The sequence below is a fragment of the Mauremys reevesii genome, unplaced genomic scaffold (genome assembly GCF_016161935.1).
Source record: "Mauremys reevesii isolate NIE-2019 unplaced genomic scaffold, ASM1616193v1 Contig9, whole genome shotgun sequence".
In the NCBI taxonomy this organism is placed as follows: domain Eukaryota; kingdom Metazoa; phylum Chordata; order Testudines; family Geoemydidae; genus Mauremys; species Mauremys reevesii.
Window position 1 is genome coordinate 1085588 of NW_024100906.1, and position 66148 is coordinate 1151735.

The window sequence follows — 66148 nt, forward strand, 5'->3', positions numbered from 1 at the left end:
AGCCCCCAGTACGAACAGTCCCACTTCGTCACATCAGGGAAGCCACAATGGCAAGAAATCTCTCCGGGGATCCCATTGCAATCAGAGCTTGGTCCTGGCTGCAAGGACCAAACCCAGGGCAGCGGGTGCCCTGACTGGGGAAATTGCTGCAGTCAGCACGGAGAAGCCCATGAGGGACAGTCCCTGTGATGCCGTTTCTATAGGGTTCAGAGTGGTAGCCGTGTTAAGTCTGTATCAGTAAAAAGAACAGGAGTACTTGTGGCACCTTAGAGACTAACAAATTTATCTGAGCATACGTTTTTGTGGGCTACAGCCCACTTCATCGGATGCATGCAGTGGAAAATACAGTAGGAAGATATCTATACACAGAGGACATGAAAAAATGGGTGTTGCCATACTAACTATAACGAGAGTAATCAGATAAGAAAAGTGTGTGGTTGTCTCAGTGCGGGGGTGTATGAGTGAGTGTCTGTGTGGTTTTTGTGTGTCTCTCTGTCAGTAGAGCTTTGGATTGTGACTGTCCATGTCTGGTTGTCTCAGTGTCACATTGTGTGTGTGTGTGTTTGGGTGACTTAGTATTGTTTTATGTGTGTAATTTGTGTGTCTCAATATTGTCATGTGTCTGTCTCTGTCTCAGAGTAGTCTGTGTGTCTGTCTGTCTGTTTAGCTCTGTGTGTCTCTCACTGCAGTTGTGTGTCTAATTGTGTATCTGTCTATCTCAATGTAGTTGTGTGTCTGTCTGTCTCAGAGAAGGGGTGTTTGTCTCTCTGGTTGTGTCTCTGTCTGTCTCAGGGTAGTTGTATGGATGTCTGTCTAGTTGTGTATGTTTGTCTCAGGATAAATGTGTTCACAGTATTTTCCCCAATAATTGAAATTAGAGGGGTGTTTGAATTTACAAAGGGGGGAGGATGGAAAATGACTAAATTAGCAACATCACATGTAACTAATTGACCACTGATGGGAGCGGAGAAGAAGGGTATGGGGGAATTCAGGGTGTACGTGGTTGGTCTTTTTTGTTTTTTCGCCTGTCTCCATGTAGTTGCGTGTGTGTCTGACAAGTTGGGTGTCTCAGTGTCCTTGACTTTTTCTTTTCTCCATTCTGCTCCCTCCCTATAACACCCTGAGTCCCCGCCTCCACCCTTATCAGTGTTTCTTTCTTTTCAGGTATCACATCTCTTGCCTCTGCACTCAGCCATCTCCTCTCCAGGCAGCGTCCTTGAATCTCTCACTCCCTGCTCTACACACACCTCTCACCCAGCACAGGATGGACCCCCTGCCTCTGCTCCTCTACCTGTGTGCAGGTAAGTGCCAGCCAGAGGGATTGGGAAATGCTGGACTCCTCCACATGGGTGCCCAGTGAGTACCCGTCTGGCAGGGGGAACGAAGCAGCTGGCCACTTGGAACTCCTGGGTCCTGTCCCCAGCTGGCTCTGCGCGGGAAGGGAGGTGGGTCTGGTGCTTACAGCAGGGGCCTCTGCATCAGGAGTCCTAGGTTCTGTCCCCAGATTTGGGAGGGGAATGGGGCTCTAGGGGCTTAGACAAGGGATGGGGGGCTGATAATCAGGACTCCTGGGTTCAGTTCCCTCTGTGTTCTATTCCCCCAGGCTCTCTGGGATGGGAGTGGGTCACAGGTGTGACGCCCCTTCTCTGTGGGACGTGTGTCCTCATTGTGAAGAGGGAGGGAAGGTCCAGCAGATGTGAAGTGGATGCAATGTTTGCAACTCTGCAAATCTGCTGTTTCATACAGGAGCTCTGAGCAGTCATACTGCTCTCTTACATACAATGCAAGTCCCTGACCTTTTCTGCCTTGCCTGTTCTTCCTGAACAGTTTATATCCATCCATGACAGTGCTCCAGTCATGTGAGTTATCCCACCAAGTCTCTGTTATTCCAATCACATCATAGTTCCTTGACTGTGCCAGAATTTCCAATTCTCCCTGCTTGTTTCCCAGGCTTCTTGCATTTGTGTATAGGCACTTATGATAACTTGCTGATTGTCCTGCTTTTTCAGTATGAGGCAGGAGTCCTTCCCTCATGCGCTCTCCTGCTCATGCTTCCTCCTGGTATCCCACTTCCCCACTTGCCTCAGGGCTTTGGTCTCCTTCCTCCGGTGAACCTAGTTTAAAGCCCTCCTCACTAGGTTAGCCAGCCTGCTTGCGAAGATGCTTTTCCCTCTCTTTGTTAGGTGGAGCCTGTCTCTGCCTAGCAATGGTCAGGACATACCAGATCAACGCCACATTTTCAGTTCAAAGCAGAACTGTCTGTTAGTGATGGTGTATTGTTTAGAGGAAATAGAACAGTAGTGCTGAAGATGTTACAAGCTGACATGCTCACAGGAGGACATGAAGGGCGCTTGGACCTGGAAAAATGTCAGTGCAGAGCCAGAGAGAGACTGTAGTAGCCACAAATGAGCAATGAGCTAGCGAAATTGTTAAAATATGTGAAACAGGCCACCAATGCCAACCTGAACAGCGTAAAAGAGGCTGTTAGTCAGCAATGAACAGTTAAGGGCATGATCTAAAGTTGGTATGGATCTATTTGCATACACAGGTGAGGGCTCTGTTTTTACACTGGATTATAATTATCATTCTCTGGAAGTTGTTTTATTTGAAAATACCACACCAAAACCATGGTATAATGCCCATGAAATCCATATTTTGCAGACATGGAATCCCTGAAGTTATTTGCCCAGCGCTGAGATGCAGCCACCTATGGGATGGGGCCTGGGGGCTGTTTGTACAGAGATTCACTCACCCGGCACTGAGATGTGGCCACTTGTTGGGTGTCTCAGGGAAGGGATGGGGGGAGGTGTGATTCTGCCTCTCCATGGAGCATGTGGGCTTGGTAAGATGTGGGCTCGGGCTGCGGTTCGTGGGCACGGCCCTGCTGTAAAGCCACCACAGCTTCTTCCTGATTCAAAATCACATCTCCGCTGCCTGTGAAGCTGGGACCTCTCAGGGCACGGGGGGAGGTCACACGTTGTGGGGTCTGAGAAGGAGGATGACAGATTTGAGTCTGGGACTGGGGAGTTTGAGGCACATTGGGAGACGGGTCCTAAAAAGGGATGAAGGGAAGATTAGGGGAACCTGCTCCCACCCTCTCAGCACCCCCTTTGTCCAGCCAGCCCCACAATTTTCCAACCTCACCCTCCAGCCCCACAATTCTACACCCCCCTTGCCCCACATCTGCTCCTCCTGCAAATCTGGAGGGTCTTTACCTCCTCCCAGCCTGGAGGGGGCTGCTCCAAGGGGACTCTCCATCCCAGGTCTGGGCTTGCAGGGATGGAGAGGGCAGAAGGGCTGAGGGAGAGGAGAGCAGAGCCACCCTGAGAGGTTATTACACTCCCTACTGCTCTCCCACAATTCCTCTCAGCCCTGCTTGCCTCCTGCGGCGGCCCTGATTGGCTACCCTTCCCCAGGAGGTTAAAGATCAGCCAATTAGAGAGGGGTTTCCCCACTCACCCACTTCCCAGCCACTCCCACGGGCAGAGGTGGGGAGTTAGTTAGCTACCCAATGCATTAGGGATTCAGTGTTGCCATCCACTGCCTGTTTTTTGTGTGACATGAGTTTAGGGAATCTCAAGCAGGAATCGCGAGGTTACAGTTGAAGCTCAGGATTACGAACTGACAAGTCAACCGCACACCTCATTTAAATCAGAAGTACGCACCCAGGCAGCAGCAGAGACCAAAAGAAAAAAGAAAAAAAGCAATTATAGTACCATGCTGTGTTAAAATTAAACTACTAAAAATATAAAGTGGAAGCTGCATTTTTCTTCTGCAGAGTGTAACAGACGCAGACCAGTGGGGTACAGGAGTCTGGTAGAGGGCAAATATACTGGCCACTGGATGAGTAGTTTTCTGTTCCCTGAGTGACCAGAGCAGGGGATGCGCTAGAGTAATCAGGAACCTGCTAGAACCAATTAAGACAGGCAGGCTAAGTAAGACACTTGGATCCAATTAAGAACATACTAGAATCAATTATGTCAGGCAGGCTAATCAGGACACCCAGTTTAAAAAGGACCTCCCGTCAGTTAGTGGAGAGTGTGCAAGGAGCAGGGAGTGAGGTGATGTGCTGCTGGAGGACTGAGGAGTATAAGCGTGATCAGGCTTCAGGAGGAAAGTCCTGCAGTGAGGATAAAGAAGGTGTTTGGAGGAGGCCATGGGGAAGTAGCCCAGGGAGTTGTAGCTGTCACTCAGCTGATACAGGGAACATTGTAGACAGCTGCTATCCACATGGCCCTGGGCTGGAAACTGGGTAGACGGCGGGCCTGGGTTCCCCACATCTTCCTAACTCCTGGTCAGACACAGGAGGAGTTGACCTGGTCTGTCAGACACACCAGAGGGGAAGGTCTAATTTGGAAAGGGATCCAGCCTGTCCCTGACCCACTAGGTGGGACAGAGACTGAGGAGATTGTTCTCCATTTCCCCCATGCTGGCCAGTGATGAGGTTACTGAGGGCTGCTGTGAACCTCTGAGGCGAGCAAATCTGCCAAAAAGCACAGGACCCACCAAGGCAGAGGAGGAACTTTGTCACAATAGTAAAGTTTCAAAGCTGGATTATGTCAATGTTCAGTTGTAAACTGTTGAAAGAACAACCATCATGTTCTGTTTGAGTTACGAACATTTCAGAGTTACGAACAAACTCCATTCCCAGGGGTGTTCATAACTCTGAGGTTCTATTGCATTTTACCTCTGTATTTGGCCCTGGTGCGACCCCTGCTGCAATAGTGAGTCCAGTTCTGGTGCCCACAATTCATGAAGGATGTTGATAAATTGGAGAGGGGTCAGAGAAGAGCCACAAGGCGAATGAAAGGATTGGAAAACCTGCCTCATAGTGATAGACTCAAGGAGCTCAATCTAATTAAGGGAAGATTAAGGGGTGACTTGACATGAGTCTATGAGTACTTATGAGGAGGACAAATATTTAATATTGGTCTCTTCAATCTAGCAGATAAAGGGCTAACACGATCCAATGGCTGAAAGTTGATGCTAAACAAATAAAGGCCGTGTCTACACTAGTGAGCATACAGCAGCACAGCCGTACCAATGCAGCTGCACCGATGTAAGATCACTCCTGTAGCTACTCTATGCTGACAAGAAAGAGCTCTCCGGTCAATGTAATTGAACAACCTCAACGGTTGTTTGCGGTGGTAGCTCTGTTGATGGGAGAAGCTCTCCTGCTGACATAGCGTTCTGAACACTACCACTTGTGCCAGCAAAACTTACGTTGCTCAGGGATATGTTTTTTTCACACCCCTGAGTGACATACGTTTTGCTGCCGTAAGTGGTAGTGTAGACATGGCCTGTGACTGCAAATACATTTTTAACAGGAAGCGTAATTCACCATTGGCACAGTTTGCCAAGAGTTGTGGTGGATTCTCCATCCCTGGAAATTTTAAATCATGATTGGACATTTTTCTGAAAGATCTGCTGTAGCTCAATCAGGAATTAATGCAGGGAAGTTCTCTGGCCTGTGTTAACCAGGAGGTCAGACTAGATGATCACAATGGTCCCTTCTGCCTTGGAATCTATCAGTCCATGAAGTCTGATACGCCCCTTCCTCCTTTACAGGAAGTGCACCCGCTACGGATCAGCATCAGTAAAGCTGATGAAGACAAATCCAGTGCTTCGTTCACCAGCACTAGCTCCACTCATGATATTTATTTTTAAGTGGGCGTGTCTGGAGCTATGCAAATGAATGTGGGGAATGATTTGCATAATACAGCCCTTGAAGGCTAGGGAGCAGGTAGTGAGGAGCTTGGAGTCAGGATGCCTGGGTTCTATCCCTGGACTTGGGAGAGGAGTGAGAATTGTTGGGTTAGAACGGCAGGGTGGGGGTTGAATTCAGTCTTGTAGCCAGAAGGAGCCGGCCCCTCAGCCCCAACGACTGGCCCGTTCTCCATAGGGGAAGCGCTAACTGGTGACTGTTTAACCCCTGCAGTGCTGGCACCGAGCTGTGGATTCAGTGTGGAGGTGGAGGGACCCATCACCTTCCAGGAGGCAGCAGCAGGGTTTGGGCAGAGCGTGGTGCAGTTCGGGAATGCCAGCGCTGGGGGGTAAGGGCCAAACGTGGGCTCAGGGCCCCACATGACTCGTGCCCAATGCTGAGGGGCTTGTCTGGCTGGGCAGCCCCTCATAGGACCCACTCCCCTGGGTGTGATGGGGCATCTCCTTAGCCCCCCTCTGCTCTTTGCCCACAGGCTGATCGTCGGGGCCCCGCTGCAGACAGGAAACGTGAATGAAATCGGCAAAGTCTACAAGTGCGACCCGGGCTCCAAACGCTGCCAGGAGATCCAAATCGAGAGTAGGGGCACCCTGTGCTGTGGGGCGCTGCAATAGGATTGGGGTGGGAGCCAGGACTCTTGGGTTCTGTCACCAGCTCTGAGAGGGACGGGGGGTCTAGTGGGTTAGAGCGGGGGGTGGGGATGGGAGTCAGGACTCCTGGGTTCTATCCCCAGTGGTGGGGGTGGGGTCTAGTGGTTACAGCAGGGGGAGCTGGCAGTCAGGAATTCTTGGTTCTGTCCTCTGCTCTGGGATGGGAATGGAGTTTATTTGCTCACCCTGGTCTGCATCTCTCCCCTCTCAGGGCCCCCCGATGCCATGAACATGTCCCTCGGTTTGTCTTTGGCTGCTCAAGGCTCCCAGTTCCTGGTAGGTACCACACCCAGGGGAGATGGGTGCTGGGACTGGGGTCCGACATTTGCTCCCTCATCATTCCAGGAGACAGATCCCCCTACAAACCCTGCTACTCATGGATGGTAGTAACTGGGCAGTGTCAGTGTGACTGGAGCAATGATGCAGAGGTGACAATTGGGTGACATCCCCAGGACTACATGACAACTGTGCGAGGGCTGTTGGTAACTCCCATAACTGGAGGGGGGCACAAGGATGCAGTGGGGAATGGTGGTAGCCAGGTATCCTCACTTTGACTACAGTGACCATGAGATGATGTCGTGAGGGATGGAGGCAACTGGCTGATGTTGCCATGGTGACAGTGACTGGAAGGAAGCAGGAAGCTGACATAGCAGGAAGCACTGAAACTGGGTTGTAGCCATGGTGACAGTAACTGTGTGTGAATGTAGCAGGGAGCATGGCAACCAGGTGACATTGATATGGCATCAGTGACTGGGTGCTGCCATAGTAAGGAGCGTGGGAACCAGGTGTGCTCCTTTGTGGGTCCCTCTGCCTTAAGGGGGTCCCCTGCCCAGGCAGGGCCTTTCGCTGCATATCCATAGGAGGGAGCAGATCCCAGGTTCTCTCCCCCACCCTTAGTGCTCTGTTCAGAGGGGCACCTACTGACCCCGTGCTGTCTCGTGCCCCAGGTGTGCGGCCCCACGGTGCACCGGGCCTGCGGGGAGAACATGTACATCAATGGCTACTGCTTCCTCCTGGACCAGCGCCTCCGGCAGCTCCAGCGCATCCCGGACAGTCTGCCAGGTGAGGGGTGACGCAGGGGTGGGGTGGGGGACCTGTGCTCTGGGGTCATGGGTGGGTACATGGGCCATAGGAAGGTGGAGGGGAGATGGGTCCATTGGTCTCGCATGGTTTGGTATAGCAGGCTAGGTGAGTCCGTTGGTTTGATTCAAGATGTGAGTGGAAACCAGGAGCCAGGACTCCTGGGTTCCGTCCCAGCTCTGGGATGGGGATGGGGGTGGGGTGTATTTTTTTCATTCCAGTGCATGTCATGCCCTACGCTCAGGACTCCTCAATGGCACGGATGGGATCATACTGCAACAGAGGGGCCCATTGGCTTGATCCTGGGTTGCAGGGAGGGGGCAGGATACCAAGTTAGATGGACCCATTGGTCTGGTCTAGCAATTTTTACCGGGTTTTCTCCATGTTTGTGGAGTTGAGTCAGGAGTCAAACGTATTTCTTTCCTGGCCCCACCAGAGTGCCCCAAAAATGGCACAGACATAGTGCTCCTCATCGACGGCTCGAGCAGCATCAAACCTGTGGACTTTGGAAAGATGAAGACATTTCTCTCTGAGATCATGAAGCGTTTCCGCAGCACCAACACGCAGGTAACAGGCTGACCCCTGACTATTTACTCTGCCCCTCACAGTCAGGGCTGACCCCAATGCCCCAGTGTGGCGCTAGGGGGCGCTGTGCTGCAGGGAGCAGCAAGAAATTTTGCATGCAAAACCAGGAAAAAAATTCCCACAAAACAAGCTACATCCCGACCACCTGCCCCTGAGTCCGATTCCTGCTTTTCTGACCCTCCACCTCTGGGGTTGTTTTTCTCTCTTCTCCCCATCTCCTCCTGCAGTTCGCCCTCATGCAGTATACGCACAGATTTAGAGACCACTTCGACTTCTCAGAGTACAGGAGCAGTCGTGACCCTGATCAACTTCTCCAGAGGGTTGAGCAGCTTAATGGAACGACGCGCACGGCCAGCGCCATCCAGCAAGTGGTGTAGGTGTTGCCCTGCTCCCGGTACTGACGCCACAGGGAATGGGCTGCAAGGACATGGGAGCTAAGGGACAGGGACTCAGGACCCCTGGGTTCTATCCCCAGCTCTGGGAGGGGAGTGGGCACTAGTAGGTTAAAGCAGGGTGGGAATGCTGGGAGCCAGGACTCTGGGGTTCTATTGCCAGCTCTGAGCCTCTGTTGCTGTGTGACTTTAAGCAAGTCACATCCCTGCCCTGTGCCTCAGTTTCCCCATCAGTAAACTGAGGACACTGACCTCCTTTGTTAAGGACTTTGAGATCTGTAATGCCAAAGCAGTGGACGAGCACTAGGTGTTGTTACATATCAAAAACCCTCAGATGCATTCTTCATACCCCACTTTTCCAGGGAGGAGCTGTTCATCTCTGGGAGAGGCGCGGGATGAGGCCACCAAAGTTCTCATTGTGATCACAGATGGGAAGAAATTAAATGACCCGCTTTCTTATTCAGACGCCATCCCCGAGGCTGAGAGTGCTGGAATCATCCGCTACGCCATCGGGGTGAGCCACGGCTGTGCGGAGAACTAGTATGGATCTGAGCCCGTGTCCAGGTTCCCATCAGATAAGGGAGAAGAACTGACCCTGGATTAAGTATCAGAGGGGTAGCCGTGTTAGTCTGGATGTGTAAAAGCAGCAAGAGTCCTGTGGCACCTTATAGACTAACAGACGTTTTGGAGCATGAGCTTTCATGGGTGAATACCCGCTTCGCTTGCATCTGATGAAGTGGGTATTCACACACGAAAGCTCATGCTCCAAAACGTCTGTGAGTTTATAAGGTGCCACATAACCCTGGGTTGTAACTGGGTCAACATGTGACATTATAAGAGAGCTGGAGCTCCTCTGTTGTTCAGGTTGAGCAGAGCTTTCTGGTTAAAGGTTGGGTTTTCTGCCTACCCTACGGTCCATGTGCTGACTCAGATTGCCATGAAATTTGGTATTCCTCGTGGGGAAGCAGGTTAGGATTAGTGATCCAAATTTGGGGTCACTTGAACAAGGGGCTCCTGAGATACAGCCCTCCCAGTTAAACAGCAAAATTACCTGGCTCTAATAAAGTTTTTTCTGCACACACCTGGGGCTCAAACAACAGCTCTGATCCTCCCCAAACTGGTGTCAGTCACTTGACATTTATCTCCATGAAACTGCTGAGCCAAAGAGATTGAAATGAGCCTCAGTAGCCTGATAAACGGCAAGTCTAGGTGACAAAATTAAGGGTACGTCTTCACTACCCGCCGCGCTCCCGTCGACTCCGGAACTCCACTGGAGCGAGTGGCGGTAGCGGAGTCGACGGGGGAGCCGCGGATGTCGATCCCACGCCATGAGGACGGGTAAGTAATTCGAGCTAAGGTACTTCGACTTCAGCTACGCTATTCACGTAGCTGAAGTTGCGTACCTTAGATCGTCCCCACCTCTAGTGTAGACCAGGCCTAAGTTGACTTAACTTACGTTGTCACACAGCCACCTCAGTAATTCAATCATTTTTTCATGTCCACACGATCGTTCTTCTGTCAGCAGTGCTTGTACCGGGGTGCTTGTACCAACTTAACTGTCAGGGTGGGGCATGGTGGGGCACTGACAGCTGAATCCCCAGGGCCTGGGGCCAACAGCCAGTGCCCCAAGGCCAGGGCGGCCTGCCATTTCGTCGCCCCAAGCACAGCAGGCATGCCTGCAGATGCTCCACCGAAGCCGCGGGACCAGCGGACCCTCCGCAGGCACGCCTGCGGGAGGTCCACCAGAGCCGCCTGCCGCCCTCCTGGTGACCGGCAGAGCGCCCCCTGCAGCATGCCGCCCCAAGCACGCGCTTGGCGCGCTGGGGTCTGGAGCCGCCCCTGCCCCAGGCTATATAAGCAACGCAGTGTCTATATGGACACTGCAGTGACCTGACCACATTGAGCTAAGCACATCGGCTCTGGCGGACGTGGAGTTATGAAGTCCGTGTGGTGGACATGTTACATGGGTGGGAGCTACATTTTAGCAAGGCTGCTTACAGAGTTAGGCTGAAGTAAGCCTTACATCAACAAACTCGGGTTTAGAGTCATAGAGTCCCAGGCCAGAAGGGAATTTTGCAACCATCTAGTCTGAGCTCCTGTGGGCCAGAGAACTGCCCCAAATAATCCCTGTTGGAACCAAAGCAGATCTCCTAGAAAACCAGCCAGTCTTGAGGTAAAAATTGTTAGGGATGGAGAATCCACCACGGCCCGTGGTGAGCTGCTCCAATGATTAATTCCCCTCATGGTTAAACCTGACACCTTCTTTCTAATCAGAATGGGTATAAATTCCGCTTCCAGCCATTGGACCTTGTTTGACCTTTGTCTGCTGCTTCTGTCAGGGCCAGCGACCGGGAGGTGCCTGACTCCACCACTGAACCGACTGCACGCAACCCAGACTAGCACGGTGGTCCCAGCCCTTCACTCCTTGCCCTGAGGCAACCCCCAGAGACAGTGCAGCACTCACCCCTCACTATGCCCTGGAGATTGAGTCATGCAGGGCCCAGAGTGCTGACAATCCCCATGGCAAGGAGACCCCTGTCCTCACTGCTGATACAACCCACACAGCTCGGTGTTGAAATGAGGCAGGCTCCAAAACTCCAGGCTCCAGCGGCCTCCCACTCATCAGAGCGGCACATGGCGCTGGCTGAGCAGTGCCTCTCTAGGGCCCAGCAGGGCTCGGGGCGGGTGGGTGTTGGTCCAGGGCTCTTGTCTGTGACTGACACCAATGCCCTGGTCTCCCCTGTACCTCCCTCTACTCTGTGAAGGTCGGCGAGGACTTCTTCAATGATACTGCCCAACAGGAGCTTCAGGAGATCGCCTCTGAGCCCACCAACGAGCACGTCTTCCAGGTGGACAATTTCGACGCCCTCCAGGGGATCCAGAGCCAGCTGCAAGAGAAGATCTTCGCCATCGAAGGTACCAGGGCCGGGGGAGGGGCCACACTGGCCCTGGGGCTCTAGAAATGGGTTTTCAAGGCTGAGATGGGACAGGGAGCAGCTGGGAATCCAGAGCTCAACTAGGCCCTGTTAGGCCTGAATAAAGATGTAGCACAAAACCAGTTATGCCCACCTGACTGAAGTCAGGCTAACAGAGGTTTCTGGGTAATCCCAGAGTGAAAAAATACTAAGAAGCAGCATTGTCTCACAAAGCCCTGGAAAAAAGTAAAATAAGTGACAAGTATCAGAGGGGTAGCCGTGTTAGTCTGGATCTGTAAAAGCAACAAAGAATCCTGTGGCACCTTATAGACTAACAGACGTTTTGCAGCATGAGCTGTGGGTGAATACCCACTTCTTCGGATGCAAGTCTTGCATCCGAAGAAGTGGGTATTCACCCACGAAAGCTCATGCTGCAAAACGTCTGTTAGTCTATAAGGTGCCACAGGATTCTTTGTTGCTGTTAAAATAAGTGAGGGGCTGGTACCAGCTGTGTTGTGTTAAAAACAGTGTTTAAAGAACTAATAAAAAACACAAGCATCCCACAGTTCTAACTAACGCCCTGGTTTAGTGTTCGGTGTGTTTTTAACTCCCTTACATTCCTAACTTTTGGCGCTTGTTAAAATATTAACAATTTAATGCTGTAAAGACAAGGCATGCGTCTATATTAAAAGGTGTCTAATTTCTAGTTGTTAGACAAAGGGGGGTGGGTTGCTCAAGTAAATGATCTATAACGTAATAAAACTGTCTATATAGGCTAATACTAAGCCGAGCTGCTCTCTATTAATGCGTGCACTTGTCAATAAAGAGCTTTTAATCAGACCTTGCTGGTGTTGCCTGTCTCTCTGCAGTCAAACAACAAACTTCACTGTCGGGGGTTAAAGTCCCTAACAGCCCCAAATATTCTCTCTTTCTCCATCCAACATGTGTCCATTAATCTATCTCCCTAAATACCCCTGGTGCTTTTCTCATCCAGCCCCCTCCTCACACACACACACACACACACCCGGGCAGGGGACTGGCTGGCTCAAGGGGTTGAGGAATGGGATACAGGGCCTTTGCTCTAGGGGGCGCTGGATCCAATCCAGCCTCGAGGTGGGGAGAAGGGCTGGCTCAGGGAATGGGACATGGGGCCTTTACCTTCTGTGATGGTCTCTCCCGTCTCTGTCTGTCTGTTTCTGCCCCTAGGCACCCAGTCCCAGAACAGCAGCTCCTTCCAACTGGAGATGGCTCAGGAAGGATTCAGCTCCCTGCTGTCCCCTGTGAGTGACGCCTGGCCCCGGTGTGTGTCTCATGCTGCCGTGCGCTGGGGCCCTGACAGCGCTTTCATGCTATGCAGGAGCTAGTTCCCTTAGTGCTCACAGGGGAGACAACCCTTTAATAGCCCAGAGCGCTGCGGGAGCTGTGCAGGGGGCACTCTCCCCTCCCACTCAGGGTGGGAACTAGGAAGTTGTGTGGGGGCCCAGTAGGGGGTGCTCACTCCCCTGGCTGTCAGCACCAACCCCAGTGTCCCAGCACGATGCTAGGGAGCGCTGTGCTGCAGGTTCTGGCCTTCTCTAGTAAATACATTCTGCGCTGTCTGTTTCCTGTAATCAGTCCCCTTTGCCGTGTGTGTCGGTTTAGGATGGGCCTGTGCTGGGAGCGGTGGGAGCCTATGACTGGTCCGGTGGGATATACCTGTACGGGAGCGGCAGGAAGCCCAGCTTCATCAACGTATCCAGAACCTCCACTGACATGAATGATGCTTACCTCGGTAAGAACAAACCCACCGAGCTTCCCTTACCTATTTAAACAGCCCACATGCCCCACCCCAGAGCTGGCTGCATCTCAGTTCTGGACAAGTTCTGTGCAGCACTGTTGTACGGCTGTTTCCCATCTCACCTCCCGACGTCCCTCTCTTCCTTTGAGGTTATTCCTCTCAGGTCATCACAGCCAATGGGCAGAGCAGCTACGTGGTTGGGGCCCCTCGCTATCAACACACTGGCAAAGTTGTCCTGTTCAGTCGAGATACCAACAGTGGAAAATGGACACCCAGATCGGAGCAGTTGGGAGAGCAGGTATGGGGAGTGTTACAGTAAAGTGGAGTGTGGGTGTGAGAGAGAGACTGCTGGAGGAAGCCTGTAAGATTTTGATATCATGTAATATTTGTGTTTTGGCTTCATCTTCAGGAACGATTCAGTCAGAGAGCTCAGGCAGGGGATAAACTTGACTGGTTTAGGGAATTGCACCGCAGCTGACACTCAGCATCTCTCCAATATCCCACTGCTGTTACCTTCACTTAGGGTCTAGACAGATCTCATGAGACGGATACAGACAGAGGCCCAGATACACCAAGGGACTTAGGCATTGTGATGCTGCAGGGAGGCACCTACCCCTGCCAGCGATTCATGAAGCAAGGGAAGACTGGTGGTCTTCCTCCTAACCCACATTTCGGACCTCATCCAGTAGGCACCTTTAGAGCCACCAAGATCATCACAAACCAGCTGCAGGAGAAGAGGGAGGCCCCCCCTTATACCCTGGGGGAGACCTCACCTAGAACCTGGACAACCCCTGGTTTGAGTCCCTGCTCTTCCTGATGAGGAAAAAGGCTTTAATCAGGGCTCCGCCATCTCTCATGGAGTGTTCTGACCACGGGGCCGTAGGGTGGTTGTGATTTGCACACATTCTGCAGCCCAACTGATATTTAATTAGTCAACTAAAGTGGAACAATGTAAACAAGAGAGATGGAGGGAGCCCACAGCTGAGGGGTTAGAGCACTGACCTAAGAAATAGCAGACCCCTGTTCAACTCCTTCTCCTCTGACCACACATACCAGATGGTGCCCTGCAGGTGGAGCAGCCCCTATCTTCCCCCAGTTTGTGGATCATGCTGGGGTGTGGTGTGAAATGGGCAACTGGCTGCTTAGAGTAAGACAGCAGTGCACATTCCCTGCCCTTGAGTCAGCAACATAAGGAGCTTCTGCTGCAAAAACTTAGGCACCAAGTCAGGTTAGGCAGCTATAGGGGTCAGCAGCCGCTACACAGAGGTTTTGTGGATCACAGTGTCAGCTAAGTCTGGGGGTTAGGCACATAAGTCCCTTTGTAGATCTGGGCCAGAGAGACTCGGGCAAGGAAATAACATTACTAGTGATATTAACAGTGTCTGTAAAAGATCACACTACACTAACAAAGTGAATTTCTCCAAGATCTAACTGTCTACACATTCCAGCTGAACAGAGCTTATAACAGTGACTCAGTCAGTGAATAAACTTTACTCGTGCTAGCACAACCTCTGAAAAGAATTGCACCATTACTAGCATTCAGCATCTCTCCAAGATCTAGCTGCCTATACATTACAGCGATAGCGCCACCTGCTGTGCAGCGGGAGGGTGAGTCTAAGGATGGAATGAGTATTGGGACTGAATCCTTATCCCCATAGCGTGAGAAGGGTCCCAGTGGGAGAAGGAGGAGGAAGTGACTAAATTGAAGGGGTGACTTATCTGCCTCTCCAGATTGGCTCATATTTCGGGGGTACACTGTGTGCTGTGGACCTCGACAGAGATGGGAACACGGACCTGGTTCTAATTGGAGCCCCCATGTACTATACACCTCAGAATGAAGGACGGGTCTATATCTGCCCCATTAACTGGCTGGTAAGAAAGAGAATGGAGCCTGGGGGAAGATGGATGGCCTGGGGTTCTTCTTGCCTGCACTGCCAGGGGGTTGTGATGCAGAGAAAATGAGAATGGGAACAGCAGGCACAGTGCTGCAGGGAGCAGGATGGGGGGGATCATGAGAGGACGCTCTTCCCTGCCAGTCAGTGCTGGCTCCCATGCCCCAGAGTGGTGCCAAGGGGCACTGTGCTGCATAGAGAGGGAAAGGTGGTCCTTTGGGGCGGGGGTACTCTCTGCTGGCTGCCAGTGCTGATCCTATCCCCATGTGTTTCTTTCAATGGGGCCTGCAGGGGGCGATGCAGAACTGCACCGAGACACTGCAGGGGCAGATAGGGAAGACGTTCGGGCGCTTTGGGGCCAGCATGTCTGAAATCGGGGACATCAGCGGGGACGGACAGACGGACGTGGCCATCGGGGCCCCCATGGAGAACGACAATTGTGGGGCCTTGTACATCTTCCATGGGGAAAAGGGAGGCCTCAGTCCCCAGTACAGACATGTGAGCCCAGCTCCTGCGGGGAGGGGTCACCACTGATCCTGAAAGAGACATCATGGGGCCCCACGGCACCCTAGTGCCTATTAGCCTGTAGCAGCTGCTTCCCCACCCCTCACCCTCTGCTGCCCCCTAGTGCCCATTATACAGCACAGCCGCTCCTTCCCCACACACACCCTCTGCTGCCCCCTAGTGCCCATTATACAGTACAGCCGCCCCTTCCCCTCCCTCACCCTCTGCTGCCCCCTAGTGCCCATTATACAGTACAGCCGCCTCTTCCCCACCCCTCACCCTCTGCTGCCCCCTAGTGCCCATTATACAGTACAGCCGCCCCTTCCCACCCCTCACCCTCTGCTGCCCCCTAGTGCCCATTATACAGTATAGCCGCCCCTTCCCACCCCCACACCCACCGCTGCGCCCTCGTGCCCATTATACAATACAGCCGCCCCTTCCCACCCCTCACCCACTGCTGCCCCCTAGTGCCCATTATACATTACAGCCGCCCCTTCCCACCCTCACCTCTGCTGCCCCTAGTGCACATTATACAGCACAGCCGCCCCTTCCCCACCCCTCACCCACCGCTGCCCTCTAGTGCCCATTATACAGCACAGCCACCTCTTCCCCACCCCTCACCCTCCGCTGCTCCCTAGTGCCCATTATACAGTACAGCCGCCCCTTGCCCACCCCTTACTGCTCTCTCTGCACCACAGCGCATCGAGGGGTCATTGTTTGCCGGAGATCTGCACTATTTTGGCCAGGCCGTCAGTGGTGGGACAGACCTGACAGGGGACGGACTCCCAGACATCGCGGTGGGGGCACAAGGGCAGGTCCTGCTGCTGAGGTGAGTTACTCTGTGTCGTTGCACTGCTCCACCTGACAGTCTCAGGCCTTATCTACAGTACAGAGTTTTTTTAATAAAAGTTATGTCAGTGATCAAGAAGCGCTATAATTTCATCGCTATTGCATGTTCACACTATGCTTATTGTGTTGGCAGAGCGCGTCCACACTTGGTGCTCTACCATTGACAGTGAGAGCAGTGCACTGCGTGGGTATCTATCCTAGTGTAGGACTCATCACATTCTGTAGCTAGGAGTTGTGGGAAGGTGGAGTGGATCACAGCGCCTCATGGGTGCTAGCTCAATGTCCCATGATGCTTTATTTTCTGTCCCAGCATTCCATGGTCCTCTGACCACTTTTAGTGGCATTTTTTAATGTCTCCTGTTTACTGTGCGCCCACAATCTCTATGTGAAAGGATGGATCCCACAATGCTCTCAACTGTTTTTATCACTGTTGTGAACACATCACGGCTGGTCATGCAGTACATCATGAGCACCCAATGTGAACAGGAATCAGAATTGCCTGACCTGCTGTGTGCCATGGAAAGAAGCAACACCAGATTACTTTTGGCATTCGTGGAGCAGCTGAACATGGTGGACCATCACTTTTGGGCTCAGGAAACAAGCACTGAGTGGTGGGATCGCATCATTGTACAGGTCTGGGATGACAACTGTGACTGCAGAACTTTCAGATGCAGAAAGCCACCTTCCTGGAACTGTGTGTGGAGCACTGCGGTGCAAGGACAGTGGATAACAAAATGAGAGCAGCCCTGTCAGTGGAGAAGTGTGTGGTGATTGCTTTGTGGAAACTGGCGAGTCCAGACTGCTACCAGTCACTCATGAATCAGTTTGGAGTTGAGAAGTCGACCGTGGGTGCTGTGTTAACATAAGTGTGCAGGGGCATTAATCGCAGCCTGGTATGAAGAACCATCACTCTTGGCAATGTGTGTGAAATAGTGGATGGCTTTGCAGACATGAGATTCGCAAACTGCAGCAGGGTGCACATTCCAATTTTGGCCCCAAACCATGTGATGGAGTACATCAATAGAAACGGGTACTTCTCCATGGTATTGCAGGTACTTGTTGATCACTGCAGCCATTTCACTGACATCAGGACAGGGTGGTCCAGGAAGGTGCATGATGCACGCCTCTTGAAGAACAGTGGTCTATACAGAAAGCTGCAAGCAGGGACTTCCTTTCCACACCAGAAGATTCCAGTGGGGGATGTTGAAATGCCCATAGTGATCCCCGGAAACCCAGCTTACCCCTTACTCCAATGGCTCATGAAGCCTTACACAGGAAACCGAGACAGCAGCAAGGAGCGCTTCAACAGTAGGATGACTAGATGCAGAATGACCTTGGAATGTGCTCTGGCAGATTAAAAGTGCGCTGATGATGCCTTTATGGCAGGTTAAATCTAAGTGAGAAAAAGATTTCAAAGGTCATAGCTGACTGCCGCACATTCCATTATCTTCTGGAGGCTAAGGGTGAAAATTTCCCCTTGGGGGGGAATGCTGAAGCAGATCACCTGGCTGCTAATTTTGAGCAGCCTGGTACCAGGGCTATTAGACTGGCACAATGGGGGAGGGGGGGACAGTTTGAATCAGGGAGGCTTTGAGGCAAGATTTTGAGATTGTGAACCAGTAATGTGTATTTCTATACAGCAATCTGCCATGCTTCATTAAACTCAATTATCTTATTTGGCCTCACACTTGTGATTCCTGACTGGGATTTGTAGTAAGCAAACTATTAGAATGCATGTATATGTTACTAGCAGCAACGATCCCTATGTGAACACATGGGTAGTCAGTGAATGGCAGGGTTGGGGACACTAGCCCTTGCTGAACCAGCCCCTTCTGCTCAGGGCCCTAACCCTCCCATCCCTCCCCCTCCCCTGGGCTGCCTCACTGCCTCCACCCTTGGAGCACCAGGTGGAGGCTGCCTCCAGGCTCGGAGTGCTAGGCATGCAGCGCACCCCATCCCAAGCCTCAGAGCACTTGGCGGGCAGGCAGTGTGCCCCCATAGCCTCAGCGCACTGGGCAGGTGTGCAGCATATTACCACTGAGCCCAGGAGTGGCAGGCAGGTGGGTAGTATGTCCCCCCCAGCCCAGGAGTGGTAGGCATGCAGGCACCATGTCTGTCCCCCAGTCCAGGAGTGATGGGCGAGGGGGCAGCTCATTTCCCCCGAGGCCTGGAGCACCAGTTGGGTGGGCAGTTCATTCTCCCTCAACCCCAGAGTGCCAGGCGGGTGGGAATCTTGCGCCTCCCCAACCCTGGAGCCCCAGGCGGACGACGCGCCCACCCCACCCGGGAGCACCTGCCTGGCAGCGCAGCCCCCCAACCCCTAGCGCTGGGCAGGTGATGCAAGCACCAGCTCCAGCTGGCTGCAGTCCGGCCCCTACTTGCCCAAGCCCCAGGCTGGGGCCCAGGCCAGGGGGAAGAGCCACAGCAGAGCACGGAGGGAAGCAGGAGGCAACATGGGAGTGAAGCAAGGGCAGGGCCATGCAGGACTGTCTGGGGAGGCTCAGCCTTCCCCGGCCTTTGATACCCGCTGCCCATGCGTGTAGGACACAAAGAACGATTGTTTATCTTCCAGAGAGTTTGTTTTTATTAAATGCCAGTTAACACACACAGAAGGCTTGGTGGGAAGGGAGATAAGAGTGCAGGGCAGGGGAGGCTCTCATAGCTGTGTGTATGTCCAGCTATTAATCTGGAAGCTGCCTGAAGGGTTGGAGCTAATGGAATCCCGAGACATTCCGGGAAGTTGCAAGGAATGTTTGGGAGGAGTTTGGGGAGGGCATGGAAAGCTGTTCTGTATCAGCAAGGGGAGGGGGGAAGAGTTAATCTGCATATATTCTGCCTGGAGTGTGATCAGGGACTTAGCATCTCTGTTTGCTCCTCCATCACTTTTATCATCCTCTCATGGGCCTTTAGAATGCTCTTCTCACACCCCTTTCTGTCCCGTCTTCCCATTTCTCTCAGCACCATGTGTTCTTTTCTTTCTGACTCAGCGGATTGGAGCACCTCTCTCAACCTGTCCTCCTTGCTCCACCTTGGTTGCTTCCTTATGTGGCATAGGTGCTCTGCCAGTCAGGGGCGGCTCTAGCTTTTTGGCCGCCCCAAGCAGTCATGCGCGGGAGGCGCCCCGGAGCCGCGGGAGCAGCGGACCTCCCGCGGGCATGACTGCAGAGGGACCGCTGGTCCCGCGTGGCTCGGCTGGACCTCCCGCGGCTGCGGACGGCTCGCGGGTCCGGCGGCTCCGCTTGAGCTGCCGCAGTCATGCCTGCGGGAGGTCCAGCCGAGCCGTGGGACGAGCGCCCCCTCCGCAGTCATGCCTGCGGCAGGTCCAGTCGTCTCCGGTGGACCTCCCGCAGTCATGACTGCGGCAGCTCCCCCGGCCCAGCCTGCCGCCCCCTAGATTTTGCCGCCCTAGGCACCAGCTTGTTTTGCTGCTGCCTAGAGCCGCCCCTGCTGCCAGTGTGTAGTGGGGGTTCCTTGAATGCCACATCTGCAGATGCACAAGAAACAATGCACAGAAGCATGATTGTTAGTTCATGCACAGTATTGAATCATTACAGTAAAATACACCTCTTGTAACATACCAATCACTGTCACAATGTCCCTTGGCAAGCGCACATCTCAACAAACATCTTAAATATGGTGAGTATGGCCTAGGTAGGGGGGTGGACATTCAAAATGGGGCAAAGGGTGTTAATATTTTCAAAGGATCAGTGAAGGCGACTGGGGACAATATTGTAAGTTGTGCCACCATTTTCCACAGGCAGGGGTCATTGAAGCTGATATCGCACTCCTGAGGGTAAGCAAGGGCACATCTACTGCATGTCTCCAGGTTGAGACCCGGTCCCTATGCTGCTCACCCATGTGCCTCTTTGGTCCCTGCACTAGTGATTGCCGAGTGGTGCGGGAAAGGGGGAAGGGACAAAGCAGATTTGCCAAGGAACCTTTGGCAGAGGATTGGCAAGTACCTCCAGGGTAGTTTCCTAGAGATCTCTCTGGAGGATTCCCATAAAATCTGGGTGAGGATCAACACACTCTTCCACTGCACTGCTAAGCTGCACAGGGAAATGCACAGCACACAGGAACACAGCAAGTCTTGCACACTTCAATCTCTTCCTTCACCCACTACCACAGTATTCAGAACAAAGGACAGCTGTCTGCCAGGTAATCGAGCAGTATCTGCTCAAAAAGATCACTAACCAGGGGTCTCCTCTCCTGCATTGTGCTCACTGGAGATGGACTGCTGGGTCTGGCTACACCCCTCCAGAGTGGAAAAGATCTCCTGACTCACCGTGGTACGGGACGACCCTGATGTGGGATCCACAACGTCCTCCAACTTGAACTTCTTGTCCACGACTTCATCCTCAGGGTTAGATCCACTTTCCATTGCCTCCCGCCCCACCAATGTGTCCATGGGGCTCTTGGCAATGGAAGTGGGGTCACCACTGAAGATGGTGCCCAACTCCTTGTAGAAGCAGCAGCTTTTGGGCACAACACCGGAGTGAGGGTTTGCCTCCCTCGCCTTCTGATACACCCGCCTCAGCTCCTTTATCTTCGCTCTGCACTGCACTGTGTCCCGATTTGTAGCTCTTCTCACAGAAGCCATGAGAAATGTGCCCATGGGTCTTGAAGTTCCTATGACTGGAGCGGAGCTAGGACTGGACAGATTCCTCTACAATAAGGCTTCCTGCCTGTCTTGGCCCCGCTCTGCACATGCCCTGGAAACAGTCAGCAAGTCTGGTTCCTAGGTGGGGGGAGGAGGCAGGAAGCTCCACATACTTCTCTCGCCCTCAGGCACCAACCCCCTCAGCGGTGCTGGAGCTGGTGCTCAGGGAAGGGGCAGTGCATGGAGCCCTGTGCCCCCCCCCACCCAGGAGCTGGACCTTCTGGCCGCTTCCAGGGTGCAGGGTGGTGCCAGCCAGAACAGACAGGGACTAGCCTGCCTTAGAGCGGCAGCATTGCTGACTGGACTTTTAATGGCCCAGTCGGTGGTGCTGACAGGAGCCGCCAAGGTCCCTTTTCCACCGGTTGTTCCAATTGAAAACCGGACACCTGGTCACCCTATCAGGAAGGGCATTGTGGGACACCTCCAGGAGGCCAATTATAGCGACATAACCAAGCGCAGTCTTTACACTGGCACTTTGTCAACAAAAATTTGCCATGAAAAGCTCTGTGCCTCTCGTCAAGGTGGTTTTCTGTTGTCAGCAAAACACGAGAGTTTTGTCGCCAAAAGTCACATTGCAGTGTGTGAACCTCCACTGTTTTGCGGACAAAAGCTGCCTTTAGTAGAAAAAAAACTACTGTGTAGACAAGGTCTTAGTATAGTGTGTGTGTGTATGTGTGTGTGTGTGTGTGAGAGAGAGAGAGAGAGAGAGAGAGAGAGAGAGAGAGACTGCTGCCCCCTGCTGGAGAATGGCACAACGACAGCTCTGTTGCTCCCTTCTCTGCCCCCAGCAACTCCTCTAGCAGAGCTGCGTGTCCATAACCCGTCTCCCTGGGGTGCTGTGAGCACATCCAGGCTGGGTGGGAGGCTCTGGGGAGGGAGGGGGGCTGACCTCATTGCAGAGAGCAGCTGGGTGATGGTTCTGTTCCCCCCATGGCAGGTCCCAGCCGGTGCTCAGAGTCAAGGTCTCCATCAGCTTCCAGCCCCCAACCATCCCCACCTCGGCCTTCGACTGCCAGAGGCAGGAGCAGCTCAACACGGAGGCCAGCAGGGCAGAGGTCTGCTTCAACATCACTAAGAGCACCAAGAACAGCCTAGGTCAGACCAAACCCACCCCCTGCTCCCCTCCCTCCTGAGCCAGCCAGTCCCCTGCCCTGGGGATGGATCGGAGCCAGCGCCCCCTAGTGGGGAAAGGCCCCATGTCCCATTTCCCCTTGAGGTTCCTGTTCTCAATTTCTCTATCTCTCGTTTCCCCTCCCCCATAGGCAACAATATCTCCGGCACCATCCAGTACAGCCTGGCCCTGGACCCCCGGCGGATGAAGATCCGAGCCGCCTTCAACTCCAGCGGCCCCGTCCTGAGCAGGGAGCTGCGGCTCGGCATCGAGACGAGATGTGAGACGTACCGGATAACGTTACCTGTGAGTGTGTGTGTGGGGTCCTGGCTCCTTCCCATCCCACTGTGTCTTCCCCTCGCTCCCAAATCACCCAGAGAACAAACCTCTCTCCTGGTTGCACCCAGCCCCCACCCCCCCCTTACCCTTCAGGGGCCCAATGTGTCACTCTGTCTCCCCAGCTCTGTCCAGAGGACACTGTGACCCCCATCACCCTGCATCTCAACTACACCCTGATGGGGGAGCCCATCGCTGCTGCCGGCCGCCTCACACCCGTCCTGAGCGAGGACTCTGTGCCAGTGTCTGCAGGCTCGGTAAGGTGCCAGAGCCAGGCCCCGTGCTGGGTCTACTGCAGGGATCGAACCAGTGACCATGGGGTTTGAAAACAGAGTCTGGAAATTAAGAGGCAGCAGCAGCCTCTAAAACCCCTTTACACAGTGTAGCCGCTAGAGGGCAACAAAGATGGATGCTGAATTTGCCTTGGCATCTCTCCTCTGTGGGAACACTTGAACCTCTCCTCAAAGCTGCCAACATTTCTGTCCAAAACACAAAATATTTTCATTAAAAAATGATTTTTGCTGGACAATTTTCAATATTTATTTTGGCCAGGGCCCTCTAGAGGGGACAGACCCCAAGTCCTGTTCCCCACCCCCCTGAGCCAGCCAGTCCTCCAGCCATGGTACCACTAGAAGTGTGAAACTGCTGCTGGGCAGAGGGTGAGGAGGAAGAGTGTTTCTCAGGGGTGGGGGGGCTGATGATGGGTTTAGCTGTCCCCCGGTGTAGGGGACTGGCAGGTGCTGGGGTAATGGGAGGGTCCCTGGGTCCCTGCATTGTCATTCTGGCGGGTGGTGCTGCAGCCCCCTCCTCACCCACTCTGATCCTGCTCTCCTGCGTCTCCCCCCAGCTCCCGTTTCAGAAGGACTGTGGCCCGGATGACCACTGCGATGAACAGTTAGAAATCTCCTTCAATTTCTCTGGGTAAGTTACTGAATCCTCCCCTAAAAACACCTACCATAGTGGGACCCGTCCGGCTTAATCACACCTCGGATCTTCAACATCCAGCTGGAGATGTTGCCAGATTTCCAGTGCTGATGGATCCTGGGTGGGGGGTGTGAAGGGTTGCGCCCCCCCCCCCCACCGCTTCGGGCTGCCCCTTGATGTACTGGGGAACCACTGAGCCTGCCGGTTCCACCAGCCTGGGCTTCCTATCACTGTTCTGCTGAGCCAGGCCCTCCAGCCTCCAGCACACACACAGGTAGGGACACACCCAGCTGCAGCAAGACACAGACACTGAAATCAGCTCTGCATGGGAAGACTCAGCTCGGGAACTGCCCAGCACTCAAGTACACACAGGACTGTAAACCCAAAATTGTCTTGTCTTGCACTGCACAGAAAACTGTACAGCGTAAGCTCATGAAAATCGCCCCCTCCTTCAATGTGGAGGAAGATCTGCACAGCTTTCCCAGCCCCCAACTCCGTTGTGAATTGCACAAACTGGTTTAAAGAAAACAAACACAAGTTAAATAGCAACAAAGGTAGATTTTAAGTGATTATAAGGGATAGAAAACAGATCAAAGCAGATTACTGAGCAAATAAAACAAACTCGCAAACTACGCTTAATACACAAAAGAAACTGGCTACAAGTGGAAATTTCTCACCCTAAACGTTTTTTAAGCAGGTTGCAGAGTTTCTTGTTGACAAACCGCTCTTGCTTGCAGCCTAGACCCCCAGATATTCCTGTCACAGGCCAGACACCTTCTAGCCCGGGTCCAGATCTTTCTTCCCCAGATCACTCTTAGGTATTTTCAGCAGCATCTTGGACAGGGATTTAGTGGAGATCCGGCCCTGATAAACTCACTTCCCTGCCTTATATAGGATTTATATGTGGCGGGAATCCTTTGTTTCCCTGTTTGATTCGCACGCCCTATTTGTGGGAAAATACTAGCATTCTAAGATGGAGTCCAGTACCAGGAGTCATGATCACATGACCCTGCAGTGTCAAAGCAGCCATAAATCCTCCAGAAGACTTCACAGGAAGGTGGCAGATTAGCATCTTCAAAGTCCTATTGCTCTCCCTAATGACAGATTGACTAATCAGGCAGACTGATTGCATTTTGTCTGGTGGGCGTTCCCCAGGTACAAACCCACTTGTAATTGTTACATAGTCAATATTCCTAACTTCAGATACAGAAATGACACATGCATAGAAATAGGACACATGCAGTAAATCACCACCTTTCCAACGATACCACATGTGACTCGTCTTGCATAAAATACAACTTAGTTATGCCATATTCATATCACAACAATATCTCTGTGAAGAATACGGGGCGTAGTGTCACAGGCGTAGTGTGGGGCGTAGTGTGGGGAAGATGCACCACTGGAAGCTCACAGCACTCGGGTCCCTGGCTGGGCACTGCCAGAGGAAGTTCACAGAGCAGCCAGGGCACTTCCCTGAGGAAGCTCACCCCCTTTCTCCCCCCTTAGCTTGAGCACCCTGGTGGTGGGGGTCACCCTTGAACTCAACACCACCGTCTCCATCCAGAATCACGGGGAGAATTCCTACAGCACCATCGTGCAGTTCTTCTACCCGGCCGCGCTGTCCTACCGCCGGGTCCTGCTGCTCCAGGTACCTCAACATACACCAGGCATGAGGGGCAGGCACTGCAGGGGGCTCCGTGCTGCAGGGAGTGGACAGGGATCTCAGCAGGAGGCACTATGCTATAGGGAGTGGGCAGGGGGCTCTTCAGGGGTGCTGAGCTGTAGAGGTGAGTGGAGGGCTTGGTAGGGAGTGCTGAGCTGCAGGGAGTGGGTGGGGGGCTCGGCAGGGGGTGCTGAGCTGCAGGGAGTGGGTGGGAGCTAGGCCGGGGCACTGTGGGCTGCGTCTCTCACTGGCTGGTCCCCTGTTCTCAGTCTAACAGGACCATGGCCGTTAGGTGCAGCTCGGCCGTGGGCTCGGAGGAGCAGACTCAGAGGAACAGCACCTGCCACTTTGACTACCCCATCTTCTGGAGTGGAGCTGAGGTAAGGACAGGCCCTGGCCTCAACCCTGGCCTGTGAACTCCCCAGGTGTGAACTAGGGTTTCCAGGTGTCCTATTTTCTAAGGGAACACCCGGTTGAATAGGAACCCTGGCAGCTCCGATCAGCACCGCTGACCGGGCTGTTATAAATCTGGTTGGTGGAGCAGCGAGTCTAAATCAGGCTCCCTGCCTGCCCTGGCTCCTCGAGGCTCCGGGAAGTGACTGTCATGTCTCTGCAGGGGTGATGAGGGAATCGCCGTGTGCTGCCCACACCCCAGCACTGGCTCCGCAGCTCCCTTTGGCTGGGAACTGTAGCAAATGGGAGCTGTAGGGGTGGCGCCTGTAGACTTTCACAGCACGCACTGCACAGAGCTGCCTGCCTGCACTTCCGCCTAGTGGCCCGGACCTTCTGGGAGCAGCACGGAGCCAGGGCAGGCAGGAAGCCTGCCTTAACCCCACTGTGCTGGTGACCTGGAGCCACCTGAGCCCAGCGGAGCCCGGTGGAGCCCAAACCCTAACCCCCTCCTGCATCCCAGCCCCTGCTCCAGGTTAGAACCCCTCTTGCACCCTAACTCCTTCCCAGACCCTGCACCCCCACCCCCACCCCAACACCCTGCCCAGCCCTGAGCCCCCTTCTGCGTCCAAACTCTCTCCCAGAGCCCGTACCCTGAACCTCCTCCCACACCCCAACACCCTGCCCAGTCCTGAGCCCTCTCCCAGACCCTGAACTCCTTTTTCCTGGCCCCACCCCAGAGCCCGCATCCCCAGCTCCTTCCCCAGCCCAGTCAAAGTGAGTGTGTGTGGGGAGAGCCACTGAGGATGGGGGCTGGAGTGAGTGGCAGTGGGGCCTTAGAGAAGGGGTGGGGCAGGGGAGGGGCCTTGGGGCAGGGGCAGAACAAGGGTGTTTGGTTTTGTGCCATTAGAAAGCTGGTAACCCTAGTGTGAGCCCAGCTGGGAGCAGAGAGGGGCAGTTCCCTGGGGTCAGCCCAGCCCGTGACAAGGGATGTGCTGGGGAAAGCGCCCGGGGAGCCCGGCGAGTCAGTGCAAACAGAGCCCTGAGGTCACTCCGGGGCTGGGGTCAGGCCCTGCCGGGGCTGCAAACCAAGGGCCAGACTTGGGCTGGAAGTCAGGCCTCACTGGGGCAGAGAGGGGAGGGGCTGTCCCTTAATAGGATGGTTAATGGGGTGTTGTCATGGCACAGAGCGGGTTGAGGTCTCTGGATCCCAAACCGGATTAGCGCTGTCTGTGGCCAGGGGCAGGGTCATGTTAACACCTTCGCCTCCCTGGGCCCATTTATTCCATCTAAGTTCATACAACAGCCCCCCTGATCCCCTGTGCCTGCCCCACCCCCGCAGTTTTTAGCAGTTCCCCAGGCCCTGACACTCATCCCACTGTGTTTTCCAGGCCGTTTTCGTCGCCACCTTCGACGTCTCCTCTGAGGCCGACCTGGGGGGCAGGCTGCAGATCACGGCCAATGTCAGCAGGTGAGGGGGCAGGGCAGGACCAGGGGATGGATTAGGGTTTTGTGGGGCCCCTGGGCCAGAGCAAATGGGGGCCCCTCCCAACCTCTTCTCTCTGCATTCCCTCCCCCCACCCCTGTTCTCCCAGCTTTCCACCCGGGGAGCTGGGTGGGGTTCAGGGAGCAGCAGGAGAGCCGGGCAGGCGGAGCGGGACGGGACACAGGGCCACCCATTTTTCCAGGGGCCCCCAATTGGCTGGGGTCCCTGGGCAGAAGCCCCATTGGCTAATCCACCACTGGGGCTGGGGGGCAGTGGGAGGGGGCCATGCACAGAGCAGGGCAGGGCAGTGGCCTGTGGTGCAGCCTCCCTGCACAGTTACCTGCCTGCGTCTCCTCACATCTCTCTCCTTTGCCCTCCCCTCCCCCCAGTGACAATGGCGGCCCCATCACCGAGCGCATGAGTCACCGGGCGGAGCTGCCAGTCAAGTACGGCATCTTCATCATCCTCACCAGGTAGGTCAGTGCGGAGATGGGGGGGAGCGCCCCCTACTGGGCCCCCTGTTCCCTGCAGCACAGCACCCCCATGCAACACCACTCAGCAGCCCCATCCATCACACTCTCGTCTCTCTCCTTCCTTCCATCCTTTCCTCCCCCAGCCTCGAGGAGTCGACCACGTACGTCAACTTCTCTGCCAAGGAGGCAGGGACAAGTGTGCCAGTGACACATCGGTACGAGGTGAGGCTGGCGGCACAGAATGTGAGGGGGGAGATGGGTCTCAGAGCAGCTTCCAGTGAGTTTCCCAGGTACTAGAGCCCCCTAGGGCCGCCAACTTTCAGTTCGCACAAAACTGAACACTCCTGCCCTGAGGCCCTGCCCCTGCCCTGAGGCCCCTCCCCCACTCACTCCATCCCCCCTCCCTCCATCGCTCACTTTCACCAGTCTGGGGCAGGAGTTTGGGAGAGGGTGAGGGCTCCAGCTGGGGGTGCAGGCTCTGGGGTGGGGCCAGGAATGAGGGGTTTGGGGTGAGTGAGGGGGCTCCAGGCTGAGGCAGGGGGTTGGGTGCCGGGTCTGGGCTGTGGGCTGGGTGTGTGGTCTCCAGGAGGGGCCAGGAATGAGGAGTTCAGGGTGTGGGAGAGGGCTCCAGGCTGGGGAAGGGGGTTGGGGTGCAGGGGGGCTGAGGGCTCCAGCTGGGGGGTGTAGGCTCTGATCTAGAGACAATGATTAGCTGTTTGGGGTACAGAAGGGGACTCAGGGATGGGGAAGAGGGTTGGACTGTTGGGGGGTTGGGGTCCCAACGGCACTTTCCACAGCTCCCAGAAGCGGCCGCCAGGTCCCTGCAGCCCCTAGATGATTGGACAGCCAGGAAGACTGAGGCAGGTGCCAACAGGTGCCAACCCTGCAGCTCCCATTGGTCGCAGTTCCTGGCCAATGGGAGCTCTGGAGCCAGCCCTCAGGGCAGGGGCAGCACAGAGCCTCCTGGCCACCCATGCATCTGCGGGCTGCAGGGACCTCGCAGCCGCATCCAGGAGCTGCATGAAGCTGGGGCAGGCAGGGAGCCATCTTAGCCCCAGTCCCCTCCTGCGCCGCTGAACCACCAGGTCCCTTTTCGACCAGGCGTTTCAGCCAAAAACCGGATGCCTGGCAACCCTAGAGCCACCTCTGCGAGGGATCCCTGTGTGTACAGCCCCCGAGCCCCTCCCCAGAGGCAGAACTGCCTGAATGGGATCTAGTGCATTAAAGCACAGAGGGGGAGGGGTGGGCAGGGAGCCAGGACTCCTGGGTTCTATCCCAGCTCTGGCAGGGCAGTGGGGTCTGAGGGTTAGAGCGGGGGCTGGGGATCAGAGCTCCTGGGTTCTCTTTCTGCAGTGCCCTATGGAGAGTCTGTTTCTTTCAGGTCAAGAACCTGTGGCAGCGAATCGTCCCCATCTCGGTCACGTTCCAGTTCCCCGTGGAGCTGAGCGGGGTCCAGGTGTGGGACGTCTCTGAGGTCGTCCCCTCCAAGGTACCTGCCTCTCCCTGCCCTTGTGTGTGTGTGAGATGGGCCCAGTGACGCCTTCTCTGCCCTACAGCACCCCCTGCTGGGACAGGCTGCCTAGGGGGGATAGGTCACTTGTTCCACTGCCCCCCCACAACTTCCTGCAGCCAGCCGGTTACCTACCGAGGGGCCGGATTGTAGCCAGCGCCCCCTAGAGGGGAAATGCCCCGTGTCCCCTTCCCAACCCTATTAACATCATGTCTCTCTCCCTCCATAGCCCCAGCTGGCTCAGTGCATCAGTGAAGCTGACACGCCGGGTTTGAAGGACTTTGTGAGGCAGATGAGCAAGCGCCCCCTGCTGGTGAGTATAGGCTGATGCGGGTCCCACCAACCCCTTCCCCTCACAACTAACACAGACAGCGAGTAGGGACTGGGCTGGGTGAGGGACCCCTGCTATAAACAGACCCAGACCCTCATGGTCATGCTGGGTCCCTGCACACCCCCTGCCTCACCCGGCGATATCCTTCCACCCCCAGGACTGCTCCGTGGCCACCTGTAAGAAGATCCGGTGCAGAATCGCCTCCCTGGAAATGCAGCAGTCGCTGGAGTTCATGATCAAAGGGAACGTCAGCTTCCAGTGGGTCTCCCAGGTACGAGAGCTGCCTCTGCCTCCCGGCACCACGCAAGAGATCTCCTCAAGTGAACAGCCCCGGTGCCCCTCCCCAGAGGTGGCTGCATCTCAGTGCCGGGCAAGGGATTGCCCCTGTGTGAACAGCCTGTAAATTGCTCTGGGTCCCCCCGGGACGATGCTCTGGGCTGGTTTGTGTCATTTCCGGTCAGGGACGGTGAATTTCTCTGTTCCAGACTCAGCAGCAGAAAGTGAGTCTGGTGAGCGAGGCTCAGATTGAATACGAGGAGGAGAAATACACCCAGAAGGAGGGATTCATCCAGCGCCAGGTACCAGAGTGACTGCGCCTGGGATAGAGAGAGCATCGGCTAGTGGTTAGAGCTGGGAGCCAGGACGCCTGGGTCCTGTCCCTGCTCTGGGAGGAAGTGGGGTCTGGTGTGTTAGAGCAGGGGTGGGTGATGGTGCCAGGACTCCTGGGTCCCCATCTCACGGCCCCTCTCCCCCAGGTGCAGATGGTGGTGGAGCGCTCCGAGGTCTATAACTACCTGCCTGTCATCATGGGCAGCAGTGTGGGGGGCCTGGTCCTGCTGGCTCTCATCATCGCAGCCCTCTACAAGGTGAGTGGGGCAGGGCTTGGACCCCTCCCTCACTGCCCATCACCCTGGGGGCGGGGCCTGTGGTTCTCCCAGCTGGTGGGGGAGGAACAAGGGTTTTTCCTTCATAGATTCCCACAGCCCATCCCCTCCTGCTCCTCCATGAGCCTGTCTCCGTCTGGCTCTCACCATCTCTCCTCTCTGTCTCCTTCCAGCTCGGCTTCTTCCAGCGCCAGTACAAGCAGAGGATGGAGGATGGTGTGGAGGGTGAGGGGATTGGACTAAACCAGAGCGCTGCCACTGGAAACTCCCCTGCTTCTGACAGCACCCCATGTGCCAACGCCCCCAGCTTCACCTCCCTCTGAGCTGCTTCACCCCCGTTATGTTGTCACCTCCAAGATGCATAAAAATTGGTCATTGACCCCCCTCCCACCAACAAAATGCATCCAGTGCCAACTAGAGTCAATCGTTACTCAAATTAGGCTTGGAAGAATTCTCTTGATATTTTTATAATTTTTATGGAGAACGTTGAAGTTAATTTTAGGCATTTTTTTTCAGTTCCATTTGTTGGGATATGTTAGGGTTAACTAACAGACATGGGAAGCTGCAAATTTGCTGACATGGCATTAGGGGACAAAGGCATATGTAGGCTGTCGTTTTTTGTTTAATAAATAAGTTGCCTTTTTCTTTCCTGTTGCTTATAAGAATTTAGAAGAATGCAGCTGCATGAGAAATGTAGCAGTCGAATAATGCCCTTTGGGTAAAAAAAGGTAAAAGAAATGTTATTTCCCCGTCCCTTCCTTTTCCAGCTATATAAACCAGCCCTGGCTTATGGCCCCTTTCTCCCTCCCCTGAGAATTGCTGACCAGGATGATTTGTGGCAACAAGTTGTTGCAAATAAATGTATTTTCAAGGTAAAAATGTCTGTGTAATATGCATAATGCTGTACACAATAGATAGTGTGGGTTTACTAACAGAATGGGTGTTTTTATTACTTAATAGGGGTTTTGGGTGTTGTAACGGATGAAGGCGTGTACATACTCACTTAGACAAAAAGAATGTGCTGTAACTACTTACCCAACAATTGAATCGAGGGGAACAGGTATTGCAATAAAGAAGCTCGTACTCAAATCCGCCTTTCGGGTCAATCTGCTTTTTTCTTCTAACATCTGGCATCACGAACAGGATCCCAGGGGAGAGTTGTGCCTTATCACCACGTCTCGCCATGGATTCGATGAGTAAGTTGAACTTGAACGGGCCCTTTACTGCAACCCTGGTTAAAAAGTTTATTAATAAACTGGTGGGGAGATGGAGGGTCCTCATGCGTCTCCCTCTGGGGATTGTCAGGATTGGCCAGTCATCCAGGGGTGGGTGGAAGCTTCCCTGGTGTCCAAGTGCTCCCAGGATAAGAAAAAGGCTGTTTTGCTGCAGGCTCCGGGTGAGGGTCTGTCAGGTTTAGGGGAGGAGGTTACAAGTCTTAAAAGCAAAGTGGAAACTTTTCAGCAAATTGCTGAAGAACAGAGCACAGTAAATCATCACAACGTGCTGGCAATCAGAATGGCTGAAAATCTATGGACGATTTTAATCATCCTAAGTCAAAGAACCTGACCCTCAAGGGTCAAGTAGATGCCTTAAAGCAAACTTCTTGTTTCCCGGCCCCCATTTCTCTCTCTCTCTCTCTCTCTCTCTCTCTCTCTCCTCTCCTGCCCGCCTCCTCTCTCACACTTTTGGTTTTCTGACGTTTTAATAGATGGTACTTTGGATACTTAGTGAAAAGTTCGTTTGGACAAAGCATGACAGAAGTCTGCTGCATTTCATTTAAAAAATTAAGTGAAATGTCCGTGGGTGACCAGAGAGACAAATGTTTTATTGCCTTTTTAAAGAATCCCAAGGTAAAGGAAGCACAGGGTAGGGCAGCTGTGTTGCACGGATTTACTAGGTGGCTACGTCATTACAGGCAAAATGTACCACCTTAAAGAATTGTATGCACAAGTAAGTCATTTAAAGTGAATGAAGAGTTACAAGTAGCCTTTATAAAAATCAATACTACAAAGTTTGGAAGGAAGTAAATGGTTGGGAGTTGTAAAAATGCCAAAAAGTAATAGTTGTGGTGTTATAAAAGTGTAACCCCCATGGAAATTACCTAGATTCCTGGGGCTCTGTCTTCTGGCAGCTCAGGGAGGGGGAGCCAAGGCAACCAATAAGGAGTGAGATGCCCCTCCCAGGGAGCTCAGGGAAGGGGAGAAGCCATTTCAGAGAGGCTGGAGCCAGCCAGGGCAAAGGCAGGACTGGCTGTGTGGGGAGCTGGTGAGTCCCAGGCCTGCATGCAGGGTTCCCCCTGGGAACTGGCCTCTAGAGACCTGACCGCAGATCCCTCAGCTGGGTTTTTCCTTCTCCACTGATGATTCAGTTTGTAGAGTTTTGCTGGGAAACTTCCCCAGCCAGGCTGAGTTCACCCCCCAGCTCCCTAGGGGTGACCAGTCACCACATGGTCAGCTCTGCTTTGGCTGCTAATCCAGGGCTGCTGCCTGCTGGAAGTGTGTCTGGACACTGGGCTAGGAGACGACAATTTGAATTTTAGTGTAGTTGTGTAACCTGCACCTTGAGCCCTGCACCCCCCTTTGGGGTGAGGGGAAATCCTGGGACTGACGCAGCCTGACGAGGATCTCGGCCAGCAGAGATCTGCCCCTCTGCAGTGACCCAGGAGTCCAGAGTCATCTCTGAACCTGAGGATCATTCGTGGAATTTGTGAGGGCACCATCTTTTAGTTAGTCAGGCAGGGAATTTGTTTTGGGGACCCCCCTACTCCCTGAACTGCGTCCTCAAGCCAGGGAATGAGGGTCTGGGGATTTTACAACCTGCTGCATATTAAACCTGTGGAGGGATTTACCACCTTCTCCCACTTGTGAGTCCATTGGGCTGTGACAGGTAAGGGGATTCTGTACCTCTGGCCAGGAGGGATTTTATGTTACTGCATACATAACGGCTGTTACCCTTCCCTTTATATTTATGACACCATATTTATAAATTCGGTGGCTTACCCATTTATGAACTTGTTGCCGGCACCGAGTGCCCGAGGCAGCAACAGTGGTTCGTTGCCCGGTGTGCTTCGCTCCAATAAACACACCAAGGTGGAGAAGCAGACAAAGTTTATTTGAGATCTCAAAGCGTGATGCTAGGAGAGAGGCACGTCTCAAATCAAGCACACCACTACAAACAGCTTTTCTCTTTTTATACATAACTTTAGCTAAGCCTCTTCTATCTCCCCCTCTCCCCCGACCTTTCATTCCCATTGTTGGAAAATCATAGTGCTAATGAAGCCTTTCCGTATTAGGCCTGAGTAAACCAAAGTTATGTTATGCTTGTCCAAACTGTGTTGGTAAGCTTACAGAACTCATTAGACTGAAGACCGTGTATCTACCTAAGTCAGCTATTTCGCTTATCAGTTTTGTTTGGCTCCCCAAGTATATGTTGGCTCCCCAAGTGTATGCAGCTGCGTTCACATGTATGCATCCAAAGTATCTAGTACAAAGGGTCAACGGATGTATCTTGTGTCCCCTTCAGAATGACAAATGTATCCTCAACAGATGTATCTTGTAGCCCCCACAAAATGATATATGTATCCTGCATATCCAATTATCCCCTAATAGATACATGTACAGGGTCTATAGGTCAACCAAATGACGTAGACAAACGTAGGCTAAGTTGTTTGTTACCGACTATATAAAGGTAGGCCGCTTGGCCATGAAAGGTGTGTCTCTCTCGGGCACTAGCCGGGACGAGAACACCCGCTCAGCTGATCGATCAATAAAGCTAATGGTACTCGTCTTCCTGGTCTTCCGTGCCTCCTTGGTGTAATTAGGTAAGCTCCAGGGGGAAACGAGCCCTTTTGGCTAACACCATGTAGCAAATACACTTTGCAGTAGCAATTACATTAAGCAGTTAAGTCATACTTGGCAACCACCAATCTAGCTCGTTAGTAACTCTTCTGTGAACCGTTATCTTGTCTTACTATCTTTGATCTGTTATTTTGCCCCTTAGCCAGGAGCAAGCAGGCCTCATTATAGCAGGCCTCATTATTACCTTCTAGTACAGGTGTTGCAACTGATAACCATTCTCTGTTGCTGGCCTGTTAGGTCGATTAACGTTCAAACATGGAAACGCTTTGGTTTATTCAGGCCTACTACAGAGAGGCTTCATTGACACTGTGGTTTTCCACCCTCCTGAGTTACCTAGAGTCATGCCTAGTGGCACCAACAAACTGCCTTCTCTTTCTACTCGTAGCATGATCCATGGATCATGATCCATGGATCATGCTATCAGGCTAGCTGGAGCCAGGGCCTCCAGACTGAATGCCTCTCCATTCAGTGTGCGAGAAGGAGGAGTGCCTGGGCCCTGCTTTGAAGAGAGTGGAGGAGTGTTGGTATATGTTAGGGTTAACAAACAGACATGGGAAGCTGCTAATGTTCTGACATGGCACTGGGGGGCAAAGGCGTAAGAAGGCTGTAGTTCTTTGTTTAATAAATAAGTTGCCATATTTTCCCTTGCCCGTTGCTTGTAAAAATGAATAAGAATGCAGCTGCATGAGAAATGTAGCTGTCGAATAATTCCCTTTGTGTGAAAGAAGGTAAAAGAAATGTTATGTCCTCCTCCCTGCCTTTCCCACCTGCATAAACAAGCCCTGGCTTATGACCCCTTCCCCCCTCCCCTGAGAATTGCCGGGAGATTTGTCAGGGATATTTGTGGCAACAGATTGTTGCAAAGAAATATGTTTTCAAGGTCAAAATGTCTGTGTGATATGCGTCATGCTGTGCACAATAGGTAGTGTGGGTTTACTAACAGAATGACTGTTTTATTACTTAATAAGGGTTTTTGGGGTGTTCTAACACATGTAGGTGTGTACATACTAATTTAAACAAAAGAATGTGCTGTAACTAATTCAGTGCTTACTCGACAATTCAGTTGTTTACAATCTGGCCAGTAAAATGAGTACCACTATCATAGGTTTATTCCCACTTGGAACTTTAGTATCCACAAGATGGGGACCTGCAAGGGCTCCTCTAAACTAAATCCGAATTTAGAGCTGGTATTGCTGCCACCAGCAAGAAATTCCCGTGTCTAGCACACTCCCTGTTCCCCCAAAACTTTCCCGGGGGAACACCGATCCAAACTCCCGGGATCTTAACACTAAGGGAAATAGCCCATTCCCCACCTCCCCTCCCTTAGCCGTCGGAGAGATCACCTTGATTCAAACTCCTTGAATCAAAACAAAGAGGATTCACTTTCCCCTCCTCTTCCCGGAGGTTCCAAACAAGGGAAGAAATCAATCAGGTTCTTAAAAGGAAAGATTTTATTAAAAGAAAGAAAGAAAGTAACACTATCTCTGTAACACCAGGATGAAAAATATTACAGGGTCTATTTTATAAACCTAGAGGGACTTCCTGCCCCCCCTTTCTCAGAATAATCAAAAGTAACAGCAAACAGAAATAAAGATATTTCTCCAGCAAACACACATTTGCAAATACAGAAATTAATCACAAAACTAATCTGCCTTGCTAATACTCACTATACTGAATAGAAGGAAATATTTCAGGAAGCTTGGAGAGCCTGGATGTACGTCTGGCCTCTCTTAATCCCAAGAGAGAACAACCCCCAAAACAAAGAACACAAACAAAGACTTCCCTCCGCAGATATTTGAAATTATCTTGTCCCTTGATTGGTCCTCTGGTCAGGTGTCCATCAGGTTCACTGAGCTTGTTAACCCTTTACAGGTAAAAGAGACATTAACCCTTAACTATCTGTTTATGACAACCACGATCACTGTTGATACTCACAGGTATGCCAAACCTTGGAATGAAATCCTTAAGCAAAATTTTCACAACGGACTTGGTGTCTGCCCTTCTGCAGGGGAAGGCTTCAACCCAGCTTGAAAAACATCAAATACTAACATATACTCATAGTAACATCATTTAGACATTTGAATAAAATCAATCTGAATATTTACAAAAGGACCCCAAGGGATGTGCTGCTTTTCTAGCTTTAACTGCTTTTCCAATATTGTGTTGCTGACCCTCCTCCCTCAGTGAGTCTCCAGGAAAGGCAAATCAGCACTGTATGTGGCCAACCCTGTTGCAAGCATTGCAAAGCATTTTGGGGAGGGTCAAAGGTGTGTGAGTGGAAAGTGGAAGTTTCCTTTGCAGGTATGAGAGGCCGGGGCGGGGAAGAGAAGAAGAAGAAGAAAGAAGCAGCAGAGAACGAATGAATTCAACACTGCAGCTAGTAAACTCAGTCCGAAGACAAGACACTGGCTCCCGCCCAAGGACACTGCTCATAGCCGAGACTTGTCTGACAGCTGAGAAAGACGGGGGCTTGAATGTGCCTGAAAGAAATCCAGCTGCACAGGCCTGCAAAATAGCAAGGCAAGCAGGAAGAAAAACAGCAGATTTAAGATTACAGAGATGGAAAACACCCAACAACCAGGAAGATCAAAATTAGGTGCATACCAATCTCGTTAACTGCAGCAATCATCCCCCATTTCCACACGTGTGCCCTCCAGTGGTGCACCCGAGCAAATAGGGCAAGAGCACCTGAGGCGTAACCAGTCGGCCATCCAGGGACCACCAAAGGTGATCAGGGTGTAAAGTGCACCCAGCAGCACTCCAAGAACATTTCTCAGCTTGTGGCGCAGCCTCGGTCACGTATATTAAAACCTTAATATTTTCTGATAGTATCCAAACCACTTTGTATTCCAAGTTGGATAAAAAAGTATCCGCGTTTAGCTCTAACCCTTCCATTTGGTTTTGAACTAGGCTGTCCTGTAGAAAACTAAACACAACAATTCTAGCCATAAGACAAAATACCACAAGGACACAGAACACAGTTTCTCTTGTGCCAGTAAATGCATGGTATGTTGGATTGCTCTTCCGCTGGCATTAGCTTTCTCTAATTTTCTAAAAGACAAAAACATATTTCTACCCCTTCTGGGGCGATCAGTCCTTGTTTAAAATATTTCTTTCTTATACAAATACCCTTGCTGATTGCAGGCAAAACAGAGGAATTACCCCCATATTTTTCTGTGTTTGTTTCATAGGCAGGCCAGGTTTCAGTGGCTTCTACCTTATCAATTAGGTAATTTGCATTAGCACACAGACGCTTTCTGGCTCGCTTTCAGATCCAGAGCCATTCACAGGTTAAACTTTTACTTAAAAGGGACACAATTAAAAACACACCACCTATTGTAGCCCCTTGGAGCCTAATAGGAGTTTAATTAAGTAGCATTGCATATTTGCATCTTCCTCACCCCTTTTACAATATACACCACACATGTTCTTTTCCTTGACAGTCCTTTCATTCATTTGGGGTGGTTAAATTCCAATAGACACCCAGTATGTTTTTTCTAATCCAACAAAAGTGTTCATAGTCAAATGATTTTAATTAAATAATCTCTTTGCCTGGATTTATTTACAGACATTTCTTTGGAAAAGGGCCCAGTTTTCCTTCAGAATGGCTGCAAAGAAACCAAGAATTCTTGTTCTTTTTAGCGTTTTTTACAAAATCCAACTGATAATTCCCTCCAGCAACTACAGCGTTAACTTCTTACTGTTTCCTTAAATCACTTGCTTATTTCCCCAAAACGACATCCCAATCAACTCAAATTTTACCATTCAAATTATTGTTCCAGGGGTTTAAATTCCCCATGCCCATAGGCTTGCCACCTGGACAGAACATACGGCCAATTGGCATTTTAACTGTTCAGTTTTCTCTAGCTGTCAGGTACACATCTCTTCCCTTTCCCCCAACTCCTCTTACTGCCTGGTCCTGCTACGACCGGGGGTAGACCCACCTCCAACCTTTTTTTTATTTTTTCATACTCACAAACACGCTGCCCGGGCTGGCCCAGCCCGGGGGTAGGAGAGACAGAGAGAGAGGTAGACGGGAGGTTATCCTGTGCACAGGTTGTCCAGAGGTACGCTGCAAAAAATCTCCAACTTGCTTCTGCTCTTGGGTTTTTTCACCCTGGGGTCTCTCTTGCTCAGTATTCCAGTCCAAGCCGGCTGCCTGTGGCTTCTTCAGCATCCCCAAACGACACTGGCTCCAGGGTCGCAAAGGCAGACTGTTGAGTCTCACCGGGCGGCCAACCTTTTCAAATGTAATCTCAGTCCTGGAACTTGTGTTGCCTTTGTTTTGCCTCTGTCTATATTTTTCACAGCCAGCTGGGTTTTTTGGTTCTTGGCATGGAGAGCAAGACAGACTGTGTTGATTCTTGACCTTGAACGCAGAGCAGATTTCTCTCTATCTCTAGGCCAAGCTGAATTTTCAGATTAACCCGTTCCTTTCCTGCCTCCCTTTCAGCCTTAACTAATTGGGGATATAAAGGAGCTGAGGGGGTTGATGAAGTGGTTTGGGTAGGGAGGCATCCGGATGCTTTGCATTTAGTTTTCAAATCTTGTACTTGAGTTTTTAATTATTCCTGGGAGTCCTTCAGGCCTTGCACTCGAGACTCATGGAGTATCTTTGTAGCTTCCTCCCACAAATAGACAAATTGCTCCCACTGTGTGTTAGAGGCTTTTGGTGATGTTAGGGTTCCTCTGAGGTATATGATTTTATCTAGATCAAAGGTACCTTCTAGTGGCAATTGTTTAGATGGATTATCATGTGTGTAAAAATTCCAATGTTCTAAATACCTGCAGGTCCTAGGACCATAATGCACATACATATAGTATGCAGGGGTTCCCTTTGACAGTGTGGGAGAATTCTTAGACTGTCTGTCCCTCCCCCATTTTCCAATCACACCGGGGTGTGCCCTGTCCGCTAGGTCAGCAGCTCATAAGCTAAACGAAAAATCTTACTCTCTCACAGGAAAAAGGGTCCACTGGGTCACGGGGTTCCACCGACTAGTGGGAAACCTCTCCGCTGGGTCACAAGGTTCAGCTGACCCCCCCTTGCTTTCAGAACTCCCACATGGGGTAGCCCTGGGGTGGCTGGAGTCAGCTTAAGTCTTAGACCTGGTCAGCGGCTCATACCCCCGTTCATTCATTCACGCACACACATTCATTCCCCATATCTAGATGAATCTTATTTAACAATAACCTTAAACCTTAATTCTTTATGTCCGGACTCAATCGAACTTTCCCTTAATTGAAGTGGCAAAAACCCCTCAGCACCGGTGCATTAACCTTACTGAGGGTGGCAAAAGTTATTCCTCAGAAGTGCAATAACTCACCTTAATTGGAGGCAGCAACAAATTCCTCAGAACCGCTCTGCATCTGATCTTGTTGCAAAATCAATAAATTCGGATGGCGTAAACCTTAAAGGGACAGACATCCCCATAGGCAGTCCTCCTCTGACACCCCAGTAGAGATTTCAAAAGGTCTCTTACCTCTTGATTGGTGCCTTGGGGTTCAAAAAGGAACAGTCCGTAGTAGTTGTCGCTGTCTCAGTCGGGCATTGCCATCCGAGTCACGGCACCAAAATTGTGGAAGAAAACAGAGTCTTCACTCTCAGGTTGGTTGCAACAAGTCAGAGACAGTTTATTTTCCTGACACTTGCAAGGGGAGAGTACACCGCACAGGGTTTCCCCCGTCCCAGGCAGGTCGCCATTAGATAAACAAGTAGGGCAAGCATTTATACCTTTTGGTACAGACAATAATAATCAACAACCGCATCTTGTTTATACAGATTCCTTCTGATATCTTACTTTTCTCAGCAGTTCCTGCTAGAGTCTGTATTCCATTCTTATCGAACACAAGGTCAAAAAACAGTATCTCTTACAGTTTTTTCCTATTCGCTTTCCACTTGCCTAGGCCCTGCCTTGAAATCGCGTGTTATTAGAGCTAGTGTTAGCCTGACTCTTACTTTATTCCTAGAAGTTAAGATATCTGCGTTCAAATTCCCTTTATCCTTTTCTCTACTTCCACACTGGGGTAGGAGAACAGGCAGCTCCGAGGATCTGTCATTCCCTAACAGAACGTAGAAATACACAGAGAGGAGCTTGGGGTTTTCGTGGTCGTTTTCGTTGCCTGCTCATACTGCGTTTTAAGTAGGCTCGGGACAATGAGATTTTTAGTGGTAATTGTCAGCAACCATCAGTTTCACCGCACACGGGTACAAACCAATGGCACAACGTGTCCGGCGATAACAGTCCAAATGTTAATCTAGACAAAGAACAAACAACGCTCCTGGCGAGCTTATTAAAGACCCACCTCACTGTGTAGAAAACTGTGGCCATGCCGGTGTCCTTGGGGCAGCTTTCAGGATAATTACTTTGTACATTTTCATGTGATGTTGACAATTTGTGGTTTTAAAGGTTATAAATAGGCTTGGCGGAATGCTATTTTTAAGTAACTTCCACAGACAGTATCAATGTTTATTTCTAACCATTTTTTTTTCAATTTTTATTGATTTAAATTTTCAGTTGTGGAAAATTCCTGTGGGGATCAAACCTTAATTCTAATGACAACAGACGTTCATTTTAAAAAGGTCAAACTTTATAACTATTCAAACACAAATTATTAACATCACATGTCAAAATATACAAAGTCAATTTCCTCAAATTTAACTCTAATAAGTTCTCAAGCAGCATTATTCTTACTTCGCTTATCTGCAAATTTTGATTATTAGCAATGGAAATATTTTGCCAGCAGCTTGTGTGCGCGTGGTGAATACATTTTCTGAGAAAAATCCATCCTTCCCAGCATAGTTATAAAGCTTTAACTTTTTAATCTCAACCTCTACTGCCATTAAATCATTGTCTGACCTCCAGATATTGCCCGAACCTCCACACACAGACAAATTCCTACAACTGGGATAATTTAAATTGATAAAAACAGGGGAAAAAGATACTTAAAACCCATAATTTTTCACATCAAAATTTAAATTGATGGAACTTTTAAAAAATACCTAAAATAAACTTCAGTGTTCTCCATCAAAATTATAAAAAGACAAAGAGAATTCGGCTAGGCCTAATCTGAGTAACGATTGGCTCTAGTTGGCACTAGGACGTGTTTTGTTGGTGGGACGGTGGCCAGTGACCAATTTTTCTGCATCTTGGAGGTGGCAACAAACGGGGGCGGGGGTGGATCTGGAGCAACCCAGAGGGAGGCGAAGCTGGGGGCATTGGCGCATGGGGGGCTATTGTTTGGGGGCATCGGAAGCAGGGGGGTTGCCAGCAGTGGCGCTCTGAGTTGGGCCAGGCCCCTCGCCCTTCACAGTGTCCTCCATCGTCTGCTTGTACCGGCGCTTGAAGAAACCGAGCTGGAAGGAGACAGAGAAGGGAGATGGTGAGAGCCAGACAGACACAGGCTCATGGTGGAGGAGCAGGAGGGACAAGCTGTGGGAACCTCCGAAGAAAAAACCTTTGTTCCTCCCCCACCAGCTGGGAGAACAAGCCCCGCCCCCAGAGTGATGGGCTGTGGGGGAAGGGTCCAAGCCCTGCCCCACTCACCTTGTAGAGGGCTGCGGTGATGAGAGCCAGCAGGACCAGGCCCCCCACGCTGCTGCCCACGATGATGGGCAGGTAGTTATAGACCTCGGAGCGCTCCACCACCGTCTGCACCTGGGGGAGAGGAGCTGTGAGATGGGGACCCAGGAGTCCTGGCACCATCACCCGCCCCTGCTCTAACACACCAGACCCCACTTCCTCCCAGAGCAGGAACAGGACCCAGGAGTCCTGGCTCCCAGCTCTAACCACTAGCCGATGCTCTCTTTATCCCGGGCACAGTCACTCTGGTACCTGGCGCTGGATGAATCCCTCCTTCTGGGTGTATTTCTCCTCCTCGTATTCAATCCGGGCCTCGCTCACCAGACTCACTTTCTGCTGCAGAGTCTGGAACAGAGAAATTCACCGTCCTGACCGGAAATGACACAAACCAGCCCAGAGCATCGTCCCAAGGGGACCCAGAGCAATTTACAGGCTGTTCACACAGGGCAATCCCTTGCCCAGCACTGAGATGCAGCCACCTCTGGGAGGGGCTCAGGGGCCGTTCACTTGGGAGATCTCTTGCCCGGTGCTGGGAGGCAGAGGCAGCTCGTACCTGGGAGACCCACTGGAAGCTGACGTTCCCTTTGATCATGAACTCCAGTGGCTGCTGCATTTCCAGGGAGGCGATTCTGCACCAGATCTTCTTACAGGTGGCCACAGAGCAGTCCTGGGGGTGGAAGGATATCGCCGGGTGAGGCAGGGGGTGTGCAGGGGCTCAGCATGGCCATGAGGTCTGGGTCTGTTTATAGCAGGGGTCCTCACCCAGCCCAGCATCCCACTCGCTGTGTGTGTTAGTGCAGAGGAAGGGGCTGCTGGGACCCGCATCAGCCTATACTCACCAGCAGGGGCGCTCGCTCATCTGCTTCACAAAGTCCTTCGAACCAGGCGTTTCAGCCTCACTGATGCACTGAGCCAGCTGGGGCTATGGAGGGAGAGAGACATGATGTTAATAGGGTCGGGAAGGGGACATGGGGCATTTCCCCTCTAGGGGGCGCTGGCTACAATCCAGCACCAGGGCAGGGGAGTGGCTGGCTGTGGGGAGTCGGGGGAACATGTGGCCTATCCCCACTAGGCAGCCTGTCCCAGCAGGGGCCGCTGTCGAGCAGAGCAGGCGTCACTAGGCCTATCTCACACACACACGGGCAGGGAGAGGCAGGTACCTTGGAGGGGACGACCTCAGAGGCGTCCCACACCCGGACCCCGCTCAGCTCCACGGGGAACTGGAACGTGACCGAGATGGGAACGCTTCGCTGCCGCAGGTTCTTGACCTGAAAGAAACAGACTCACCATAGGGCACTGCAGGAAGAGAACCTAGGAGCTCTGATCCCCAACCCCCGCTCTAACCCTCAGATCTCACTGCCCTGCCAGAGCTGGGATAGAACCCAGGAGTCCTGGCTCCCTGCCCACCCCTCCCCCTCTGTGCTTTAATGCACTAGATCCCAGTCAGGCAGTTCTGCCTCTGGGGAGGGGCTCTGGGGCTGTACACACAGGGATCCCTCGCAGAAGTGGCTCTAGGGTTGCCAGGCATCCGGTTTTTGGCTGAAACGCCTGGTCGAAAAGGGACTCAGGTGGTTCAGCGGCGCAGGAGGGGACTGGGGCTAAGATGGCTCCCTGCCTGCCCCAGCTCCACGCAGCTCCTGGATGCGGCTGCGAGGTCCCTGCAGCCCGCAGATGTATGGGTGGCCAGGGAGGCTCTGAGCGCTGTCCTTGCCCTGAGGGCTGGCTCCAGAGCGCCCATTGGCCAGGAACTGCGACCAATGGGAGCGGCAGGGTTGGCACCTGTAGGCACGAGGGCTACTGATGGAGTCTTCCTGGCTGTCCAATCATCTAGGGGCTGCGGGGACCTGGCGGCCGCTTCTGGGAGCTGTGGAAAGTGCCGTTGGGCTCCCAACCCCCCAACAGTCCCACCCGGTTTCCCCATCCCTGAGTCCCCTTCTGTACCCCAAACAGCTAATCATTGTCTCTAGATCAGAGCCTACACCCCCCAGCTGGAGCCCTCAGCCCCCCTACACCCCAACCCCTTCCCCAACCTGGAGCCCACTCCCACACCCTGAACTCCTCATTCCTGGCCCCTCCTGGATACCACATACCCAGCCCACAGCCCAGACCCCCCCCCGGCACCCAACCCCCTGCCTCAGCCTGGAGCCCTCTCACTCACCCCAAACCCCACATTCCTGGCCCCACCCCAGAGCCTGCACCCCCAGCTGGAGCCCTCACCCACTCCCAAACCCCAGCCCCCGACGGGTGAAAGTGAGCGATGGAGGGAGGGGGGATGGAGTGAGTGTGGGGAGGGGCCTCAGGGCAGGGGCAGGGCAGGAGTGTTCAGTTTTATGCGAATTGAAAGTTGGCGGCCCTAGGGGCTCTAGTACCTGGGAAACTCACTGGAAGCTGCTCTGAGACCCATCTCCCCCCTCACACTCTGTGCCACCAGCCTCACCTCGTACCGATGTGTCACTGGCACACTTGTCCCTGCCTCCTCGGCGGAGAAGTTGACGTACGTGGTCGACTCCTCGAGGCTGGGGGAGGAAAGGATGGAAGGAAGGAGAGAGAGAGTGTGATGGATGGGGCTGCTGAGTGGTGTTGCATGGGGTGCTGTGCTGCAGGGAACAGGGGGCCCAGTAGGGGCGCTCCCCATCTCCGCACTGACCTACCTGGTGAGGATGATGAAGATGCCGCTTGACCGGCAGCTCCCCCCGGTGCATCATGCGCTCGGTGATGGGGCCGCCATTGTCACTGGGGGGAGGGGAGGGCAAAGGGGAGAGATGTGAGGAGACGCAGGCAGGTAACTGTGCAGGGAGGCTGCACCACAGGCCTCTGCCTGGCCCTGCTCTGTGCACGGCCCTCCAACTGCCCCCACCCCAGTGGTGGATTAGCCAATGGGGCTTCTGCCCAGGGACCCCAGCCAATTAGGGGCCCTGGAAAAATGGGTGGCCCTGTGTCCCGTCCGCTCCGCCTGCCCGGCTCTCCTGCTGCTCCCTGAGCCCCGCCCAGCTCCCCGGGTGGAAAGCGGGGAGAACAGGGGCGGGGGGAGGGAATGCAGAGAGAAGAGGTTGGGAGGGGCCCCCATTTGCTCTGGCCCAGGGGCCCCAAAAAACCCTAATCCACCCCCCGGCCCTGCCCAGCCCCATCACCTGCTGACATTGGCCGTGATCTGCAGCCTGTCCCCCAGGTCGGCCTCAGAGGAGACGTCGAAGGTGGTGGCCAACGGCCTGGAAAACACCGTGGGATGAGTGTCAGGGCCTGGGGAACTGCCAAAGACTGCGGGGGCGGGGCAGACACAGGGGATCAGGGGGGCTGTTGTATGAACTTAGATGGAATAAATGGGCCCAGGGAGGCAAAGGTGTTAACACGACCCTGCCCCTGGCCACAGACAGCGCTAATCCGGTTTGGGATCCACAGACCTCAACCCGCTTCATGCCATGACAACACTCCATTAACCATCCCATTAAGGGACAGCCCCTCCCCTCTCTGCCCCAGTGAGGCCTGATTTCCAGCCCCCCAAGTCTGGCCCTTGGTTTGCAGCCCCGGCAGGACCTGACCCCAGCCCCGGAGTGACCTCAGGGCTCTGTTTGCACTGACTCACCGGGCTCCCCAGGGCGCTTTCCCCAGCACATCCCTTGTCACGGCCTGGGCTGACCCCAGGGAACTGCCCCTCTCTGCTCCCAGCTGGGCTCACACTAGGGTTACCAGCTTTCTAATGGCACAAAACCAAACACTCTTGTCCCGCCCCTGCCCCAAGGCCCCTCCTCTGCCCCTCCCGTTCTCGTAGGCCCTGCAGCCACTCACTCCAGCCCCCCCCCCACCTCAGTGGCTCGCTCTCTGCCCCCACACACTCACTTTGACTGGGCTGGGGAAGGAGCTGGGGATGCGGGCTCTGGGGTGGGGCCAGGAAAAAGGAGTTCAGGGTGTGGGAGAGGGCTCAGGGCTGGGCAGGGTGTTGGGGTGTGGGTGGGGGTGCAGGGTCTGGGAAGGAGTTAGGGTGCAGGAGACGGTTCTAACCTGGAGCAGGGGGCTGGGGTGCAGGAGGGGGGTTAGGGTTTGGGCTCCACCGGGCTCCGCTGGCCTCAGGCGGCTCCAGGTCACCAGCACAGTGGGGTTAAGGCAGGCTTCCTGCCTGCCCTGGCTCCATGCTGCTCCCAGAAGTTACGGGCTGCTAGGCAGAAGTGCAGGCAGGCAGCTCTGTGCAGTGCGTGCTGTGAAAGTCCACAGCCGCCACCCCTACAGCTCCCATTTGCTACGGTTCCCAGCCAAAGGGAGCTGCAGTGCCGGTGCTGGGGTGTGGGCAGCACACGGCGATTCCCTCATCACCCCTGCAGAGACATGACAGCCACTTCCCGGAGCCTCGAGGAGCCAGGGCTGGAAGGGAGCCTGATTTAGACTCGCTGCTCCACCAACCAGATTTATAACAGCCTGGTCAGCGGTGCTGATCGGAGCTGCCAGGGTTCCTATTCAACCGGGTGTTCCCTTAGAAAATAGGACACCTGGAAACCCTAGTTCACACCTGGGGAGTTCACAGGCCAGGGTTGAGGCCAGGGCCTGTCCTTACCTCAGCTCCACTCCAGAAGATGGGGTGGTTGATGTGGCAGGTGCTGTTCCTCTGAGTCTGCTCCTCCGAGCCCACGGCCGAGCTGCACTTAACAGCCACGGTCCTGTTAGACTGAGCACAGGGGACCAGCCAGTGAGAGACGCAGCCCACAGTGCCCCGGCCTAGCCCCCATCAGCTCAGCACCCCCTGCCGAGCCCCCCACCCACTCCCTGCAGCTCAGCACTCCCTACCAAGCCCTCCACTCACCTCTACAGCTCAGCACCCCTGAAGAGCCCCCTGCCCACTCCCTATAGCATAGTGCCTCCTGCTGAGATCCCTGTCCACTCCCTGCAGCACGGAGCCCCCTGCAGTGCCTGCCCCTCATGCCCGGTGCGCGTTGGGGTACCTGGAGCAGCAGGACCCGGCGGTAGGACAGCGCGGCCGGGTAGAAGAACTGCACCGTGGTGCTGTAGGAATTCTCCCCGTGATTCTGGATGGAGACGGTGGTGTTGAGTTCAGGGGTGACCCCCACCACCAGGGTGCTCAAGCTAAGGGGGGAGAAAGGGGTGAACTTCCTCAGGGCAGTGCCCTGGCTGCTCTGTGAACTTCCTCTGGCAGTGCCCAGCTGGGGACCCCAGTGCTGTGAGCTTCCAGCAGTGCATCTTCCCCACAGCAGTGCATCCTGTGACACTACGCCCCGTATTCTTCACAGAGATATTGTTGTGATATGAATATGGCATAACTAAGTTGTATTTTATGCAAGATGGGTCCCATGTGGTATCATTGGAAAAGTGATGATTTACTGTATGTGATTGTCCTATTTCTATGCATGTATCATTTCTGTATCTGAAGTTAGGAATATTGACTAGGTAACAATTACAAGTGGGTTTGCACCTGCGGAACACCCACCAGACAAAATACAATCAGTCTGGCTGATTAGTCAATCTGACATTAGGGAGAACAGTAGGACTTTGAAGATGCTAATCTGCCACCTTCCTGTGAAGTCTTCTGGAGTATTTATGGCTGCTTTGACACTGCAGGGTCATGTAATCATGACTCCTGGTACTGGACTCCATCTTAGAATACTAGTATTTTCTCACAAACAGGGCGTGCAGATCAAACAGGAAACAAAGGATTCCCGCCACATTTAAATCCTATATAAGGCAGGGAAGTGAGTTTATCAGGGCCGGATCTCCACTGAATCCCTGCCCAAGATGCTGCTGAAAATACCTAAGAGTGATCTGGGGAAGAAAGGACTGGACCTCGGCTAGAAGGTGTCTGGCCTGTGACAGGAATATCTGGGGATCTAGGCTGCAAGCAAGAGCGGTTTGTCTACAAGAAACTCTGCTACCTGCTTAAAAAACATTTAGGGTGAGAAATTACCACTTGTAGCCAGTTTCTTTCGTGTATTAAGCGTAGTTTGCGAGTTTGTTTTATTTGCTCAGTAATCTGCTTTGATCTGTTTTCTATTCCTTATAATCACTTAAAATCAATCCTTTGTAGTCATTATCCTTGTGCTTGTTTTCTAAACCAGTTTGTGTAATTCATAACTGAGGGCAAAAGCTATGCAGATCATCCTCCACATTGAGGAGGGGGCGATTTTCATGAGCTTACGCTGTACAGTTTTCTGTGCAGTGCAAGACAATATAATTTTGGGTTTACACTCCTGAGGTTGTGTATTTAAGTGCTGGGCAGTTCCCGAGCTGAGTCGTCCCATGCAGAGCTGATTTCAGTGTCTGTGTCTTTCTGCAGCTGGGTCTGTCCCTACCTGGGTGTGTGCTGGAGGCTGGAGGGCCTGGCTCAGCAGAACAGTGATAGGAAGCCCAAGCTGGTGGAACCGGCAGGCTCAGTGGTACCCCAGTACATCAAGGGCAGCCCAAAGTGGGGGCAGGGCGCAACCCTTCACACCCCACCCAGGATCCATCAGCACTGGACATCTGGCAACATCTCCAGCTGGACGTTGAAGATCTGAGGCGTGATCAAGCCAGATGGGTCCCACAGTGGTAGGTGTTTTTAGGGGAGGATTCTGTGACTTACCCAGAGAAATTGAAGGAGATTTCTAACTGGTCATCGCAGCGGTCATCCGGGCCACAGTCCATCTGAAACGGGAGCTGGGGGGAGATCCAGGGGAGTAGGATCAGAGTGGGTGGGGAGGGGGCTGCAGCACCACCTGCCAGAATGACCCAGGGACCCACCTGCCAGTCCCCTGCACAGGGGGACAGCTAAATCCATCATCAGCCCCCCCACCCCCGAGAAACACTCTTCCTCCTCACTCTCTGCCCAGCAGCAGTTTCACACTTCTAGTGGTACCAAGGCAAATTCAGCATCCATCTTTGTTGCCCTCTAGCGGCTACACTGTGTAAAGGGGTTTTGGAGGCTGCTGTTGCCTCTTAATTTCCAGACTCTGTTTTCAAACCCCACGGTCACTGGTTCGATCCCTGCAGTAGACCCAGCATGCGGCCTGGCTCTGGCACCTTACCGAGTCTGCCGACACTGGCAGAGCGTCCTCGGTCAGGAGAGGTGGGAGGCGGCCGGCAGCCGCGATGGGCTCCCCCGTCCGGGGGTCGTTGAGCTGCAGGGTGATGGGGTCACAGTGTCCTCTGGACAGAGCTGGGAGACAGAGTGACACATTGGGACCCTGAAGGGTAAGCGGGGGTGGGGCTGGGTGCAACCAGGAGAGAGGTTTGTTCTCTGGGTGATTTGGGAGCGAGGGGAGACACAGTGGGGAAAGGAGACAGGACCCCACCACACACTCACAGGTAACGTTATCCGGTACGTCTCACATCTCGTCTCGATGCCGAGCCGCAGCTCCCTGCTCAGGACGGGGCCGGTGGAGTTGAAGGTGGCTCGGATCTTCGTCCGCCCGGGTCCAGGGCCAGGCTGTACTGGATGGTGCCGGAGATATTGTTGCCTACAGGGGAGAGGAAACGAGGGATAGAGAAATTGAGAACAGGAACCTCAAGGGGAAATGGGACATGAGGCCTTTCCCCACTAGGGGGCGCTGGCTCTGATCCATCCCCAGATCAGGGGACTGGCTGGCTCAGGGGGGAGGGGAGCAGGGGGTGGGTTTGGTCTGACCTAGGCTGTCCTTGGTGCTCTTAGTGACGGTGAAGCAGACCTCTGCCCTGCTGGCCTCCGTGTTGAGCTGCTCCTGCCCCTGGCAGTCGAAGGCCGAGGTGGGGATGGTTGGGGGCTGGAAGCTGATGGAGACCCCGACTCTGAGCACTGGCCGGGACCTGCCATGGGGGGAACAGAACCATCACCCAGCTGCTCTCTGCAATGGGGCCAGGCCTCCTCCCTCCCCAGAGCCTCCCACCCAGCCTGGATGTGCTCACAACACCACAGGGAGACGGGTTATGGACACGCAGCTCTGCTAGTGGAGGTGCCGGGGGGCAGAGAAGGGAGCAACAGAGCTGTCGTTGTGCCATTATTGAGCAGGGGGCAGCAGTCTCTCTCTCTCTCTCACACACACACACACACACACACTATACTAAGACCTTGTCTACACAGTAGTTTTTTTTCTACTAAAGGCAGCTTTTGTCCGCAAAACAGTGGAGGTTCACACACTGCAATGTGACTTTTGGCGACAAAACTCTCGTGTTTTGCGGACAACAGAAAACCACCTCGACGAGAGGCACAGAGCTTTTCATGGCAAAGTTTTGTTGACAAAGTGCCGGTGTAAAGACTGCGCTTGGTTATGTCGCTATAATTGGCCTCCTGGAGGTGTCCCACAATGTCCTTCCTGATAGGGTGACCAGGTGTCCGGTTTTCAATTGGAACAACCGGTGGAAAAGGGACCTTGGCGGCTCCTGTCAGCACCACCGACTGGGCCATTAAAAGTCCAGTCAGCAATGCTGCCGCTCTAAGGCAGGCTAGTCCCTGTCTGTTCTGGCTGGCACCACCCTGCACCCTGGAAGCGGCCAGAAGGTCCAGCTCCTGGGTGGGGGGGGGCACAGGGCTCCATGCACTGCCCCTTCCCTGAGCACCAGCTCCAGCACCGCTGAGGGGGTTGGTGCCTGAGGGCGAGATAGGTATGTGGAGCCTCCTGCCTCCTCCCCCCACCTAGGAACCAGACTTGCTGACTGTTTCCAGGGCATGGGCAGTGCGGTGCCAAGACAGGCAGGAAGCCTTATGGTGAGAGGAGTCTGTCCAGTCCTAGCTCCGCTCCAGTCATAGGAACTTCAAGACCCATGGGCACATTTCTCATGGCTTCTGTGAGAAGAGCTACAAATCGGGACACGGTGCAGTGCAGAGCGAAGATAAAGGAGCTGAGGCAGGTGCACCAGAAGGCGAGGGAGACAAACCCTCACTCCGGTGTTGTGCCCAAGAGCTGCTGCTTCTACAAGGAGTTGGGCACCATCTTCAGTGGTGACCCCACTTCCATTGCCAAGAGCCCCATGGACTCGTTGGTGGGACGGGAGGCAATGGAAAGTGAACCTAACCCTGAGGATGAAGTTGTGGACAAGAAGTTCAAGTTGGAGGACGTTGTGGATCCCACATCAGGGTCGTCCCGTACCATGGTGAGTCAGGAGCTCTTTTCCACTCTGGAGGGGTGTAGCCAGACCCAGCAGTCCGTCTCCAGTGAGCACAATGCAGGAGAGGAGACCCCTGGTTAGTGATCTTTTTGAGCAGATACCGCTCGATTACCTGGCAGACAGCTGTCCTTTGCTCCGAATACTGTGGTAGTGGGTGAAGGAAGAGATAGAAGTGTGCAAGACTTGCTGTGTTCCTGTGTGCTGTGCATTTCCTTGTGCAGCTTAGCAGTGCAGTGGAAGAGTGTGTTGATCCTCACCCAGATTTTATGGGAATCCTCCAGAGAGATCTCTAGGAAACTACCCTGGAGATACTCGCCAATCCTCTGCCAAAGGTTCCTTGGCAAAGCTGCTTTGTCCCTTCCCCCTTTCCCGCACCACTCGGCAATCACTAGTGCAGGGACCAAAGAGGCACATGGGTGAGCAGCATAGGGTCCGGGTCTCAACCTGGATGTGTGCAGCAGATGTGCCCTTGCTTACCCTCAGGAGTGAGATATCAGCTTCAATGACCCCTGCCTGTGGAAAATGGTGGCACAACTTACAATATTGTCCCCAGTTGCCTTCACTGATCCTTTGAAAATATTAACACCCTTTGCCCATTTTGAATGTCCACTCCCCACCTAGGCCATACTCACCATATTTAAGATGTTTGTTGAGATGTGTGCTTGACAAGGGACATTGTGAACGTGATTGGTAAGTTACAAGAGGTGTATTTTACTGCAATGATTCAATACTGTGCATGAACTAACAATCATGCTTCTGTGCATTGTTTCTTGTGCATCTGCAGATGTGGCATTCAAGGAACCCCCACTACACACTGGCAGAGCACCTATGCCACATAAGGAAGAAACCAAGGTGGAGCAAGGAGGACAGGTTGAGAGAGGTTCTCCAATCCTCTGAGTCAGAAAGAAAAGAACACATGGTGCTGAGAGAAATGGAAAGACGGGACAGAAAGGGGTGTGAGAAGAGCATTCTAAAGGCCCATGAGAGGATGATAAAAGTGATGGAGGAGCAAACAGAGATGCTAAGTCCCTGATCACACTCCAGGCAGAACAGATGCAGATTAACTCTTCCCCCCTCCCCTTGCTGATACAGAACAGCTTTCCATGCCCTCCCCAAACTCCTCCCAAACATTCCTTGCAACTTCCCGGAATGTCTCGGGATCCCATTCACTCCAACCCTTCAGGCAGCTTCCAAATTGATAGCTGGACATACACACAGCTATGAGAGCCTCCCCTGCCCTGCACTCTTATCTCCCTTCCCACCAAGCCTTCTGTGTGTGTTAACTGGCATTTAATAAAAACAAACTCTCTGGAAGATAAACAATCGTTCTGTGTGTCCTACACGCATGGGCAGCGGGTATCAAAGGCCGGGGAAGGCTGAGCCTCCCCAGACAGTCCTGCATGGCCCTGCCCTTGCTTCACCCCCACATTGCCTCCTGCTTCCTCCGTGCTCTGCTGTGGCTCTTCCCCTGGCCTGGGCCCCAGCTTGGGGCTCGGGCAAGTAGGGGCCGGACTGCAGCCAGCTGGAGCCAGTGCTTGCATCACCGGCCCAGCGCTAGGGGCTGGGGGGCTGCGCTGCCAGGCAGGTGCTCCGGGGTGGGGTGGGCGCGTTGTCCGCCTGGGGCTCCAGGGTTGGGGAGGCGCAAGATTCCCGCCCGCCTGGCACTCTGGGGTTGAGGAGAATGAACTGCCCACCCAACTGGTGCTCCAGGCCTGGGGGGAAATGAGCTGCCCCCTCGCCCATCACTCCTGGACTGGGGGACAGACATGGTGCCTGCATGCCTACCACTCCTGGGCTGGGGGGGACATACTACCCACCTGCCTGACACTCCTGGGCTCAGTGGTAATATGCTGCACACCTGCCCAGTGCGCTGAGGCTATGGGGGCACACTGCCTGCCCGCCAAGTGCTCTGAGGCTTGGGATGGGGTGCGCTGCATGCTTAGCCCTCCGCGCCTGGAGGCAGCCTCCACCGGGGGCTCCATGGGTGGTGGCTGTACGGCAGCCCCGGGACGGGGGTGGGTTGGGTGGGTTAGGGCGATGCAGAAGGGGTGGGTTCGGCAAGGGCTAGTGTCCCCAACCCTGCCATTCACTGACTACCCATGTGTTCACATAGGGATCGTTGCTGCTAGTAACATATACATGCATTCTAATAATTTGCTTACTACAAATCCCAGCTAAGAATCACAAGTGTGAGGCCAAATAAGATAATTGAGTTTAATGAAGCATGGCAGATTGCTGTATAGAAATACACATTACTGGTTCACAATCTCAAAATCTTGCCTCAAAGCCTCCCTGATTCAAACTGCCCCCCCACCCGCCCACACTGTGCCAGTCTAATAGCCCTGGTACCAGGCTGCTCAAAATTAGCAGCCAGGTGATCTGCTTCAGCATTCCCCCCCAAGGGGAAATTTTCACCCTTAGCCTCCAGAAGATAATGGAGTGTGCGGCAGTCAGCTATGACCTTTGAAATCTTTTTCTCACTCAGATTTAACCTGCCATAAAGGCATCATCAGCGCACTTTTAATCTGCCAAAGCACATTCCAGGGTCATTCTGCATCTACTCATCCTACTGTTGAAGCGCTCCTTGCTGCTGTCTCGGTTTCCTGTGTAAGGCTTCATGAGCCATTGGAGTAAGGGGTAAGCTGGGTTTCCGGGATCACTGTGGGCATTTCAACATCCCCTCTGGAATCTTCTGGTGTGGAAAGGAAGTCCCTGCTTGCAGCTTTCTGTACAGACCACTGTTCTTCAAGAGGCGTGCATCATGCACCTTCCTGGACCACCCTGTCCTGATGTCAGTGAAAAGGCTGCAGTGATCAACAAGTACCTGCAATACCATGGAGAAATACCCGTTTCTATTGATGTACTCCATCACATGGTTCGGGGCCAAAATTGGAATGTGCACTCTGCTGCAATTTGAGAATCTCATGTCTGCAAAGCCATCCACTATTTCACACACATTGCCAAGAGTGATGGTTCTTCATACCAGGATGCGATTAATGCCCCTGCACACTTGTGTTAACACAGCACCCACGGTCGACTTCTCAACTCCAAACTGATTCGTGAGTGACTGGTAGCAGTCTGGAATTGCCAGTTTCCACAAAGCAATCACCACACACTTCTCCACTGACAGGGCTGCTCTCATTTTGTTATCCACTGTCCTTGCACCACAGTGCTTAGGTGAGCTCCACACACAGTTCCAGGAAGGTGGCTTTCTGCATCTGAAAGTTCTGCAGTCACAGTTCATAGAACCATAGAATCTCAGGGTTGGAAGGGACCTCAGGAGGTCATCTAGTCCAACCCCCTGCTCAAAGCAGGACCAAACCCAACTAAATCATCCCAGCCAGGGCTTTGTCAAGCCTGACCTTAAAAACCTCCAAGGAAGGAGATTCCACCACCTCCCTAGGTAACCCATTCCAGTTCTTCACCACCCTACTAGTGAAAAAGTTTTTCCTAATGTCCAACCTAAACCTCCCCCTCTGCAACTTGAGACCATTACTCCTTGTTCTGTCATCTTCTACCACTGAGAACAGTCTAGATCCATCATCTTTGGAACCCCCTTTCAGGTAGTTGAAAGCAGCTGTCAAATCCCCCCTCATTCTTCTCTTCTGCAGAATAAACAATCCCAGTTCCCTCAGCCTCTCCTCATAAGTCATGTGCTCCAGCCCCCTAATCATTTTTGTTGCCCTCCGCTGGACTTTCTCCAATTTATCCACATCCTTCTTGTAGTGTGGGGCCCAAAACTGGACACAGTACTCCAAATGAGGCCTCACCAGTGCTGAGTAGAGGGGAATGATCACATCCCTCGATCTGCTGGAAATGCCCCTACTTATACAACCCAAAATGCCATTAGCCTTCTTGGCAACAAGGGCACACTGTTGACTCATATTCAGCTTTTCGTCCACCGTAACGCCTAGGTCCTTTTCTGCAGAACTGCTGCCCAGCCATTCGGTCCCTAGTCTGTAGCAGTGCATGGGATTCTTCCGTCCTAAGTGCAGGACTCTGCACTTGTCCTTGTTGAACCTCATCATATTTCTTTTGGCCCAATCCTCTAATTTGTCTAGGTCCCTCTGTATCCTATCCCTACCCTCCAGCGTATCAACCACTCCTCCCAGTTTAGTGTCATCTGCAAACTTGCTAAGGGTGCAGTCCACACCATCCTCCAGATCGTTAATGAAGATATTGAATAAAACCGGCCCCAGCACCGACCCTTGGGGCACTCCACTTGATACCGGCTGCCAACTAGACATGGAACCATTGATCACTACCCTTTGAGCCTGACCATCTAGCCAGTTTCCTATCCACCTTAACGTCCATTCATCCAGCCCATACTTCTTTAACTTGCTGGCAAGAATACTGTGGGAGACTGTATCAAAAGCTTTGCTAAAGTCCAGAAATAGCACATCCACTGCTTTCCCCTCATCCACAGAGACGGTTATCTCATCATAGAAGGCAATTAGGTTAGTCAGGCATGACTTGCCCTTGGTGAATCCATGCTAACTGTTCCTGATCACTTTCCCCTCCTTTAAGTGGTTCAGAATTGATTCCTTGAGGACATGTTCCATGATTTTTCCAGCGACTGAGGTGAGACTGACTGGCCTGTAGTTCCCTGGATTTTCCTTCTTCCCTTTTTTAAAGATGGGCACTACATTAGCTTTTTTCCAGTCGTCCGGGACCTCCCCCGATCGCCATGATTTTTCAAAGATAATGGCCAATGGCTCTGCAATCTCATCGGCCAACTCCTTTAGCATCCTCGGATGCAGTGCATCCGGCCCCATGGACTTGTGCTCGTCCAGCTTTTCTAAATAGTCCCGAACTACTTCTTTCTCCACAGAGAGCTGGTCACCTCCTCCCCATACCGTACCGCAGAGTGCAGTTGTCTGGGAGCTGACCTTGTCTGTGAAGTCAGAGGCAAAAAAAGCATTGAGTACATTAGCTTTCTCCACATCCTCTGTCACTAGGTTCCCTCCCTCATTCAGCAAGGGGCCCACACTTTCCTTGACTTTCTTCTTGTTGCTAACATACCTGAAGAAACCCTTCTTGTTACTCCTAACATCTCCGGCTAGCTGCAAGTCCAAGTGTGATTTGGCCTTCCTAATTTCACTCCTGCATGCCTGAGCAATACTTTTATACTCCTCCCTGGTTATTTGTTCAATCTTCCACTTCTTGTAAGCTGTTTTTTTGTGTTTAAGACAAGCAAGGATTTCACTGTTAAGCCAAGCTGGTCGCCTGCCATATTTACTTTTCTGCCTACACATCGGGATGGTTTGTTCCTGCAACCTCAATAAGGTTTCTTTAAAATACAGCCAGCTTTCCTCGACTACTTTCCTCGTCATGTTATTCTCCCAGGGGACCTTGCCTATCAGTTCCCTGAGGGAGTTGAAGTCTGCTTTTCTGAAGTCCAGGGTCTCTGTTCTACTGCTCTCCTTTCTTCTTTGTGTCAGGATCCTGAACTCGACCATCTCATGGTCACTGCCTCCCAGGTTCCCATCCACTATTGCTTCCTCTACTATTTCTTCCCTGTTTGTGAGCAGCAGGTCAAGAAGAGCTTTTCCCCTAGTTGGTTCCTCCAGCACTTGCACCAGGAAATTGTCCCCTACACTTTCCAGAAACTTCCTGGATTGCACTGCTGTATTTCTCTCCCAGCAGATATCGGGGTGATTAAAGTCACCCATGAGAACCAGGGCCTGTGATCTAGCAACTTCTGTTAGTTGTTGGAAGAAAGCCTCGTCCACCTCATCCCCCTGGTCCGGTGGTCTGTAGCAGACTCCCACCACTACATTATGTAGGGATATTAAAGAAGGTTTATATTAAACATGGTTTATATGAGAAATAATTTATTGATTTATTGTTAATTAATACTTTATAACTTAAGGTTTATGTTAGAAGTAAATTTGTTATTCCCAACATTTAGCCTCTAACCTGCAAGCTACCAGCTGTGTCTGTGTGAAGCCTGCTCAAAGAGATACTTGGTATAAAACTTGTTAAGCTCAAAGAAATACTTTGTATAAAACTTGTTAAACATTAATTAACTCTAAGTAAGCCAAAACAGTAGCTGTTATAGTGTATAGTTAAAGACCCCCACCCTCTGTAAGTTTTCATCTCACTTTATCTTTGCTTGTTAAAAGACAGGGAGTCTCACATAAATTGGTAACACCCCAAAAGGTAAAGAGACAGTTAACTAAATGTGATTAAGATAGAGAATGTATGTGAATGAATGGTTAGGGAGTTACCAGCCTGAATAATTCAGTGTTGGCTGAAGAAGGTGTCAAGTGGGATCAACCAGATGACCCCCACTACCTCAAAGGAAGGAAAAACAAGCATCTGACAACATGGAGCCAGCCACCTGCTGATTGATTTAGCAACAGCAAAATGAAGCAACTCTCAGGAACTGACATAGGAATAAATTCCTATAAAACTGGACTCTAAAGACTGAGGACTTTAAGTCTATGGTTCTGCTGCCAGCCTCCAGGAGCATCAGATGCATCTGACACAGACTCGGCTCCATCCTCATGACCAAGATACCTGGCCAGTAACTTGGCATGAGCAACATCTAGGCTGGTAACTATAACATCTATACAGAACCTGAATGAATGATTGTGTGAATAAATGTGTGTGTGTGTGTGTGTGTGTGTGTGTGTGTGTATGTATAAGAAATAAGTAGTGATAGAAATAAGTAGTAAAACAACGTTGTTTGCTTTTGTCTTTTGCTTTACTATTATATTTACAATAAATGTGGCATCTTTGCCTTATCCCTCTTAATAAGATCCTGCTGGTTTTTATTATATTGCTATAACAATTACCCTTGTTGTTCATACTTCTAAATTTAATCCAGAGACTCTCAGGTTTTTCTGCAGTTTCATACTGGAGCTCTGAGCGGTCATACTGCTCTCTTACATACAACGCAACTCCCCCACCTTTTCTGCCCTGCCTGTCCTTCCTGAACAGTTTATATCCATCCATGACAGTACTCCAATCATGTGAGTTATCCCACCAAGTCTCTGTTATTCCAATTACATCATAATTCCTTGACTGTGCCAGGAATTCTAGTTCTCCCTGCTTGTTCCCCAGGCTTCTTGCATTTGTATATAGGCACTTAAGATAACTCGCTGATTGTCCCGCTTTCTCGGTCTGAGACAGGAGTCCTCCCCACTTGCAGTCTCCTGCTTGTGCTTCCTCCCGGTATCCCACTTCCCCACTTACCTCGGGGCTTTGGTCTCCTTCCCCCGGTGAACCTAGTTTAAAGCCCTCCTCACTAGGTTAGCAAGCCTGCTTGCAAAGATGCTCTTCCCTCTCTTCGTGAGGTGGAGCCCGTCTCTGCCTAGCAATCCTTCTTCTTGGAAGACCATCCCATGGTCAAAGAATCCAAACCCTTCTCTCCGACACCATCTGCGTAGCCATTCATTGATTTCCACGATTCGACGGTCTCTACCCTGGCCTTTTCCTGCCACAGGGAGGATAGACGAGAACACCACTTGCGCCTCAAACTGTCATCCCAGACCTGTAAATGATGCGATCCCACCACTCAGTGCTTGTTTCCTGAGCCCAAAAGTGATGGTCCACCATGTTCAGCTGCTCCATGAATGCCAAAAGTAATCTGGTGTTGTTTCTTTCCATGGCACACAGCAGGTCAGGCAATTCTGATTCCTGTTCAGATTGGGTGCTCATGATGTACTGTATGACCAGCTGTGATGTGTTCACAAAAGTGATAAAAACAGTTGAGAGCATTGTGGGATCCATCTTTTCACGTAGAGATTGTGGGTGCACAGTAAACAGGAAATGTTAAAAATGCAACCTAAAGTGGTCAGAGGACCATGGAATGCTGGAACAGAAAATAAAGCATCATGGGACATTGAGCTAGCACCCATGAGGCGCTGTGATCCGCTCCACCTTCCCACAACTCCTAGCTACAGAATGTGACGAGTCCCACACTAGGATAGGTACCCACGCAGTGCACTGCTCTCACTGTCAATGGTAGAGCACCAAGTGTGGACGCGCTCTGCCGACACAATAAGCATCACAGGTGTAGCGAGCGCCCTCCGTACCCTCTGACCGGAGGGGGCCCCGCAAGGAAGGGGGCCCCTAAAAGTGGCAAAAAAAATGTAAGGTATAACTAGGTAAGTGACATTTATTGACGCTATTGCACAATCCATGTTGGTTTTACTGACAAAACCGTGAAGTCATTATGATACATAATAATGCTATTGGCTACATCAGTTGTCTGTCGGTCAGTTTCGAATTTTAGTTGGACCCATTCAAAGAATGTGTATTTGTGTTCATAATGGCGGTCGGCGGATAAATGTTATTAATTTCGTTGTTTAGTTTTTTATCATTTCCAACGCAGAAGCATGCTTTGTGATGTCTAAGAGAACATATAAGAGCGGAGCTAGTAAACGAAAGGCAGCAAAAGATGCCGAGAAGGAACTTGAGAAAATTCCAAAGTTGTCAACGTATTTTGCACCGCAATCCAATGTACAGGTACAGGCACATGAAGCGGATAGCGCTAGCAGCGACGAATCATATCCAGAAGTATCCAGAAGTGCTTCAAGTGAGGTTGAAGGTGAAGCCAGTTGTTCTACCAAACAAACTATGACAGATATTCCAGCTGCTGCCGGGAAAGAAGTATCTGAATCTGAACCACTGACTGATGATCCAGGAGATTGGCCGTCTATAATATCGGACAAGCAAGCGTGTGACATTGTTGCACGTGGCCCACCGCAGCAGAATGAAAGTTACGAATTTCCATTTAACGAGGAAAGACGAAGGTTCACAAGTACTCATTTCTATTGAACCATGGCAAATGGCGAGAAAATAAGATGTTCATGGTTAATGTACTCAGTTCAGAAAGATGCCATTTTTTGTTTTTGTTGTAAATTATTTGGCACTGGTGACATACCGCTACGTCGTGGAACATCTGCTTGGAAAGCACTGTCAAAAAGACTTCAGCAGCATGAAACAGGCAAAGGTCATCAAGACTGTATGGTGAAATGGTTTGACCTTCGGTCAGGCATAGTAAACAGTACATCTATTGACCAACTCGAATTGCAGGCTTTTCTGAAAGAGATTTCTGGAAAAATGTTGTCAAACGCATGGCTGATGTCGTTATTTTCTTGTCCGAAAGAAACTTGGCATTTCGAGGAAGTAATGAAAAGCTCGGGGATCCTTTGAATGGCAACTTTTTGGGACTGTTTGAATTGCTTGCAAAGTATGATACTGTCCTCAGCGAACTTTTACAGAGGATTAAGAAGGCAGAGACACATGTTCAGTACGTCAGTCCACAGATCCAAAACGAGCTGATTCAACTTGTTGCCAGTAACATTCAAGAGCCCAACATAGCGCAGCTTAAAAAAGCAAAATATTATTCAGTTATTTTGGACTGTACTCCTGACGTGTCACTTGAAGAACAGATGTCTGTGGTGTTACGCTTTGTTGAATGCAACGTGAAGATGGTGTCAATATTCATGAAGCGCTTGTTGGTTTTCTTAATGTTCATGATACAACTGGCGAGGGCTTATTGGGCGTTTCTTGAAAAGGCAAACAACTTAGGAATAGACATTGCTGACATGAGAGGCCAAGCTTATGATAACGGCGCAAATATGAGAGGAAAGAATAAAGGAGTTCAAGCCCGCATGCCTTGTATGTACCATGTGGAGCTCACACTTGAATCTTGTGATCTCAGACGCGCAAAGTCATCGAAATATGCCATTGACTTTTTCGGTCTGATTAATAGAATATACGTTATCTTTTTCTTCGCTACCTTCACGTTGGGATATACTTCAAGAACATATGCCAATATCTGTTAAAGGGTTATCGGACACTCGTTGGGAGTCGAGAATTGATGCTGTAAGCCATTGCATTATCACCTTGAAGAATTGTGCAATGCTTTGTCATCTTTGCGAGAATATGCACTCGAAAGAAAGATGGCAATACAGCAACAGAAGCCGATGCGCTTTTAGACCATGTTACTACGTGGCCTTTTGTTCTGACTGTGTACACGTGGTACGATATACTATTTCACGCCAATAAAACCAGCAAATTAATTCAGTCACCAGATGTGTCAATTGACGTACTGCAGGCAGAAGTCGGTGCTACAATGAAGTTTTTGGAAGACTATCGAAATACAGGATATAACTCTGTGGTCACAAATGCACGTGAAATAGCAGAGCATATGGGTATTGAGCAGGTGTTTCCAGAAACCAGGGTGAGACGTAAGAAGAGAATGTTTGATTACGAATGTGCTGATGATTCGAGTCGTCTTTCTGCCGAAGAAAAATTCAAATCGCAGTTCTTTCTTGTTCTCACTGATCAGGCCATATCTTCTGTTTCATCGTGATTTGACCAACTCGTGGGTGGTATAAGTTGTTTGGATTTCTGTACAACGCTAACAGCCTGAAGCAGTGTCATAGAGAAAATGAAATGGAAAATCACAGCAAAATTTTGAAAGAAAAATGGGAGACATTGATGCCAACGAACTCATAATGGAATTGAATCGTTTTATTTATGTCATCGAGAAAGAGAGAGGACTTGTCATGGCAAACAATTTTTTAACGTACATATATAAGAACAGCCTTCAGGAGATATATCCGAATCTTTGCATTTGCATCAGAATTCTTCTGACCACACCAGTTACTGTCACCGGTGCTGAAAGGAGCTTCAGCAGAATGAAACTGATCAAGAATATCCTGCGCTCAACCATGACAGATGACAGGCTTTCTGTGCTTGCAGTTATCTCAATCGAAAACAAGATTGCCAGATCTCTGGACTATGACGCATTGATTAACCAATTTGCGGAGAACAAGGCTCGAAAGAAGCGCTTTGCGTAAATACGGAATACATGTACACTGTAGGCCTATGTATACATAATATGAACCCTGTATATTGTATAAAATAAATACCGCATTCCAGTTTCTGCATTGTAAGGGGCCCCAGACATATGTTCGGAGGGGGCCACGTTCTTTGTTGCTACGGCCCTGATAAGCATAGTATGAACATGCAATAGCGATGAAATTATAGCGCTTCTTGATCATTGACATAACTTTTATTAAAAAAACTCTGTACTGTAGATAAGGCCTGAGACTGTCAGGTGGAGCAGTGCAACGACACAGAGTAACTCACCTCAGCAGCAGGACCTGTCCTTCTGCTCCCACCGCGATGTCTGGGAGTCCGTCCCCTGTCAGGTCTGTCCCACCACTGACGGCCTGGCCAAAGTACTGCAGCCTCCTGGGGAACAGCGACCCCTCTATGCGCTGTGGGGCAGAGAGCAGTAAGGGGTGGGGAAGGGAGGCTGTACTATATAATGGGCACCAGGGGCAGCAGAGGTGGAGGTGGGAAGGCGGCTGTGCTGTATAATGGGCACTAGGGGCAGCGGAGGGTGAGGGGTAGGGAAGGGGCGGCTGTACTGTATAATCGGCACTAGAGGGCAGCGGAGGGTGGGGTGGGAAAGGCGGCTGTACTGTATAATGGGCACCAGGGGCAGCAGAGGGTGAGGTGGGAAAGGCGGCTGTACTGTTTAATTGGCAGTAGGGGGCAGCGGAGGGTGAGGGGTGGGAAGGGGCGGCTGTACTGTATAATGGGCACTAGGGGCAGCAGAGGGTGAGGGATGGGGAAGGGGCGGCTGTGCTGTATAATGGACTCTAGGGGGCAGCAGAGGGTGAGGGGGGGGGAAGGGGCGGCTGTGCTGTATAATGGGCACTAGGGGGCAGCAGAGGGTGTGGGTGGGGCCGGGGCGGCGGTTCTGTATAATGGGCACTAGGGGCAGCGGAGGGAGGGTGGGGAAGGCGGCTGTACTGTATAATGGGCACTAGGGGGCAGCGGAGGGTGAGGGGTGGGGAAGGGGCGGCTGTGCTGTATAATGGGCACTAGGGGGCAGCAGAGGGTGAGGGATGGGGAAGGGGCGGCTGTGCTGTATAATGGGCACTAGGGGGCAGCAGAGGGTGTGGGTGGGGAAGGGGCGGCTGTACTGTATAATGGGCACTAGGGGGCAGCGGAGGGTGAGGGGTGGGGAAGGGGCGGCTGTGCTGTATAATGGGCACTAGGGGGCAGCAGAGGGTGAGGGATGGGAAAGCAGCTGCTACAGGCTAATAGGCACTAGGGGGCGGTGGGGCCCCATGATGTCTCTTTCAGGATCTGTGGTGACCCCTCCCCGCAGGAGCTGGGCTCACCTGTCTGTACTGGGGACTGAGGCCTCCCTTTTCCCCATGGAAGATGTACAAGGCTCCACAATTGTCATTCTCCATGGGGGCCCCGATGGCCACGTCCGTCTGTCCGTCCGCGCTGATGTCCCCGATTTCAGACATGCTGGCCCCAAAGCGCCCGAACGTCTTCCCTGTCTGCCCCTGCAGTGTCCTTCTGCAGTTCTGCATCACCCCCTGCAGGCCCCATTGAAAGAAACACATGGGGATAGGATCAGCACTGACAGCCAGCAGAGAGTACCCCCACCCCAAAGGACCACCTTTCCCTCTCTATGCAGCACAGCGCCCCTTGGCACCACTCTGGGGCATCGGACCCAGCACTGAATGGCAGGGAATAGCGCCTCTCATGATCCCGCCATCCTGCTCCCTGCAGCACCGTGCCTGCTATTCCCATGCTCATTTTCTCTGCATCACAACCCCATGGCAGTGCAGGCAAGAAGAACCCCAGGCCATCCATCTTCCCCAGGCTCCATTCTCTTTCTTACCAGCCAGTTAATGGGGCAGATATAGACCCGTCCTTCATTCAGAGGTGTATAGTACATGGGGGCTCCGATTAGAACCAGGTCCGTGTTCCCATCTCTGTCGAGGTCCACAGCGCACAGTGTACCCCCAAAATACGAGCTAATCTGGAGAGGCAGATAAGTCACCCCTTCAATTTAGTCACTTGCTCCTTCTTCTCCCACTGGGACCCTTCTCACCCTATGGGGATAAGGATTCAGTCCCAATACACATTCCATCCTTAGACTCACCCTCCCGCTGCACAGCAGGTGACGCTATCACTGTAATGTATAGGCAGTTAGATCTTGGAGAGATGCTGAATGCTAGTTGTGGTGCAATTCTTTTCAGAGGTTGTTCTAGCACGAGTAAAATTTATTCACTGACTGAGTCACTGTTATAAGCTCTGTTCAGCTGGAATGTATAGGCAGTTATATCTTGGAGAAATTCACTTTGTTAGTGTAATGTGATCCTTTTCAGACACTGTTAATATAACTAGGAATATTATTTTCCTTGCCCGAGTTTCTCTGGCCCAGATCCACAAAGGGACTTATGTGCCTAACCCCCAGACTTAGCTGACACTGTGATCCACAAAACCTCTGCGTGGCGGCTGCTGACCCCTATAGGTGCATAATCTCACTTGGTGCTGTTGGTGTCATTAGGCATAACCCTAGGTAACTCAGGAGGGTGGAAAACCGTAAGTGTCAATAAAGCCTTCCTGTACTAGGCCTGAATGAACTAAAGTCACTCCATGTCTGACCAAAGCCTTTCCATGTTTGAACTTTAATCAACCTAACAGGCCAGCAACAGAGAATGGTTATCAGTTGCAACACCTGTACCAGAAGGTAATAATGAGGCCTGCTATAATGAGGCCTGCTTGCTCCTGGCTAAGGGGCAAAATAACAGATCAAAGAAAGTAAGACAAGATAACGGTTCACAGAAGAGTTACTAATGAGCTAGATTGGTTGCCGCCAAGTATGACTTAACTGCTTAATGTAATTGCTACTGCAAAATGTATCTGCTACATGGGAATGAAAGGTGGGGAGAGAGGAGGAGTGGGGGGGATAGAAGAGGCTTAGTTAAAGTTATGTATAAAAAGAGAAAAGCTGCTTGTAGCTGGGTGCTTGATTTGAGACATGTCTGTTTCCTGGTACCGCTTGAGATCTCAAATAAACTTTGTCTGCTTCTCCACCTTGGTGTGTTTATTAGAGCAAAGCACACCGGGCAACGAATCCCACTGTTGCTGTCCTCGGGCACTCTGTGCCAGCAACAGTGCCTAAGTTTTTGCAGCAGAAGCTCCTTATGTTGCTGACACAAGGGCAGGGAATGTGCACTGCTGTCTTACTCTAAGCAGCCAGTTGCCCATTTCACACCACACCCCAGCATGATCCTGGCCACAAAGTGGGGAAGACAGGGGCTGCTCCACCTGCAGGGCACCATCTCGTATGTGTGGTCAGAGGAGAAGGAGTTGAACAGGGTCTGCTATTTCTTAGGTCAGTGCTCTAACCCCTAAGCTGTGGGCTCCCTCCATTTCTCTTGTTAACATTTTTCCACTTTAGTTGACTAATTAAATATCAGTTGGGCTGCAGAATGTGTGCAAATCACAACCACCCTACGGCCTCGTGGTCAGAACACTCCATGAGAGATGGCGCAGCCTTGATTAAAGCCTTTTTCCTCATCAGGCAAAGCAGGGACTCAAACCAGGGTTGTCCAGGTTCTAGGTTAGGTCTCCCCCAGGATATAAGGGGGGGCCTCCCTCTTCTTCTACAGCTGGTTTGTGATGATCTTGGTGGCTCTAAAGGTGCCTACTGGATGAGGGTCCGACATGTGGGGCTGGGAGGAAGGCGCCTATCTTCCCCATTGCTTCATGAATCACATGGCAGGGTAGGTGCCTCCTGCAAGCATCTACAACGCACTCAGAGTCCCTTGAATTGTATCCCTGGGCCTCTAATCTGTATCCTGTCCTCATGAGATCTGTCACTAGGACCCTAAGTGAAGGTAACAGCAGTGGGATATTGGAGAGAATGCTGAGTGTCAGCTGGCGATTGCAATTCCTAAACCAGTCAGAGTTTATCCCTGCCTGAGCTCTCTGACTGAATGGTTACTGAAGATGAAGCTAAAACACAATATTACAGTGATATCAAAATCTTACAGGCTTCCTCCAGCAGTCTCCTCTCACACCCACATCTACTTTACTGTAACACTCCCCATACCTGCTCTCCCAACTGCAGTCCGATCTGGGTGTCCATTTTCCACTGTTGGTATCTCGGCTGAACAGGACCCAGCTTTGCCGGTGTGTTGATAGCGAGGCCCCGACCACGTAGCTACTCTGCCCATTGGCTGTGATGACCTGAAGACGAATAACCTCAGCTGGAAGAGAGGGACATCGGGAGGTGAGATGAAACAGCCATACAACAGTGCTGCACAGAACTTTCCTGGCAGAACTGAGATGCAGCCACCTCTGGGGTGAACGCACGTAGGCTGTTCACAAATAGGTAAGGGAAGCTCGGTGGGTTTTGTTCCTTACCGAGAGTAAGCATCATTCATGTCAGTGGAGGTTCTGGATACGTTGATTTAGCTTCTCGGCTTTCTGCCACTCCCGCCACAGGTATATCCCAATCGACCAGTCATAGGCTCTCACCGCTCCCAGCACAGCTCACGTCTAAACCGACACACGGCAAAGGGGATTGGATTACAGGAAACAGACAGCGAATGGCTGGGCCGGGGACGCAGGCCAGAATCCTGCAGCATAGCGCCCCTAGTAACGTGCTGCACACTAAGTCGGTAGCGATGGCCAGGTTTGATCACCCCTACTGGGCCCCAGCTGGAGCATA

General features: G+C 52.1%; 1 pseudogene; it reads left to right on the forward strand.

Annotated features, from left to right (window-relative positions):
- Positions 1-1113: 1113 nt before the first annotated feature.
- LOC120395018 lies at positions 1114-29840 on the forward strand (annotated as a pseudogene).
- The last annotated feature ends 36308 nt before the right edge of the window (positions 29841-66148 follow it).